Source organism: Pelophylax lessonae (assembly GCF_965119305.1).
Source record: "Pelophylax lessonae genome assembly, chromosome: 6".
NCBI classification, from domain to species: Eukaryota; Metazoa; Chordata; class Amphibia; order Anura; family Ranidae; genus Pelophylax; species Pelophylax lessonae.
Window position 1 is genome coordinate 226,927,611 of NC_138773.1, and position 72,089 is coordinate 226,999,699.

The window sequence follows — 72,089 nt, forward strand, 5'->3', positions numbered from 1 at the left end:
ACAGATAGTATAAAAAAGCTACAAGGTTGTGATCAGGGGAATGCTGGGCCAGGGGGCAGGGGGGCAATTGCCTCCTGGGCCGCTCTAATGTCCTGTAAAAAGGCTGCACCGCTTCTGCCACAGACATACCTAAAGGATCCCTGGTGAAGAGAAGTAAAAAGTCCCCGCCGCTGACCTACTGAGTGCGGGATGAAGACAAGGACAGAACGCAGGCCTCCCTCCCCAGCATGGATAGTATAAACTGTGTCTGAGCAGAGGCCAATTCCAATTGCCAATTCCAACGAATCTCAGGCGGTTCAGCAGGAACCAGCCAAATTTCAAACCATGTATGGGCAAGTGAAATGTACCTAAGTTGGGTATGACCAGCCTGTTAGACTTTATATGCAATTATTGCTAGCGGCTGTTATAACCACTAGCAATAATCACTGTGTTCTTTAGGCAGGGACCGCTTCCCCCACCCCCTCTCTGCCGGGGGAGAATATGATGGCTGCGCCGGAGAGATTCCCCCATCAACACTGATTGCAACCCGTTGTGGCAGGAGAGAAAATCGATCCTTCTATGCACGGCCTTAGACAGCAACACAAAACTGAAAAGTGCAAAATCATGTGCAGCTGTACATGGTAGCCAATCAGCTTCTTACTTCAGCATGTACAATTAGGCTTTGACGAAAAAAACGAAACTGGAAGCTGATGGGTACCATGCAAAGCTTTTGCACTCTTCAGTTTTAGTAAATCAACCCCAATATGCCAAAAGTTTTAAAAGTTGGCCACACACTAGTAGATTTGTTTTCTTTCATTTTCATTTTTTGAAAAGTTTGTTTGATTTTCCAATTGTTAATGGGGTCAAACCAGTGATCGTTTTCAAAATTGAAAGGAGCAGGGTAGAAATTTTTTCTTGTGCAGTGTATGTGGTTTTTGTTTGGAAAATTCCATACATGCCAAAATTGATTGTTAAAAGCAAATGACCAGAGATACACTTTGGGGCTGATTTACTAAAGGCAAATAGACTGTTGACATTGCAAGAGAAGGTGCATTTTACAAGGGAATTTTCCCTAGAACTTAGTGAATAAGGTGAAGCTCTCCATTATCTTCATTATCATTATCATCTGCAAGCAAAATGCCCTTTTTTTCCCTCAGGCTGGGTTCACACTTATGCGAATTGAATGCGGGTTTCCCCGGGGCAGCCATGGTCCGCATTGGAAAAGGTTCCTGCGCGTCTTCTGGTCCATTTCAGGTCCAACTTCAGGCAAAAATTTGGACTTGATTCTCACCTGTAACGGAGAACAGGGACGCACCCTGCTGTGAGCCCCGGCTTCAGCCAGTTTGAACCCAGCCTTACACAAAATTGGGTATTCTTTGCAAAGTTAATTTCCCCACAATCACTAGGCTCTATGGAAATTTACCATGCAAAATGCAACTTCCCTTGGCAATTTGCCTTTAGTAAATTGACCTCTTTAGACATTCTACAATCATATAGTATATGTCCCCATTGGCTAAATGTGCATGCTTGTGTCTATGATTGGGGAGGGGAGTGCTTTAGATGCCAACTGTCTTATTAGAAAACAACAGCAAGTGTGATATTCTACCCTATTAGTCCATGTAGGTGGATGTTACGTCATGTTACCTGAATGGATCTTTTAGGTACGCAACTTTGTTAATGACATGGGAAATTAATACACAGGAGAAAAGAGCAGGAACACCATAATCGTAAAACATCATTAACTGACAATCTCTCTTTCAGTTGCTCAAGATTTATAAGAATAAGATTTGTAAAAAATCCAGCCAAAAGGAACACTACTTAAAGCAGTTGCTTGCATTTCATAGGCAAACATAAAATGAAAATAATTATTTCAAGGTTAGTAGTCTTTTGGGCAAACAGCACACCTGCATGTACTTCTTCCAAGCACTTTATACTCACTCATTTCCCCTTAGCTTTAAAATGTAAATGTAAAATCTCTGTTTACATTTCTTAAAATACAGATGTTGGCCTTACTTTTTACTATGTAGACTTGGGCTAATAAGCCGGTGTGATGTGATGCCATTGAGTAATGATTTCTGAGAGCAGCACACTACACCCCTCTGCATCCATGTACAACTTGTCACGGAGGCTGGTCAAATAACTCTTTAACTAGGTGACATTTTTTTCCATTCACAATTGGCAATGCCACTCTGAAATGACATTAAGCAGACATGTCTGCATGAGCTTTATTGAAGGAAATATTTCCTTACTTTACAGAAATGCAACACAAGTCAATTAATGTCTGTTCTTATTACAGCATGCTTCGCTTTTAGGAAAATAGGTCCAGTTTTTTATAGAATTTGGCACCGTATTGCATTACATGTTGACTAAAATGCCTTTGGAGAAGATGTATCTTGAGTACCATGTTTCCCTTTTCACATTAACATGAATTAAATGGAGGAATACCAGCACTGACACAAACAAATCTGAGTACATTATGGCGGAGCAGCAGAACACTGCCACACTAGAGGGACTCTGCAGCACACCTTAGCAGCGTTAATTTATTCTGACACTGCTGGCTTGTTTTAATTGTCTGCAATCCTTACAAAGATCCCTTATGTTCTGATCCTTTTTGTATAAAATGCTGGAACAGCACTAATCCCCCTGGGTAACACACCAGTTTGCCAGAGAATATGATCTGTAACTGGGCTTTAACAAGTTGTTGAAAAGTCACAAATGATGATAATTCAATAAGGCAGGTCAGGGATTGGGTTACCATCTGATAAGGTGACTCCTGGGATTGTAATGGTAAGGGGTTTTTAGCATTATCTTTTTTAGCTTCACAGAAGGTATTTTTGTGGAGGATTTGTGGTTGATTTGGGAATGATTATGTCATTTAAACTGTAATCAGGAGCAGAGCCCAATGAACATAAAGGTACCAATACAGTTTTAAACATTTGTATAAATACAGATAATTCTACCGTGACTATGGCACAGTGTGAGCGGGTATGGAGCGAAAGCAGATGTCTGTCATACCTGAGTATGTTGAAAGATTTAAAATGTTTCTTGTTCTTCTCTGATGATTTAGGAATGGCACTCAAATAAAAATAGAGCAACCCTCATGGATGGAATTATTTACAATATATCCAGTGCTATGTTTCTAATTTAGAATATAGTTCCCTATGTGGTTTTTGTATACCCCTGAAGAAGAATAAGGAAAACCACCCTCGAAACGTGTTGGGTGTCCACCATTTTGACAGTACCCAACTGGTGATCCATAATTTGTAGGAACACTTTGTATATATGAATAGCCTCTACACATTTTCTTGTACAATGCTTTTACGTCATCTTTTCTTGTTATAAAAAAAGTTTTGTATTTTTTACTATACTGTTTGGTATAAAAAAGAGTGATTTACTGCATCGGCATGTGTTGTCGTTAAAGTCCCATCCATGAGGGTTGCTCTTTTTTTATATGTATTGAAGGAATGTTGAAAACCATAAGATACTGCTAAAAACATTTTTTATGAATGACACTCTAAACCTCAAATAATAACCATTCAGTAAAGCAGTCATCCTTCTAATGTTTTAGCTTAAAAAGTCCATCCCTACCACCCCAGCTACACACACACATGACCATGGACTCTTCACCTTGGTTGTAGAACAACTGAATCAGTGCTTGCAAAACCGCAGCAATTTAGTCAATATGTTTGGGAGCTCATACTCCTATCTGTGGAGTTAATAGGACCGGAGACAGAACATGAATATTAAAACACAAATGTGTCTTCTTAACTATTACCACCACCCTAACAACTAACATCTTGTTTTTCTCCTTTATATAGTCTCTCTCCAGATCACCTGACCAACGGATAAATGTTCCAGATGGGTAAAACATGTGACAGGTAAGTAACCAATCAAATTAAAGTACTGTTAAATGGTCACTTAAAGTCTGTCCCAGTCCCACAAGTAGGGGTCAGTATTGTGTTCCCCCTTCTTTCATTCTAGTAAGGACAGGAAAGCTTCCATTGTCCACTGACTCATAATGGTTGAATTACTAAAACTGGAGAGTGCAAAATCGGGGGCAGCTGTGCATGGTAGCCAATCAGATTCTAACTTCAGCTTGTTCAACTAAGCTTTTAACCCCATGATGGCGAACCTTGGCACCCCAGATATTTTGGAACTAGATTTCCCATGATGCTCAGCTACACTGCAGAGTCCATGATCATCATGGGAAAAGTAGTTCCAAAACATCTGGGGTGCCAAGGTTTGCCATCACTGCCATAGAGTCTGTGCTGTTCATCAGTCCCTATGGAAAGTCCATTAGCTTAGTGAATGTGGGGAAAATTCACTTTGCAAATATTACTTACATGTAGGCATGGACTGGGACAAAAAATAGGCCTGGGTATTTTAGACTGAGCAGCCCATGACATATTTACTGGGAGGCAAGGAGAGCATAGGGGGGGCTGAAGAACATAGGGGGCGGAGAGCACTTGGTGGATAGAGAGAACTGGGGGGTGGAGAGCACTGGGGGGGCCGGAAAGTATAAGGGGGGCCAGGAGAGCATGGGGGCATGAGTACAGCAGCACACAGCCATTTATGCCAATGGCAGGCTGTACGCTGCACCTGGGTTGCCTCGGCAAAGGAAACATGCCAGCAATTCTGCTAAATGTGCTCAGCTGCCTATGTGCAAGAGGCCTAAAGATCTTTATGATTTAAAAAGAAAAAAACAAAAAAAATAACAAAAGGAGAAGTACAGCCAACGCTGTGGATCACAGGAGTGTGGTTCGTTCTGTACTCCTGTGACTCATTTGAAGCCCGCTGTCTGCTGACATCACAGAGCCAATGTCAAGATCGTGACAATGAAGTCAGGATCCACCCACATGCCAGGACCGGACCCAGCTCAGCCTCTCAGCAAGCCGCTGAGAACCTAAGCTGGCCACTCCCTCCCCCTCAACAGCCCAGTGCCCCAGTGGGCGCAGGCAGGAGGTTGGGAGCAAGGCAGAGAGCAGTGACTGACAGCAGATCTCTGCTCACGGAGCTGCGAAAACCGAGCGTTCGGCAGTGTTTGAACGTTCAGTTCTCGGTGTTAGAGCCGGCGGGGTAAAGATGCAGCATTGGACTGATGCTGCATCCACCTAGGTAAGTATGACTCCTAAAAAACGAAACCCCATACTTCTTTTTTAATAATGTGGGGCAAGGTCTATCCACTGTGTGGCTCAGGTGGCCACGTTCAAGAGCCCTAAAGAAAAAAAAATTAAAAAGAAAAAAACAAGATAAAGATGAATCAATTAATAACGTGGGGAAAAGTCTATCCAGTGTATGGCCTGAGCAAATATTAATTACTATACAATAACTAGTTCTTGACATTCGCGCTTCAAATAGATTGTGAGAGATCGCTGATACATAAAAGTCAGTGCTGTTTTTTTCAAGTACTTGAAATGTACCTGAAGCTTGCATTCATGGGGGTTGATTTACTAAATGAGTTGAGACTGTTGATTTAACAAACTGTATATTTCCTTAGCTTGGCAAATATGGTGAAAACTGTGTTTGGTTTGAACACCCAGTCATGTGCAAGGAAAACTAACAAATGGGATTTTTGCTGCACATGACTGGATGATTAAAATAAACACAGCATCACTTTTTTCATGTAGATAACTAGCCATTCACATTTCATAATGTGCAGTCTCTGTTCCTTTAGTAAATCAACCCCATGCTGTCAGTAGACAGTTTTTCATGGAGTGCTTGGTTATGTGGTCAGCTTGACAAATCTTGTTCCTTCCCCTAGTGCCACTCATTCCTGTCAAATCTCTTTTGTCTGTGGATCAATTGGACGGTCAGACAACTAACATTTTCAGAGAGAGGTCAGCCCTGACAGTCCCCATATTTCTCTCCGTACGTGTTTAATTAAAAGCGACTCTGTCACTACGAGGTCAAAACAGCAAAAAACAATATTTGCAAAGAGAAAAGGGTAGATATCCACCTTTCTAGCATTTCTAAAAGCCGCCATGATGCTGCTCCCAAGCCGATGCAAGTATTCAACACTTCTTTGTGGGTGAGTATTTGCTACCCTCACCACACACCGTGGTCCTCCTGCCAACATATATGTTACTTTAGGATGCACAAGCCAAAGGAGAGCAACCACTGAGTGCAAGAGAGAAAACAGGTATTCAAAGCACTATGCCGGTTGATTAGTTGCCATGGCCAGGTAGCAACACTGTGGTGCTTTCAGACATAGGCTGCTGTAAAAGTATGTATATTCCCTCTTCTTTCTAAAGGTGTAACTGTTTGCTGGTTTGACCCTGAGCTGACAAGGCCACATTGACCACTTGACCACATTTACCCTTCTTCGTGACCAGGCCATTTTTCGTGATATTACTGTGCGTTAGTTAAACGGACAATGATGCGTTCCAGTAACACTGTACCCAAATAAAATGTATGTTCTTTTTTCCCACAAATAGAGCTTTCTTTTGGTGGTATTTGATCACCTCTGCGTTTTTTATTTTTTGCACTCTAAACAAAAAAGACAGACAATTTTGGAAAAGAAATAAATACATTTTTTTCTTTCTGCTATAAAACATGCAATAAAAATATTGAAATAAACAAATTTCTTCATAAATTTAGGCCAATATGTATTCTGCTACATATTTTTGGTAAGAAAAATCACAATAAGCGTATATTTATTGGTTTACACAAAAGTTATAGCTCCTATAAACTATGGGATAGTTTTATTTATTTTTTATTTTATTTTTTACTAGTAATGGCGGCGATCAGCAACTTTTAGAGGGGCTGCGATATTGTGGCAGATATTCAGGTACCAACTGACACTTTTGACACTTTTTGCGGACCAGTGACAGTAATACAGTGATCAGTGCTAAAAATATGCACTGTCACTGTACTGATGACACTGGCTTGGAAAGGGTTAACATCAGGTCCAATCAAAGGGCTAACTGTGTGCCTATCCAGTGTTTTACTATACTGTGTGCTGCTTTCACTAGGGGAAGAGATGGAATTTATTCCACAAATTCCATCCCTTCCCTCCTGTCAGAATGGAAATCTGCCTTGTTTACAAAAGCAGATCACCGCTCTGCCTGTCTGCCTAACGATCGGTAGGTGCCGGAGGACATCAGGTACTGTGCACCCAATGATCGGCTTCGGTTGTGTGTATTCACAGCAGAAGTAAGCCGCCAGCATGTCCCCTACCCGGAAGTGTCAGATCATGTGTTTATACATGATCTGGCACACAGGTGCCACCCTGTAGCAGTAAAACTGCTATAGGGAAGACCTGAACTGGTTAAATAAAAAAAAAGTTCAACATGTCACCAACTGATATAACCAGCTGTCAGCCATGAAGTAGTAATAAAATCGGTGATTTGTATATATGGCTTATTTTGCAAAACATTTCTTGATACAATTTATGTAAATCTAGGAGCTTATGAACTCTGTGTATAAAAGTACTTTTTTTAAGGTGTACAATTTAAAATCTACATTGTTCAGTTTCCGCAGGCAAACATATAAAATACTACTAGCAAAATGAAAATTAAAGGTTATGGTTTTTGGTTACTTGGTCCAGAATTATTATAAAGAGAGAAGGAGTAATTTAGCCATTGGCTACAGGCACAAAGTTCTATGGACCCCTATGCCTTTTATCTAGTCATGTTGCCGTACACTAGAAATTGATAGGGGGCATATAGAGTGTTACCCTTTCAGCGCAGTGACACTGGGGAAGGAGAGTTCTTGACCTCTGTTCACCAGGATGACACGGTGACATAGCCTCATGGAATTCTCCCACTGCAGGACATGGAGACTAAGCTTATCTAGTGAAAAATACAGACAGAAGCAAGGAAACTATATTCCACCTGGAAGATCTGGTTTATGTTTCAGATGTAAAAAATAGACACAGCTGTTATTTGATGTGTACATTTTGACATGTAATCTGATGTTTCCTTGGGTGGAAAGCTTATAGACACCAGTTGTAAAATAAAATTTAATAAAGTTTCTGTAAATATGTTTTCTAGCCCATATAAAAAGCCATGTGTACCAACACCTACACTACAGATGCTCTAATCCATCTTCAAGGAATCCCTGATAACAATGTTATTATTATTAAACAGGATTTATATAGTATGCGTACAACTTTACAATATAAAGGGAGACAGTACAGTTACAATACAATTCAAGACAAGAGGTTTAGGAGGGCCCGGCTCACGAGAGCTTACAATCTAATAGGGAGGGGCAAGTGGTCATAACTGTGGGGATGAGTTGTTGAAGAAAGAAACGTTTAGTTGTTAAGCTGGACATAGATGGATTTCTGCCGGTTCACCAAGGACCGGCCAAATTTCTATCTGTGTGTGTGGCCATCCCTGTTCACCAGAAACCAATTGTTAGATTAATTTGTGTCAAACAGGAATGTTGGAAAACGTTTGTCGGTCAGCAGCTGCAACCAATGATCAGTGTGTTCTGACAATGGAAAATCCCGAGATTCCTGTTGCCAAAATACAATATCTCAGCAGGGGGATTCCCTCATTCAAATCTGTTTTGTTTTTTCGTTCAGCCCACTTTGACCAGCTTTAGGGAGAGGCGCGATAGGCTTCCCGGAAGAGATGAGTTTTTAGGGACCACATAAAGGTGGACATAGTAGGCAATAGCTGGACACATTGGGTAGAGAGTCCTGAAGGATGGGGGAGGTTCAAGAGAAGTCCCGAATACAGGCATGAGGGAAGGGAGCTAGAGAGCAGGAGGTCTTGGGAGAAGCAGAGGGGATGGTTTGGTCACATTTTGAGACAAAAATGGTGATGTAGCTTGGGGCAGAGTTGTCATTGTCTTTGTATGTTGTTTTTATTAATTTGAATGTTATTTTTTAGGCAATTGGAAGTCAGTGCAGGGATAGGCAGAGTTTGCAGGCAGACACTGAGCGGTTATTAAGATAGATAAGCCTTACAGTAGCATTAATAATATACTGAAGGCAGGATAGCCTGTGTAGAGGTAGACCAATGAGGAGACAGTTGCAATAGTTGAGGTGAGGGATAACAAGGGAGTGAATGAGTAGCATGGTGGTGTCATTGGTTAAGAAGAGGTTCAATTTGAAAATGTTACAGAGGTGAAGTCTGCAATATTTGGTCAGTGACTGGATATGTAGTTAAAAGGACAGGTCAGATTCCAAAATTACACCTAGCACCATGACAGGAGGGGAGGGACTGATATTTGTATTAAAATTCTTGATAAAAAAGTGAGGGATGAGGGCATTAGGAGGAGTTTTGTGGTGTGACATTTATCTGTCCATATGTCAGTTAGTAATTTAATAACGCAAGAGGAGATTAAAGGAGTGAAGTGAGGAGTAGAGAGATAAATTTGTGTATCATCAGCACAGAGGTGGTAATGAAAGCTATGGGAGGCTATCAAGTGACCAAGAGAGGAGACATAGATTGGGAGAAGAAGGTGTCCAAGGATAGAGCCTTGGTAAATGCCTATTGAAACAATAAGAGAGTGGAGATTCATAGATAGAGTTGTAGGTGATACTGAAGGAATACTTCAATAGGTAGGAGGAGAACGAGGGAAGACCAGAGTCTTGGAGGCAAAGGAGTTGTGTTTTAGAGGAGGAGTGGGTGGTAAACTGTATCACAGGCAGCAAAAAAGGTCCAAGGTGGCCATACATTGTACATTTTTCTTATTCTTTAGATATACCTCCAACAATGTAGTGCAAGGGACTGCCCGATTGCATACAAATTTAAAGTGTTTAGGTTTGACCTCATATTAAATAGTTTTAGAAAATCTAAAGGAAAAATTTATAAGAAAATTGTAGAATGTATGGCCAGCCTAATAGTATGAGTAGGGAGTATTAGACATTGGTTTTAGCAGTTAGTAAGTTGTTGTCTTGGTAAATTGGTGTTAAAAATTACTTTGATATTATTCTATTCCTACCCCAGTCCCTTATGGTCATTTCACTCCCATAAAACAACCAGTTGCTGAAATGGCTAACCATGTTTATCACCAGTGGGGACGGGAAACCCATTCCAAGGCACATCTCCAGTGTGTCAGATCTTCAACAGAGCCACAGATGTTTTTCTGCTAACATACTGAAGGGTAATACATTGGAAAATGTGGGCAGTCAAACTAGTTATGGTACAAAATTGTAAAGCAAAGTTCAAACAGGTGGGTTTATGAAGAGTCTCTAATCTTGGGGATGTGGAAGAGATTAGTTAATACTGATCTTCCACTTTATAGGATAATGTATAAAGCTTGTGGTTGCCCAAAACGTTTTATGAAGGTTGGTTCCATTGGGAAGATCCTACTGCAACTCTGGAGGGTGAATCAGTCATCTGCGGAATCCCTGGTAAGGGTGTTAGAGAATTGAAAAGGACCCCTTGTGGGGGTGCAGTAAGATGGTCTCACACACTCTAGTTGATTTAGTATTACTTACACCTGTTTGTTTTTTCTTTTTGTTGGTTTATCTTTTTTTTTTTTTTGTTTCTTTTATTTTTTTAAAGAGGTTTTCTGTTTCCTATGGGTTAAAACCTTAAAAATGTTTGCTAAACTGGCAGGTACTGTATATACCTGTAATAGACTCATTTTATTGATTTTGCTGATGTCTGCTAATTGTATATTTTGTATTTTGTACCATCCTGATGTCTAGTAATACAACAGGCAAAAGGTTAACAGAGGTGTCAAAAAGATTCATGACAATCAGAGTCTGAAGACAGTACAAGTAAAGCAGCCCCAAAATGCAGGATAGCGAGATAGATTTTAGGCTCCAAGGCACATGTGTCAAACATGGGGCCCGTTGGCCAAATCCGGTCCTCCCAGCAATTTAATGTGGACCTTGCACCTCTCCAGCTGCTGCTCCTCCTTAATCTCTGCCCCAACCTTTTCTCAGCAGACGGCAGCAGAGAGGAAAGAGCTCCTCTGCCAGATCCCTTGCAGCCAGAGAGAGGCCCGTCTCTGCCACCCCCCCCCCCCATCTCAGCAGTCGGAAGCAGAGAAGAGGACAGAACTCCTACTGATTGTGCACTTCTCTGTTCAGCCGTAGCACACCCTCGTCTCCGCCTCCCCTGGTCTCATCATTCAGCAGACTCCAGCCCTATTCTGGTCCAGCTCCACCCCAGCTTCTTTCCAGCAGCAGCACATGGTAAAGGGATGCATTGTAATATAAGGGAGGGTGGGGGACTCTTGATTTTTGAGGGTGATGAGGGCAACCATAATGCTGATTCGGCTCGCAATGAAATTTAGTTTTACACCCCTGTTCTAAGGGATTCATCCACGAGGTGCTGGAATTTCAATGCAGTAGCAAAGCAAAAAAGACTCCCTGGGTCTGGTTAGGCGGCTCACATGCAACCAGGGCTAGCTGCTAATGGCTTCCCAGGAACGCCACTCAGTGCTTAAACCAACAGAAGGAGAACCAGACTAAATTTCTAAAGCATTTAATGATTCACAATACAGCCAACATATTTTGTGGTCAAAGGCCCTTTCCCTTCATCATAGCTACAAGACAAATACAAGGACATTTAATTAGATTTTTGTATATGTCTATTTTTCCCCTGAAATGCATTGGCTGGTTTGTAAATGTTTAAAGTTGCTTTGATTTCCTTTAAATATTTGGTCTGCAACTCCTGTTGCTGTAAGACCTTCATTTAAACACTGCCAATAAAACCAGGTGTGGAACTGCAATGTGAGCATACCACATGAGGAGCATCCAGCAGATGGCAGAGTAGAGCTCATTGGTTTAGAGGTCTATCTCTGCGTTCCAGGAAAGGAGAGTACATTTATTGCCCATGATCTGCAAATACAGTGCACCTGTAGGCAGATTGTTATAGCTTCAGGTTTTCTTCACTCTGTATCACATCATTATTTATAAACAAATGGAATCGTTAATTGTTTCTGTCATTAGTTAACAATATAGACTTGTGTATGTTCATGGATAATGTAGCACACTATAAAGCTTGAGCATTTGTCTTGAGAAGCCACATAAAAAGTCAAATTCTATATCCTTTAATGTGTGTGCAAGAACCATATAAATGTAATATGGTGCTGTAGCCTGTCTGTCTGAAACGATACATACACATTAGCTGACCGTCTGCTGGCTCTTGAGTTACTGGAAAGGTATTGTGTAATGCCAGTAGACGCCATCCCATGAAATCAAAGGTTTTTTATTGGCAGGACCTCAGTGGGAGATGGCAGTGAATGCTCAATATTCATTACAAGTAAAGATCCCCTATAGATCTCAATGGTAACAAGTTACTTTATATGTTACACAAGCTGTCTGTCTTCACTCACATCTAAAGTTTATGGATTGTGCATAAATGATATAAGTACTACCCTTTCCAATAATAGATGACTAAAAGAATGGCTTATTTGAAGGTAGTAGTTAATTAGCAACAAAGCAAACCTTTATCTAGGCAAGTAAGCTGTAAAATAAAGGGGCAGGGAGATGTCATGCATCAAAAATAAATCATAGACATAAGATGATGGCCAAAAGCAAAAGAGAAGGCATCAAAACCCCAACTGCTCCAAAAACCCTCTGTCAGGGGCAACAGTCAATGGGGCAAGTTACAAAGCCCATCCAGATTTCTATTGTTCGTTTGATAATCCCAAGGTGGGTCATGATCATGACACCCTACCCCTCTTTACTGTTTATGTAAATGTTTAAGGTCAGCAAAGATGAAGTTTGTGACACACACTATAAATAGCTTGCACCAAGGACGGTCAGATGACATGCGTATTTGAGTTACCTCCCTTCAAAGTCTCTATAAAGCTAAATGCTATAGGGCAGTGATGGCGAACCTTGGCACCCCAGATGTTTTAGAACTACATTTCCCATGATGCTCATGCACTCTGCAGTGTAGTTGAGCTTCTGGAAAATGTAGTTCCAAAACATCTGGGGTGCCAAGGTTCGCCATCACTGCTATAGGGAGTCCATACATGGGATGCTAAGTATTTCAAAACACACTGGCAAACAATTAGCCAGTGTTCGGTGGAGGAGAGAATGACCCTGGTCTCATTAATTATCTGCTTAAAATTAATTTTTGTAATTTGAGCACCATGCCTTGTTCTGCTCATATATGCAGTCAATATGCAACTTCTCCTTTGTTCCATGCCTTACCCAAATTTTTGACAGAGATCATCCATCAACTGTACAGATTTAGCTATATTTGCATTGCCAAATTTGTTAATGATTTGTCCACGTGAACTCTCATTCACATTTGTTCAGCCACCACAATCTTACAAATCGACTTCAGTTGGCTCTATTAGGGGGAGGTAGACCCATTAGGGTCCCTTTTTTGTTTCACAGGTACAGTGCCTTGCGAAAGTATTCGGCCCCCTTGAACTTTTCGACCTTTTGCCACATTTCAGGCTTCAAACATAAAAATATAAAACTGTAATTTTTTGTGAAGAATCAACAACAAGTGGGACACAATCATGAAGTGGAACGAAATTTATTGGATATTTCAAACTTTTTTAACAAATAAAAAACTGAAAAACTGGGCGTGCAAAATTATTCAGCCCCTTTACTTTCAGTGCAGCAAACTCTCTCCAGAAGTTCAGTGAGGATCTCTGAATGATCCAATGTTGACCTAAATGACTAATGATGATAAATAGAATCCACCTGTGTGTAATCAAGTCTCCGTATAAATGCACCTGCACTGTGATAGTCTCAGAGGTCCGTTTAAAGCGCAGAGAGCATCATGAAGAACAAGGAGCACACCAGGCAGGTCCGAGATACTGTTGTGGAGAGGTTTAAAGCGGGATTTGGATACAAAAAGATTTTTAAACATCCCAAGGAGCACTGTGCTAGCGATAATATTGAAATGGAAGGAGTATCAGACCACTTCATGATTGTGTCCCACTTGTTGTTAATTCTTCAAAAAAAATTACAGTTTTATATCTTTATGTTTGAAGCCTGAAATGTGGCAAAAGGTCGAAAAGTTCAAGGGGGGCGAATACTTTCGCAAGGCACTGTATATCCATTTGATTATGAATATTTCACTGTCTCCAGACAAAAATAAAAGGTGTGACACACCTTGAGAATTTCATAAGTTCATAAGTACATTGCCACAATAAATGTATTGTGTTTTTTTTTTATTTTTTTTTACACAACATTAAATGAACAATTTTGACATTAGAGTAAATGATCCTAATACGCTTAACTGCTGTTGTTTATGTAAGAAGTTTATTTCCATTAAAATAATTTACCATGTTTTTTATGTGGCATTCCCTCTCATAGGACATAACTACTTTTCTCAGTTCAGAAGTATAAAGGACATGCAATTATAGTATGGACAACCCCTGCAAGTTATTCTTACTAACTATCTTTAAAGCACTTGAGGAGCTACCCTGGTCACAGGTAACTTTAAGCACAGGAACTCCATTAAAATAAACAAACAATATTATTGTGGAGGCATACAGTACACAAGAAGGTAGGAATTTTAAATTGTCATCTGAGGTTAACAATTATTCATAAAAAATAGCAAAGCAGCAATAAAGGACATAAAAGTTCATTTCTACATATTGTGTTTATTTATTATGGGCAAGACCAAAATATAAAATAGTAATTTTAAAAAAAAATATTTTTAGTCAGGTAAATATACTATTTTCCATATTAATATTTTATTTATCTTTATCCATCCAGTGGTGGATCTTACGCTTCTTTTTCTGAGTTCATATGTTTTCTAGTTTCTTATCAACCATTCCCCTAGAGTTAACAGAGCTCAACAGCTCAAGATGGAGCAAAACAGATGTGTGGGATCATTCATTAGTTTTTATGAGTTTGTATAATTTTAATTTCCTTATCAACCATTTGCCAGAGTTTACAGAGCACAATAGTTCAAGATGGAGCAACGCAGATGTGTGGGATCACTCAGTAGAATTTAGGACATGTATTTATCAATCATTTCTCAGTCAGTAAAATCTTATCCACTTTTCCCCAAAATTTGAATTCACTTTATGCAATTTATAAAGGTGTGAAAATAGTAATTGCCATATCCCTGATACAAAATTTGCCCAACATTGATTACAGATATATTTTTTTTTTTTTACTGATTATAGAAAATTTTCTTTGCTCAAGATAAGGATCATTTGGATCTTTGGACCTCTTTATCGGTGTCCTGGGAATGATTTATACAGTAGCACAGGCAGCCTTGGGAGGATTTCAGTTACTAATAAATAGGGTTTGACTTATTAAAGGCAAATAGACTGCGCACTTTGCAGAGTGCAGTTCAAGTGCAGTTGCTCCAGAGCTTATTAAATGAGGTATAGCTTCACTTTGCAAATAATAACCAATCACATGCAAGGAAAATGAAAAACAGCATTTTTCCTTGTCCATGATTGGATGATGGAAGTCAGCAGAGCTTGTTATTTACTAAGCTCTAGAGCACTGCCATCTTAAGAGCATTATAGGCCCCCAGGCATTGCAGTGCACTGGGGCCCCGCCTACACAATCACCCACGAGAATAAAAATGCAAATTATCGCTAAGGCTATATTTATATTTATTTATTGGTACCTCCAACTAAATCAGTGTTTAAACATTAAATGAATAAATAATAAATCATTTAAAAAAAAGGCCATAAAAAATTTAATAAATGAATAAATAATAAATAATAAAAAAAGGCTAAAAATAAATGTATAAATAATAAAAAAAAACGAAAAAAATAAAATGCACTGATATCCTTATTAATTTGGGCATCAATTGTATACAAAATGAAAGTGACATGCAGATCTTTTGGTTTTCTGAACATGCAAAGACAATATAAATTTCTGCGCATAAAATAAACTTAGTACTTACTCTTTCTGTCTTTCTAAAGCGGTGGGCAGAGGAACAAACCGGTCTGGGCGCCCGGCCACCAGGTAAATTAAACTGGGGGGGATCAGATTGGGGGAAATTGCCACCCTACGTGGGAGCCCTCGGGCAAGTGGGGCCCCCGGGCAACTGCCCAGTGTGCCAATTCGGAAAGATGGCCCTGCTCTAGAGCAGGGATCCTCAAACTATGGCCCTCCAGCTGTTGCGGAACTACACATCCCATGAGGCATTGTAAAACTATTACATTCACAGACATGGCTAGGCATGATGGGAATTGTAGTTCCTGAACAACTGGAGGGCCATAGTTTGAAGACCCCTGCTCTAGAGCAACTGCACTTGTAGAGTGCAACTGCACTTTGGAAAGTGCACAGTCTATTCAAATCAACCCATAGTATTACAAGAAGGAAGACTCGGGCACTGAGCTTTACTGCTTATTTAGTAATTAACATTTTTTTTTATTGTATGGTGAGCCAGTAGGGGGATATATATAACACATTCAACATTAAATGCTGGCCATCTGATTTGACTGCTATATTCAGTTTCTGAAAGGGCTTTATCAGTTTTTTGGGGGGCAATTGCACATTTCTTTTATTACTGTACAACACACATCTGTTGAATAAAATTGGTGTATAGAAAAAGTAACTTATTTTGGTACAATTATCCTAAAAATGTTCCCCCTCTTCTTCTCATAGAAACTGCCCCTTCAAGTTATATGCTTACCCATCCCCGCTCCACCAACATTTTTGCTAGGTGACCCGCAGCCTCTTGACTAAAGGTCTCCTTGTCTGGTTTGCTTCTTTTACTTATGTCGGGAATAATCTCTATTCGTTCCTAGGAAAAAGCCTTTTACTAGGATCAGACTGTCTTTGCTTCTCCAACTGCCTCTAAAGTTTTGGCACTTTACTGGCTTACATTTATTTATTTTTTTTAAAAAACATGATCAAGCACTAATAAAATGTTGTAAAAACAACTGACATGTCAAACAAACTGACAATTTCCATTCTCCAAAATTAAAAAGATGCCTCTCAGCTAGACAGATACTTATATTACAAGATATTTTACCAACATTTTTGGCTTGTGTAATATAAATCAGCTATTAAACATGACACTACAAATAGTCCTTTCTACAGAGTTCTCTCTTTTCATGTGAATGAGTCTTCTAGTGACAGCTGTGGTCCTAGGCCAATGTCGATTGTCGGTATAATGCACTACAGTCTGGCGGTTTTGTGGGAAGGTTTACATGTCCCATTTTTCGAGGACAGGCTGTTTGTAAATATTGGCGACAGGAATCTTAGGAAAACAAAACAGTGAAAATCCTGAGCTCTGTCTCATCCTAGTGTCCTGTGGCTAAGGGCTGTAACTCATTCTGTACCATGACCAAGCTGTCTACCACTCCCTCTGGCAGTATCCAGTGTTCAGTGGGAATAAGATGTCTACAGGGTTAAGACTGAGAAGGTGACGGAAGATGATACCAGTGGAAAAAATGTTAGAAAACCTACAATTATCTCAATGTCCTCCTGCTGTGTTCCATGCTAATTAAGGATACACACAAGCTGATTGTACGGTGCATTTGGCTTTAATGGGACAACAGAAGCACGCTATCCTCAAATACCTTCTTTGGTTCATATTTTGGGCAGTGAATAAAATGCACAGAGTTTATCCCGCGGTGACGTTTTTTTTTTTATATAAGATCAAGCTTGTTACTATTTCTTCTTGCATTATTCTTTTTCATATTTACCATACCAGACCTCAACTGTTTAGGCCATGGGCACAGTGACTTCATGCTCCACCCCTGTGTCATGTATATAAGTTGCTATGATGACATGCCCCCAAGTTTTATATTGTGAGAATGATTGGCCTTAGGAAGATTGATATAGCAGTGAGTTGAGCAATGTGAGTTTCTTAATCACCCCTCTACCCCCCCCCCCCCCCCGAAAAAAAATGAAACAAAATAGGAGTTTCACAGTATGGTGAAAACTGACAAATGTATTATCATCTTTTTTTTAACTACAAAGTTGAAAAATAAAATATATATGAATATTTCTATTGTTATTTTTTATTCCAAGCCTGTAAAGTATAATATCAATCTTCAACCAGCCAAAACCAACCTGGCTTCCTCTAAGGCTGGGCTTTCACTAGTGCGACTTCAAAGTCGCGCGTCTTCAATAGCGACTTTGTACTTTGATAAACGCGCGACTTGTGTACGAATTTACAACGACTTGTTGCGGCTACGACTTGTTGCGACTTTGATGTATGCGACTTGCACATAAAAGATTCCTTTTCCTGCTAGTGATGTAATTCCTTTTCCTGCAAGTGATGTAATTTCCTGTTTTGGAATAGTAGTGTATGTTGCAGGAAACATGTTGGCTATGCAGTATGTTGGAGCAGCAGTAATTATGGCTGCTGTAGCAGCTGTTATTGATGAGGAAGAAGAGGACCGGAGAAGGAGAAGGCATCGCTTCTGGATCCATCCTGTCATCTCCCAAAGGGAAGAGAGAGGCCAGTTCAGGATCCTTTATCATGACCTCCGTGCTCATGAAGACAAATTCTTTAATTACACACGGATGTCAATTAAAAGGTCAGAACATATGTTCATGTCAACTCTTTAACAAATATGTCTCTATGTATGTTATTTTTTACATGGATAATGTTGATAAATGCCATATATGTTTTTTTTTTACAGTTTTGATGAATTGTTGGCTCTGCTCTCCACACATCTAGAGAGACAAAACACTAGATTCAGAAGGAGTATTCCGCCCATAGAAAGACTGATTATCACATTGAGGTAAATTTTCCAACCTACTTACCTCCTGAGGCATTTGGAGAGACACATTATCATGTAATTATCATGTAACATATATGTAGTAGTGGTTGTGATTATGTTTGCCATGTTTTTTTCAACAGTGTCTTTCTCCTGCCTATCTTCTTCCTTCATTTCCTCAGGTACCTTCGTCCAAGCCAGTTTATGCATCATTCTAACATTATTTTTTTATTTTTAGGTACCTGGCAACTGGACATACCTTTACAAGTTTACATTATGAGTTCTTGGTTGGCAAAACTACTGCCAGCTATATTATCCATGATACCTGCAGAGCCATCTGGAATGTTCTTAAGGATTTGGTCCTGAAGAAACCCACTACAGAAGACTGGTGCAAGATAGCAGAATATTTCTGGGACCACTGCAATTTTCCAAATTGTGTTGGTGCAATTGACGGAAAACACATTAGAATATTGAAGCCCATTGGCAGTGGAAGTAAATTCTTCAACTACAAAAAATACTTTTCTTTTGTCTTACTAGCAGTGGCTGATGCCAAATACTGTTTTAGCTATGTAGACATAGGTTCGTATGGAAGCAGCTCAGACTCGAGCATATTTGCGAGATCCACATTCGGAAGAATGTTGAGGGAAGATGGACTTTAGCTGCCACCGGACTGTCCACTACCAGGGACAAACGGACCACCACAGCCATTTGTTTTTGTTGGAGATGAGGCTTTCGCTCTCAGTCATCATCTCTTAAGGCCCTATTCAAATCGGTCTCTGACTGTGGAAAAAAGAGTTTTCAACTACCGCTTAACCAGGGCAAGACGAGTTGTTGAATGCGCCTTTGGAATTTTAGCTAACAAGTGGAGGTTCCTGCACACATCTATCAATTTAAAAATGGATAATGCAATATGTGCAGTCAAAGCAGCATGTGTTCTTCACAACTATGTTGCACTTCGTGATGGGTACAATCATGAAGATTGTGGCATGAATGACATGGAGGGTGCAAGTTTGAGTGCCAGTAGGGGCACAAGCAATGGTGCTACTGTGCGTGAGGGATTCACATCCTTTTTCATGTCTGCTGCTGGTTCTGTCCCCTGGCAGCTGGACGCTATTTCATAATGTATCACACGTTCCAACACAGTCCAATTTTGAATAAAATTCTGTTATGTTTTCCTTATATTTCTGTGCAATTATAACCAAAGTCTGCATATTGTTCCAGTTCTAGCTATAATAAAAATACATTGCTTAACCTTCTGTTTTGCTGTTTTCTACTGTAGATATAATTATATAGCATACACACATTATTGACAGTACTATAGAAGCAAAAATAATCCAAACAAAAACCACAGAGTAGAGTAACAAGGTAATTTTTTTATTTTTTTATTTTTTTCAAAATTTAGAAAAAAATAAACTTTTTATAACAACATCACCAATGTTTTGGAGATACCAGCACCAAAACAATGAAAAAATAAATTAACAGGTAAAATGTTAACAACACCAAAAACAAAAAAAATTACAAATCCTGGTATATAATTGGAGATTCAGTGGACCCAGAATGAGAAATATTTGATGGGCCAGATGGGCTTGGGTAATCACTTGCAGATCCCTGACGGTATTGCCTTTCCGGGAAAGGCGTAACCTGCATGGGAGCAGGTTGGTAAGGTCTTGGTGTGCCAAGGGTGGAGGCAATAGGGGGCGGTATTGGGTGCAACATGCGGGGCCTGGAGATATTCGGCATGTTGCCATACTCATCGTAGTATGGGCGATTAACTTGGTGCCCATACTGTGAACTTGGTGGTGGTGGTGGTGGTGGGTACTGGTAATTGGGGGGATATGTGTGGTGGGGGGGGGGGGGTTTCCATACATGCTGTAGAGCTTGCCTCCCCAACCACAAAAGATTGGGCGGTTGACATGAGAGCCATCCTTAGTGCATACTTTTTCTCAGGGGGGACCTGCTTGCACATACCCAACAGCACGGTCATGAAAGCAGTGTCATCACACATGCTTTCCTTCATGTGTGCGTTCATTTCCTTCACCACCTTCAGAACCTCCTCCATGGGTTTACCACCCCTAGGATTCGCCCTTGATGAAGACCTTGAGGAAGATCTTCGTGAAGGCCTTTGTTCTGTACTAGGCCCTGGTTCAGCCTCCACCGCAGCAGGAGAATCAATAATGGACAATGGTCTTGATATTACTCCCTCTGATTCCTCACCATCAGGGTCAGGGTCACCAGGGTCTTGGCATCCCTCCTCCTCCTCCTCCTCCTCCGCTGCCGCCTCCTGTGACCCCTCCTGCTGTTCAGAACCAAGTGAGGAGTCTTGCCAGCTTGCTTGGGTTCTGAAATATAATGAATACATTTCAAATTTTAGGAATATTAATATATTTTATATGTCAACTACAGTATCTAAAAAAATGCTGACAACTTACTCTCGCATCTCCAACACCGGCCTTAAAAATTCCAGCTCCTGGGCATGCGCATAAGGGACAATTCTGGAGGACCCAGAACCACTCCTTGCTTCTCGTAATTTTCTGAGATAGCGGTTATAGCAGTCCTTTATGCTTCTCCATCTGGTTTGTAAGGAGTGCACTGAAAAAAAGAAAATAACGGTACTGTACTGTACATATGGGGGCAAGCAGCAATGTGATAAATTGCATATATGAAACACTTACATTTTTCAGTCCGTTCTGTACTTGTAAGACAGTCCCAATTTTCAAAATAGATCCTTGCAATCTCCAGCCATGCTCTCTCCTTCCTCACATGGTCCTTATATAAGGGGTCTCGGGTGTCGTATATTGAGGGGCGAGCTCTGACCAGACGAATGATCTCCTCATTATCATGAGAAGTTCTTTTATTCTTCCTGGATCTTGGCATGCTTGCTGTATATAACACTCTCCTCTCCTCTGCTAACTATGGGAAGTGATGTTCTTGGGAGGTGCAGAGATCATGTGATTTGGGGCGGAACATAACAATAAAAAAAATTTACTGTAAACTTCCGTGCAAATCGCAACGAAGTCGAGACGAAGTCGCGTTCAAAACCGTGTACTGCGACTTCGTTGCGACTTACATTACCTTCTATGAGGGACATATCGCACTAAAGTCGGCCCAAAGTAGTGCAAGAAGCAATTTTGAAGACGCTGCGTCTTGAGTCGCAGCAGTGGAAACGGTCCATATTGAAAACAATGGGTTTTGACTTGTCATGCGACTTGACATGTGTCAAGTCGCACCGCAAGTCGCACTAGTGGAAACCGAGCCTTAGTTCCTGGCATTGGGCCCCACAAAGCTATCTAGAGCTTGTAATGTATCCCTAAATATTTGTCAATGCTTGTGCCACATTTTTATATGCACAGTTAGTGTAATATGTGCCAGTAAAAGAGCTTTTTACACATCATTATTATATCTACTTGATCGCATTTTCATGCATGTTTATGTGGCCTTGTAAAAAATGATGAGTTATGGAACTGTATGCTACCAGTGTGCCTCAATCCTATGAGACTAATAGGCTGTTAGCTGAATTTTTTGGGGATAAACACAGTTATTGCTTATAGATTAACCATTGTAAAGTTAATGTCATTGGCTTTCATTTTCCTTCTCTCTAAATAGGCAACGCTTACAGTGATAGCTCTTTTACTCTTGGTTATTGGTTTATTTGCAATTTCTTTTTTAGCAAAATAGTTCTATTTAATCCAGTTAAAACACATTTTTCTGGCAAAAGTAGTGGTTTGTTTTCTACTATAAATGAAAGAAGATGTCCACCCAGCAAGATGAGTAAAATGATGCATGCTTTCATCTGGAGTATTTATGGATGTAAAGTTCCTTTTATAGATTATCAGAATACAGTGATGGCTCTGTGTCAGAACATGGGCATGACCCAATGCCAGAAAACTATATGGGGCCAAGGTCAGAATATGGTGATAACCACATTTTAGAATACAATGATGGGCTTATATCAGAATTTAGTGATAACCTCATGTCAGAATCCAGTGATGGATCGATATCAGAATATGGTGATGACTCCGTGTAAGAATAGAGTGCAGGCCCTATATCACAGCATAATGGTCTCATATCAGAATAGGGTGAGGACTGAATGGTGAACCTGATATCAGAATAGTCTCATGTGATATGGTGATATGGTCCATGTCGGAATAAGGTGATGGCCCCATGTTAGAATACACTGAAAGCTCTGATATCAGAATAGTCTCATGTCATATGGTATTATGGTTCATGTCTGAATCAGGTGATGGTCCAATGTTAGAATGCACCGAAGGCTTTGATATTAGAATAGTCTCATGTCATATGGTAATATGGTTCATGTCAGAATTAGGTGATGGCCCCATGTTAGAATGCACTAAAGGCTCTGATATTAGAATAGTCTCATGTCATATGATATTATGGTTCATATCAGAAATAGGTGATGGTCCCATGTTAGAATGCACCTGAAGGCTCTGATATTAGAATAGTCTCATGTCATATGGTAATATGGTTCATGTCTGTATTAGGTGATGGCCCCATGTTAGAATGCACCAAAGGCTCTGATATTAGAATAGTCTCATGTCATATGGTATTATGGTTCATGTCAGAATTAGGTGATGGCCCCATGTTAGAATGAACCTGAAAGCTCTGATATTAGAATAGTCTCATGTCATATGGTATTATGGTTCATGTCTGTATTAGGTGATGGCCCCATGTTAGAATGAACCTGAAAGCTCTGATATTAGAATAGTCTCATGTCATATGGTATTATGGTTCATGTCTGTATTAGGTGATGGCCCCATGTTAGAATGCACCGAAGGCTCTGATATTAGAATAGTCTCATGTCATATGGTAATATGGTTCATGTCAGAAATAGGTGATGGTCCAATGTTAGAATGCACCTGAAGGCTCTGATATTAGAATAGTCTCATGTCATATGGTATTATGGTTCATGTCTGAATAAATTGATGACCCTATCTTAGAATACAGTGATGGCCCGGATATCAGAATAGTCTAATATCATATGATGATATGGTATGCTTGAAGCTGATTTTTCTCGGTTGGAATACAATGATATCCCTGATATCCAAATAGACTTATGTGATGATGATATGGTTCATATCTAAATGGGCAGCACTTGTTAACACTTCTGCCTGGTAGCACTAGAATATGGCTAGAATCCCAACCATGTCACTAGCTGCCTGGAGTTGTATTTTCTCCTTGTACCTGTGTGGGTTTCAGCCCACACTCCCAAAACATGCTGGTCGGTAAGAAAGTGTATGTATAAATGTGAGGGGCCGTAGTGTGTAATCTCCTTGAGGGCAGGGACTGATGTAAATGTACAATATATATATGTTGTACATATATGTACAATATAAATATGTAAAGTGCTGTGTAAATTGGCAGTGCTATATAAGGACCTATAATAAATAATATGGTACTGACTTTATGTCAAAATACGAGATATGAGTCCATTGCAGAATGTAGAAATGGTCTTATGTCAGACTATAGTTGAGACATTCAGAGTAAAGTGATGACCCCCATATCAGAATGCAGTGATGGCATTATGTCAGATTATGATAGCGAATCCATGTGAGAATACAGTGATGGTCCCATGTCAGAACATAGTGAAAACTTAAATCAGAATACAAAATAAAAATTGGGCAGGAGCGGATCCGATATACATTCAAGCCAAAAGGCTGGGAGGGTACATGGACCGCAACCTGCCAAGAGCATGGGACTTTGGAGGCATAGATAAGGTGGTAAGAACAATTTATTCAACAAGGACCATAATGTAATATAAAAAACATTTTATTCCAAGTATAATTTGCATTGAGACCATAGAAAAACAGACATGTACATTGCATTTCAAAATAAGATAAGTAAATCGCAAATAGTAGTAGTATGGATCACATATGGATCCCACATGGTTCCCCGGGGGGTAAAGACTTCTTTGCACTTAACTCATCCTAAACTTTGGTCACGTCTTTATTTTATATATCGATCCTCACTCTTTGCACTGAGGTGCCCATGACTAATATATCCCCTACACTTTATTAGCAACACTGTACTGCTTTCGTACTCAATGAATTCCCAGCCCATTGTCCTATTCAAAAAAAAAGGTACTTTATGATCACGCACTGATTGTGTTCCCTACTTTTTTGTTTCTCCCTCTTTTGGTCTCTTGCATACTTACTTCTATAGAAAATTTGATTTATTTCTCTTTCTTTTCCCAGTCCTTGCATCTCTGTCCTGGCTATTGGTCCGGTTCAGTACTCACCTCCTTGGGAAGGTCCCGGCTTTGGATCAGTCTTTGACCATTGCCGTGTCATTACTGTGCTATTCTTGGCACCATGGATGGTTGTCATTTCCAACAGATGTCATCTTTTGTTAAAAACGAAATGGTAAGCTTTTTTGCTCTTTGATAGGAGGTCATCTTTACTATGCTAGACATATTTGCTAGCATTTATGTACATATGATTCATATCCATTTAACTAATATATGTTATGTTTTATCGTTTAGAACCAGTAGAAGGATTACATGTTTTGGGTCCCTGAGGAAGCCAATTTTAGAGGGTCTTTACCCCCCGGCGAAACATGTAGGACCTATGTGATCCATACTACTACTATTTGCGATTTACTTATCTTATTTTGAAATGTAATGTACATGTCTGTTTTTCTATGGTCTTAAAGCTAGTTATATTTGGAATAAAATCTTTTTTATATTACATTATGGTCCTTGTTGAATAAATTGTTCTTACCACCTTATCTATGCCTCCAAAGTCCCATGCTCTTGGCAGGTTGCGGTCCGAGTACCCTTCCAGCCTTTTGGCTTGACTGTATATCGGATCCGCTCCTGCCCAATTTTTATTTTCTAATTATGTTTTAAGGGATGTGGCAATGATTAGTGGTTCTATGTGACCCGGTATTCCTTCATTCCTCTTTCCTTAAATCAGAATACAGTGATGGCACCATATGAGAATATGGTAATGGTTTTGTGTGGAAATAGAGTGATAGCCTCACTGATTTTACTGAGACCAAAACTGGGTTGGGGGTGGGTTGAGGAGATGCAGCAAGCATAGGCACTATACAGTACCTTCATATCAGAACAGCAAGGGCAGTAGATATATGTATAATCTTACACACAGGTAGCCCAAATAATCTTCTCTCTCAAAAAAAAAAAAAAAAAAAGGAAAACACTTTGGAGAAGATCAGTCAGCTGCATTAAAGGACCCCAAAAGTGTCCATTTTGTTAAAAAGATCCTGTTGCCCAACATTCAGTTCTACAACAATTTCCCCCTGTAAGATTATATGTGCATATAACATATTTAAGGCATGTTTTTACCTGTAAAAGCCTCCTTTATGTAGATATCAAAAGTCCTGTACTGCTCCCCAATGCTGCTAACTTCTATGTGATGTCAGCAGTCCCAGCAGACTCAGTGCCGGGACACTTTATAGTATTCTTTTTTGCCCCCCCTTGTTGCATAAAAAGTTATGTGGGGAGGTGAGGGGCGCAGGAGCTGGGCCAGCACAGACAGTAATTAGACACTCCTAGAAAAGTGGAGGGCTATGATGTGCAAGGATGTAAGAGTTGGTGCTAGGTAACTAACTCCTGCTGGAGTATTTAAATGTTCTACCAAGTAAAAAAGCATAATGCAAGTGAATAAAAAAATATGCTTCAAGTAAGCATTTTAAATACTTGACTGTTCTGTGCTTTTACCTGCAATTTTATTTAAGTTAATGACGTATTTTTTTTTTTTTTCGTTTTTGATTGCTTAATTTGTAATCCTAAAGTCTTGTCTTCCAGAGAGGTTTTCCTGTAATTTTCTGTCCTCATTATAGCTTGTCATTAACACACAGCACACAGCATCTGATTATTGGAAGGGTCACTTGTGTCTGTCACATTGGGTTGATTTGGAATTTTTAAAAGCAAATAGTTTTCCACTTTTGTATGCAACAATACTGCTCCAATCATCATGATCACCTCTTAAACATGCCTTTTACTGTGATTATGCAACACTTTGTTCCTTTATTTGAGTAAAGTTTTTATTCAAATATTAAAAATAGGTTAAGTGAAGGGTAGACATACAAGAAAGCATAGTACAGCAACAAATGCATATACACTCACCGGACACTTTATTAGGTACACCTGTTCAATTGCTTGGTAACACAAATTGCAAATCAGCCAGTCACATGGCAGCAACTCAATGCATTGAGGCATTTAGACGTGGTAAAGACGACTTGCTAAAGTTCAATCCGAACATCACAATGGGGAAGAAAGGGGATTTAGGTGACTTTGAACATGGCATGGTTGTTCGTACCATGGTTGTTGGTGAGTATTTCAAAAACTGATGATTGTCACGCACAACTATCTCCAGGATTTACAGAGAATGGTGGGAAAAAGAGAAAATATGCAGTGAGCGGCAGTTGTGTGGATGAAAATGCCTTGTTGGTGTCAGAGGAGAATCGGCTGAATGGTTTGAGATGATAGAAAGGCAACAGTAATTCAAATAACCACTCATTATAACCAAAGTATGCAGAATACCATCTCTGAAGGCACAACACATCAAACCTTGAAGCAGCAGAAGACGCACCAGGTGCCACTCCTGTAAACTAAGAACAGGAAAATCAGGCTACAGTTCATACAGACTCACCATATTTGGACAATAGAAGATTGGAAAAACGTTGCCTGGTCTGATGAGTGTTGATTTCAGCTGCATCATTCAGATGGTAGGGTCAGAATTTGGTGTAAATAACATGAAAGCATGGATCCATTCTGCCTTATATCAACAGTCCAGGCTGGTGGTGGTGTAATGCTGTGGGGGATATTTTCTTGGCACACTTTGGGTCCCTTAGTACCAACTGAGCATGGTTTACCTCCTTGGCGGTATTCCCGAGTGTGGCTCGGGGTGGAATTTCAGTGCCATTAGCAGTAACCCCGAGCCACACTCGGGGTACCGCCAGGGAGCATCGCTGGATCCTGGTAGAGGTTAGGTTACTTACCTTGTCCCCGGGATCCCGCGATGTGTCCCTGCTGCATATGGCGGCCGGATCTTCCGCCCGATGCTGTGAGCCCCCGATTCTGTCTCCTGCGAGCGTCACGTTGCAGGGGGGTGGAACCGACGGCAAATTCAAATAGTAAAACACACTGATATATTGTAATCCTATTGGATTACATTACTAAATAAAATAAATTGACATTAGTTTGCCCCCCAGTGCCCTTTCCTGCAGTTTTACTGTACTTTATCTATCTATCTATCTATCTATCTATCTATCTATCTATCTATCTATCTATCTATCTATCTATATATATATATATATATATATATATATACAGTACATATACATATATATATATATCTATATATACACACACATATATATATATATATATATATATATATATATATATATATATATATACTTTAACTTATATAGTTATTTATTACATTATAATTTATGATTTTGTGTTTCAAACTTTATCATACCCGAGATGTTATAAAGAAGAGTAAAAAAAAAATCATATGTAAATAGTTGGTTTTCGGCTGCTCGTCCTTAAGAATTTTATGCAAAATAATGGTACCGCTTTCAGCACCTAAAATCGGAAACAATCATACCGCCAGGGAGGTTAAACACCACAGCCTACCTAAATATTGCTACTGACCATGTCCATCCCTTTATGACTACAGTGTACCCATCTTCTGATGGCTACTTCCAGCAGGATAATGTACCATGTCACAAAACTCAAATCATCTCAAACTGGTTTCTAGAACATGACAATGAGTTCACTGTACTCCATTGACCCCTCACAGTCACCAGATCTCAATCCAAAAAAGCACCTTTGGGATGTGGTTTAATGGGAAATTTGTAAATCTGCAGCAAATGCATGATGCTATCATGTCAATATGGACAAAAATCTCTGAGGAATGTTTCCAACACCTTGTTCAAAAGGCAAAAGGGGGTCAAACCCGATACTAGCAAGGTGTACCTAATAAATTGGCCGGTGGGTGTAGATCATAATACAACATAAATCCTTAATTAATAGAACCATCTCAAAAACACAAACAAGAAATAGTAAGCAAATCAATGATTTTTTATAAATGAAAATGTACATACATTACATAAACTGAATTTACTCTACATTTTTGCATTATTCTTAACTGACAAACTAAGAGTCTATTTATCAGTGTTTTCTCCCACCATTCACACATTTTCAACCAGCATTCAATGAGAAAAAAAATGTAACTCTTAGATGAAAACAATACGTTTTTTAAAGAAAAAAATACATACAAATTTGTATTCTCAAACTTAGATTTAGCTGGTCAATTGTAGGACTTAAAATAACTTTATCTACTTACGATCATTTGTTGACATTTTAGCTTTTTATGCTGCATGGTTGTCTCAATGTTCTGTTTTATTTATACACGGTTATATATTAAAAATCTGTAGAAGAAAAATAAAACGCTGATACGTGGTTAAGAAACTACCTCTGTTTTATGTGGTTGTTTTGAATAGGCTAACATGTATTATATTTATTTTTCTTTTCACTAATTAAGTGGAAGTACCACCACAAATGTTGATGAATGGGTCAATTCTCTATTTTACCTCACAGGCTAATTGCTCAGACAAACACTGAAAAGTTCAAAATCACAACGCACAGCAAAATAACAACACCATTTTCACAGGAATTTCAGACTTGTGGGAAATTAAATTGACTTTGGGGATATAAAAAGTGCAAAGATACCACAAAATTCTAGTAAAGAAAAATAAAGAAAGAAAAAGAAAAACCTAAGTGACCCAAACGAAACAAGGGATCAATGGGAATAATTAGTCTACAAGTTTTCAAGTCATTTCTGAAAAATTCAGCATGGGGTTTGTTTATATGATGTCACAAAGCATTATTTGTCTCCCCAAAACATACTTAACGAACACAAAATTAAAACCAAGCCTTGGGGGCAGACGCTGCCTACAAATACAGTATATGGAATTTGCGTGAGGACGTTTCCTCAGAAAGCTGCTGCTATCGTGAAAGATTCTATAAAATCTTTCTCATGGTTGTTTTATTGTTTATATGGGAAAAAACAGCTTTTTAAAAAGTAACCCTTGAAAGCCAAATGGCGTTGAGCCCATCTAGCATTATATTTGGTACAGCAGTACTTTCTAGATCCTAAATAGTTAAACTCTTATTCTCCCCAGCATGAGGTCAGAGGGTTAAATCCATAGCTCAAGGCTGATGTGTTGCCCCTTAGGATTTAAAACGCCTCATAAAAGGCCATTGTATGGTTTTGCAGCTTGTAGTTGGGCCATCAGCTCATCCCACAGATATTGCGGCCCCATGCCGGGCTTGGGTTTAAGGTCTAAACATAAATAGTGCGTGCGTGATTTTATAGGGGTTCTACATCCTAACTTAATTTTTTTATATAGCTTCTGCTTGATCTTCAGTTGCCCATTATCATTATCAGGGATATAAGCTGTCATAAGCATTTCACTTCCAAGAGTTTAAAGCTTCAAAGTTCACAGAGCCTGTAGGCATGTGGCCTTTGACATTCTACGTCAAATATATCTGCTCCTAACATAATTTGCCTATGGCAGACATGTAATTTTGGCACCTATGGCAATACAGGCAAAATGGATTACTTAAAAGCCTATGTTGAGGCAAAATAGGATACATGCTCAACTCCCCACATTTTATCCCTTTAAACACACTGCAAGTACAGAAAAAAAACAGGTGATGTGCCCGAAATATAGTATGTTCCTACCTTCTTCTTTGACATGACAAGGCAGTTGGCTCTGAATTTCAAAGCATGTGGTGCCAGCCCTACCTTCTTCATATTTGGTGCATTACAAAGAACATTAAAAAGAGGGATGAGGAGATGTTTCCTCACCCCCCCCCCCCCTTCCCCCCTTATCTCCATAACACCTCCTTGTGTAGAGGCAGAGATAGCAGGAAATTATTAGCTCACAAGATTTCTGGTATTTAACGCACTTATGTAGTGCTACTCCTGTAAGGGCCGCTAGTTTGTGACCCCAGGTCTTTTCTCTCTGTATAGCAGCAGCCAGGCACACAGCAACTTCCAATCCTCTGGGAGTTGCCTTTTTAACAGTTTTTTGCAGATCAACTTGGATTGGGATTACGGAGCTGTGGTGCACTCCAGAACAAGGATGTGAGGATATTATACCCTTAGCTAAGTTAACTTAAAGATCTTGTAGACCCATTTAAAAAAAAAATCTTGTAAGACCTAGGCATAATTAGCTAGTATGCATTGCAAATTAGCTTATTATGAAATACTTACCTTGGAACGAAGCCCCCGCAGCGGCGCCCGCACACCGCTGACACGACCGACATCTTCCCTGGCAATTCTTTCGGGTTTGCGGGCTCCGAGGCTGTGATTGGCCGGAGCCGCAATGATGTCAATCCGCGCATGCGCGCGGGAGCCGCCGTTCATGGCATAGGGCTCTGAAGGAAGTTTCTTCAGAGCACATGTGCCAGTGATGTCACTTGCTGCATGCAATGTAAATATCTCCTAAATGGTGCACATGTAGGAGAAGTTTACAATACCTATAGGTGAGCCTTATCATAGCCTTATCTATAGGTACAAGTTACAGAGGGAGCTTTACTTCCTCTTTAAAGTGGTTGTAAAGGTTTTTTTTTTTTTTAAATAACAAACATCTCTATACTTACCTGCTCTAAACTCCACTTCTTGGGTCCTCCACCAACGCTCCTGGCTCCTCCTCTATGTTCAGTGCGGCTTCCTATCGGGGCACTTGTGCATGCTCACTCCCAAGCCCCACTGCTGCACCCATTGACACAGACAGTGGGACTAAGGTCTCACAGCACAGTCACCGAGATCCTTTTTCTCTTAGGAATGTACAGTGTCTCCAGGACTTGGATGTCTCCCTCAGGCTCAAGCAGGCAGGCTTCTCTCTAGAGCTCCCAGGTAAAATTCTCAGTGGCACCCCTTTATTATTGGCTTCCAATGAACTTGTAGAAAGATAAGACCCCCCAGCTAATTACAGCTGAGACTTCAATGAGCTAGGCAGGATCTTGAGCAGAACGATCGGGGGGGGGAGCTAACAGCCCTCCTGGCTGAGAACTTCTCCTCCTGGAAAAGAACCCTGCTTTCTGGGGCTTCAAACTATTTATATTCTCCCTAACCATCATCTGGGCACACCTCCCCAGGGACTGGTCAGAGCTGCATAGGTATTTAGGCCATAGGTGTGCGCAGCTTATTGCATTAGGGTGTGCACCCCAAAGCTCAACACACATGCTTTTCTCTGCAGCCTTGGCTGCACTGGACAGTGAATGAATGGGAAGTGCTCTATGCTGAGCGGCTTCCTGTTCATTCACAATCATAAGCACAGCAAACACGGTTTACTATGCTTAAATTGTGAATGAACACAATTAGTGAGTGTGTTCACTGTGTTTATTTAGAAAAGAAAAGGGCTAGTAAATGATATATTTACTAGCTCCTTACCGCGCACTCCATCCTTGGGGGAAGCCCAGGCAGTAGGGAAATCTGCCTTTTGTACATTTAATTCCTGTGACCATTATCCAAAACATGGCGGTTAGTGTTAATGCAGAATCTAGTCCCTGCTGGACAATAGTCAGCACCATATACAGAGGGTAGACTAGCAAGCCATAAATAACCCCAGCATTTGTAGGTCAGTGATAGATACTATCCATGGCTGGCTATGGTCTTATGTTATGCCGAGGTTCTGGTAATCTATGTAGTTTTATTCATTCTATATTCATTATTAGAGCTACACTAAAGCGAGACTACATTTGTCAATTATCAGTCATATTTAAAACCTACTTTGTAGTGGACAGTGAATAATAAATATATTGTCTACCATTTTTTGGCCGTGTAAAGTTCATGGAGATTTTACCGAGGCCAACCTATAGAGACAAATTAATACATTTTTCCTAATTCTTGTGGATAAAGTTTTAAAATATCACTGCTGTATTGGTTAAGTATTGCAACCAGTTTTGATTTGATATAGTATTTGTGCCATTTGACTGTATAGACTATAATTGCATTAAATATAACACGTTCTGGGATTCTGAGGGTTTAGGAGGCTGCTCCAAGTATGTCCAGACATCACTCAAGAATTTTTTAAAAGCAGACCTAAAGTCATAAACTTTAGCATGCCATGTTCAACCCCCATGCAGCTCCCCGACAAACATAAAGGGTTTGTAACCCTAAACTATGCTTTGTGGCCAGCCCCCCTATTTTAAGCACCCATCCTGCACTTTATAAGTGTTAGTTAGAATGGATGCCTCTAAATACCTTTTTGTGAATTATCTTTAGGCCGGTCACTTGACTCCCGGCTGCTCTTATACTCTGATCCAAGGCTACAACAGAGCTCTCCCTCTGAGGTCAGCCAGGATTCACGCGACCACCAAGCTGGCCACTCGGCCCCTCCCACTGTAGTCCTTGATCGTAATAGCAGAGCAGCCGGGAGTCACTTGACCTGCCTGAAGATACAGTACAAAAAGGTATTCAGAGGCTTTGTTTCTAACAAACACTTGTACAGTGCAGGATGGGAGCTTAAAAGTGAGGGGCAAGCAGTGACATTTTATTTTTTTACTAACAGCGGCAGGAGAGGGAGCTTAGACAGAGACACAGACTTTTCAGCTGACAGGCAGGGAGGAGAGGGGGGAGAGGATGGGGGAGTTTTTTTACAGTTTCCAGAGGGGCAGGTTAGACAGCACAACCACTGTGCTGTTTAACCTGTGATAAGAAAACAGGATCTCCTTTTTTTTTTCTTTTTTTTAGGGTAACAACCACTTTAAAGTGTATGTACAGCCCAAAATTTTGTTTTTAGGATGGCTTAGAGCCATTGTCAGTTAAGTTTTAAGGTTCTAAATCCTTACATATATCCAGTGAAGTGATTAACCTCAGATGATACACAGGGATTAAACAAATCCTCCTACATGAGTTTTATTTGTATATCTGCTGTCTTCCCCTTTCTACACCCTTTAAAATGTGCAGTTTGTGTTAAAAATCTTTCTTTATCTTTCAACAATACATAGGGGTGGGTGGGGAGTCTGCACTTACACTGTGTAAGAGCTGGTTGGAGGAAAGGGACCCCCTCCACATAGGCAGGGGATTAAAACAACATGCAGAGCTGTATTCTGAATAGACAAGCTCCCTGCTAATCTACCTCTAAGCTCCCTCCCTGACACAAATTTTCAACTCATGTTATCTCATGTGTCAGAGAACTTGTCAGAAGTGACTCATGCTGATAACAGAGGAATGAAGCACTAGAGAGAAACGACACTTAGAGCTTTGGAGAAAGATAAGTGAACACTACAGATATTTGTGCTTAGTTTAAATTTCATGAATGTGGTTAACAACCAATTTACTTTTCTATCCCAAAGTTAGAACAGGAAGTATGAGAAAATCTTTACAAATAGTTTACTTCCTAAACCTAGTACACACATGTACCGAATGTCAATTGAAGCCGGCTGACATTTGGCCCGTGTGTACCGTGGCTGGTCCAACAAAAGCTGGCCATTCAGCCGGCTTCTGTCAATGGGGCATGACTGAAAAAGGTCTGCTGATTGGCTCCTGATTTGCTCCCTGCTGGGTTGAACGAAAAAAACTACTAGCGTGTACTAGGTTTTAGACAGTTGTAACCAGAACATGTGCCCTCATTACCTTTACGTCTTGTTCTGGCAACACCTTTAAAATTGGATTTCCCATCACTTTCTGTCAATGACAATGTTCAGCTGGGAAATAAAGGTTGAACCTACCTAGCCGGGACACTGACAGAGATAAAAACTTGAGTTTATAGTTCTTCTCTGCTCCAAAAACTACAAAAGAAATTTAGACTATGCATGTAATTTATTATAATCCATTATAATTATTCTGAGTATTATAATAATAATCACCATAAATATTATTAAACTTGTCATAATAGAAATATGCCCCAGCCTATCATTGATTATTATACATTTTATTAATATTACAAAACATTATGTATCGTAGAAAAGGAAATATGTTTTCCTATAATACAATTAAAATTATAATAAACCCCCTTTTTAAGCTGGCTGATTTAATCACTTACTGAGTATGCAGCTCTTTATCTTTAACCCCTTAACACTGATGCCTCCCGACCTTGTAAGGGGTTTCTGATGCCAGGAGGCGAGGCGGGTTTCTGCTCATGTGACCAGTGTGATTGACTGTCACAGTGGTCACATATATGTGTACCGCCGGTGCGAAGAGGCTAAAGGATAAATTCACATCTGCCTGCCCTGCTGCGTCATTCATTCATTCACAGTGTTCTGTGGAGGTGAAAACTACAAGTACCAACAGCCTTTGCATTTGTCGGATTGTAGTTCTCAATGGACTACCAGGATGCTGTTGAGCCCTCTAGTAGTCCATTGAGTCTTCCTGTCAAAGTGCAATGCTTTACAGGTTCCTAATGAAAGAATGAATAAATGCATATTTTTTTTCACCTGTGAAAAAATGTGTATTTATTATTTTTTTGTAAAGGTGAACTTATACTTTAAGCGGTAGTAAAAAAAAAAAAAAAATCAGGCCCTGGGCAATTTAAGTCATAATCTGCTAGTATGCATCATATTACCTGAAAACAAAGCCCTCCAGCGGCAAGCGCTGAAGGCGCTTCCATCTTCACCCGGCCTTCTTTCCGGGTTCGCAGGCTTCGGCTATCTGATTGGCCGAGCTGGCCATGACATCACTCCTGTGCGCGGGAGTAGCTGTTTATGACACAGAGTGTCACATGCAGAGTATTAATAGATATTTATTTTTGGGTATTTACTTACTGTTACCTTTACATATCATCAAGCACTTTTTGCTGCATCACTATTTAGTACTTTTGCTGCACTACGGACACCTTCACACCTTCCAAGTTGCGGCCCCTAGTACATGTATGCTCGTTTACCCGATTTTATGATGTGAGTACCTTTCTTTATTTAAATAAAGTGAAAATATTTTTACAATACTTCACTATATGAGGCTCTCTTCCTATATATGGTCTGGATTTACCCTCAAACATTTGTTTGGATGATGATGCTACACCAATCCCATTGAGAATATTATTTACCCTTGAGAGATGATCTGATTGGAAGATTGCAGTTATTGACACCAGGGTCCAGGATCCCCACACTATAGGACTGAACCCCTGTATTACAGCACGCTGGTCACCCCTTTAGGGGTACATAGCTCTGGTGAGTGCGGGCATAATTGAAAGGGGAGCACCAGATCCCTCACCTGCACATCTAGATCGGATCACCTCAAGAATCACACCAATCAATTTTTGGACTTTTACACCAATAATCACTATATGGACTTTTATTTACTTATTAATATCCTAATCACCTATTAATTTAAGAATCTCAATCGGACGGCTGGCCAAGGAAGGTAGAATTGCACCAACTCACTTTAGCATTTAATTCCGTTATCTATTGCACATTTATTCACTTGTCGGATATCTTATGTGAGATACTTATTAACTGTCTACCACTTCTTGTCACGTGCAGAGTATTTATAGATATTTACTTTTGGGTATTTACTTACTGTTACCTTTACATATCAGCAAGCACTTTTTGCTGCATCACTATTTAGCACTTTTGCTTCACTACGGACCTCTTTATATATATTAATTTATTGGTAATCTCTGCAATACCAGAAAGCACTTTATTGTATTGTCACCTGACACTTTGTGGCACTATTGGCCCCTTTTATATTTATTAACTTTTATGTGTATACATTTTATGCTATATGATATGATGTTCTTATGAGTCAACAACACCATATGTAAGTTTACACATTTAAACACCTTGTTGTAAGACCCAGAGAGGATACACCAATATAGGCAGTGCCATTTACCTCACCCCCCCCCATTTTCTTATATACTATATACCCCTTCTTAGGGCCAGGGCTGTCTTGAACGCAGGGCAAAAGGGGGTGTTGCCCCGGGGCCCAGTCATTGTTGGCCCAAAGCAGCTGCCGCTTGAGCCCGCACTGCCCAAAAATAGTTGACTCAATAGGGCCCAAGAAAATGTTTGCCCCGGGTCAAATCAATATTATAGACGGCCCTGCTTAGGGCTATATCTGAGGTGGGTTGCAGCCTGCCCTTTTTTCCGTAGCGCGGATCTTTTTACTTTATATGTTTATGACACAGCTCTGAAAGACTGGCACGGGTATGCCGTTCTCTCAGAGCACATGTGGCGATGACATCATCGGCTGCATCTAAAGTAAATATCTCCTAAAGTTTGCATGCTTATGAGATATTTACAGTACAGTACCTATAGGTTAATTATTATAGTCTTATCTATAGATGAAAATCATGCAAGGGAGATTACTCCCACTTTTAAGGTTGACAAGCATTATAGGAATATAGGTTGTGTCATGGTTTTACTCCCTGACCTTTACTGCTGTTTTTTGACACATCCAAGTGACAGCCGGTGGAGGCAAGTAAACCCGAAGGAATGAGTGACATCAAATGCAGACTAACCTCATTCACATTTGAATGTGTTTCAACATCTCAAAGGCCAAGTGGTGCAGAAGAAAGGTTATCAGAAAGGTCACAAAGTGCACACGTCTGGCATTCACTACTGCAGACACAACTCCAGCATTCTACTCTGTGGCCTAAAACCATGCATTTACGTACTTTTCAGAAATTATAGCGCAAGTATTAAAACTGCTTGTGAACAAATTATGGATTTTTTTATGAACAATGTGTATAAAGCAAGAAATTTCTTGCAACATTTCTTTGCAGATGGGAAAGGTCATGGTGGACGGGAGGGGGCTGGACTATTCTAATGTCAAGCTTTACATCTCAATACATCACAGTAATTCAAAGTAAAACAAGGGTGAAGAAATAAATTATGTCTTTATGCATCGAAAATAAGATGAGAGCCCTTTGGCGTGCATTCTCCAGCATATGTGTTGGAATGTTAAACAGAATTCCAGAAAGTGCCTGTGTGATAGGGAGCTGTGAGGTGCAGGCTGTGTTTGTGCAGAGTTGCTATTGTGTTTGCACGTTGTTTCTTTGTACTCTTGTCACTGGGAGTTTGCATAATGCCAGGGGAGCTATGAAAGAATGTGAACATTTCATCCCACGCTGTCTGCCCCCAGCATCACCTTGTGGCAGTGCAGGATCAGGGAAGGGGTACATGGAATCCAAAATAATCCTACTATATAGTAGTTCCAGAAGGGATTCTTTGGAGGGTTTGTGGGTAAAGCCTCTAATTTGAAAATCAAACACCAGTTTACCAAATGAGTTGAATTAGGATACTGGGATAAAATTTACTCTTGTTCCAAATGTCTATAAAATATTCATTATACTTAGAGCTGTTCAAATACCATATGTACACTGTAGATCCATAAGGCCAAGTGGGGAGTCTCCCATCAATGCTTTTGGCAAAGGAAATAGCGTGGGTAAGGGCATTGCTCTGCTTAAAAAGTATGTGGGCTTTCTTACTAGACAGCACCTTTCACTCTCCACGTCTTCTTTAAGACATATTGGGGTTGATTTACTAAAACTAGAGAGTGCAAAATCTGGTGCAGCTCTGCATAGAAAGCAATCAGATTACAGGTTTTATTTGCAAACAACAAGCTGAAGTTCAAGGCTGATTGGCTACCATGCAAAGCTGCACCAGAGTTTGCATTCTCCAGTTTTGGTAAATCAACCCCTTGACTGTAAAAAAAACATACCTGTGCTATTGGCACACTGGTTGGACTACCTAAATAACAAGCAATTTTACAGGTCCCAGCTTGGGCATACTCTATAGCTAGTACTTTGAAGTCTGTACAGTGAATCCCGGGAATATACTGACAGCTACCATAATGGATACTACCAGTCCACCATAATAAATACTAGTGGTCTCACAAGCATGCACTTAGTATGGCCATTAATATTAGGGCAGCTACTGGGCAAAGAAGAGAGCAGAGTATAAGTGGAAACACTTGGGGACTATATATTCTGCCCTCAAGTGGACAGGTAAGGCAGTGTGCTCACAGCGAAGGTACTTTTTGAAAGAGAATAACATAGGAGCTCCTGAGTGGTGCCAAGTGTATATAACATATTTTTTTTTTAGGATTGGTAGAGTTGTAATTGTTAAGATTTTGTTGTCTTAAAGTGATACTAAAGTCTGTTTTTTTCCATTTTAAAATAACAAACATGTGTAGCACCCTACAGGTAGGTGCTAGGTAAATGTATAGTGGGCCTTGTCTGCCTAACAGCATGGCCATGATTTCTTTGGTTAGGGTGTCATGGTTTCCAGGTGTGGCTGCTGAAGGGGAAGTCTCTCCACTGGCTCCTGTGAGAGGCTTCTCATAGGGTAGTGGAGGAAGCCCAATCAGGGGACACATCCCAGCTTGTAACTACCCCAGAAGCCAGATTATGCTGCAAAGGATTCTGGGAGTGGGTATAAGTTTTGGGGGAAGCGAATGACCCGGTATCTTTGGCGGGAGCAGAGTCCCAGGAGAGAGAGAATGGCTGTCTCTTCTCCTGTCTGAGGAAGAGGATGTCTCGGGGTGTCGCTCGAGATGCCAGAGAGTGCTGAGTTGAGCTAAGGGGATCCGGTGTGCCAAGAACCAGCGGAGAGCGGGAGGGGTTCAGTACCAGGAAAGCCTACACAGGTCGTGAGTACTGAAGATTGCCCCTGGGGGTCTGCCTGGAGAGTTAGAGGAGACCCCTCTGGAGGAGGTTCTGGGATCCAGTGTCAGCTAGCTGTAAAGGGGGTACCTAGGTTGAAGTCCCTGAAGTAGCAAAGGGGGTACATAGTCAGTGGACCCTGAAGAGCTAAAAGTGTAAAGGGGGCGCCTGCGGTTTGGGCCCTGATTTGTGCAGAGTGCCATTTAAGAGTTGCAGCTATACAGTAATTCACAGTGAGCTACCTCAAGCCAGTGCCAGGCTGGAGAGGGTGGTCAGTGACGTTGCAGTGCAGCAGTGTCAGTAGTTCTATGCTTCACAGTCCTGAGTCTTCTGGGCCTAGAGTTGAGGATTTAGCACTTCAGTCAAGATACAATGTGTTCTAAGCGTCAGTAAGCGCTGGCTAGCGTCGACTGGCGTCAAGGCAGCGTTAACAGACATTTTCTGGAAAAAGTCCCGAATTGTATTTAGTGAAGCCTAAAGGAGTATCCCAATCATTCCCTTCTCCCATCCCCTTTATCTACAATAAAACCACAAACCAAGATGCCGGAGTTGTCAATGTCTCAGTTCTCACACCCAGGGTCGCAGCTCACGTGGGCTGGAGAGGTAACTGGTAACAATGGCAGACCCACATCAGGCCCAATGCCTGGAAAACCTGCTACACATGTTCTATGTTATACTTGCCTGCTCTGTGCAGTTGGTTTTGCACAGGGCAGCCCTGATCCTCCTCTTCTTGGGTTCCTCTTCAGTGCTTCTGGCCCTTCCCCCCTGCCAAGTGCGCCCACAGCAAGCAGCTTGCTCTGTGGGCACCCAAGCCAAGCTGCTGCTCTGTGTGTCCATTCAGAGACAGAGCCGCGGCACGGCCCAGCCCCCTCTCTCTCCTCATTGGTTTGCGGACTTTGATTGACAGCAACGGGAGCCAATGCCTCTCCACTGCTGTCTCGGCCAATCAGGAGGGAAAGTCCCGACCAGCCGAGTCTCTCATGCAACATCACTTTATCGAGATGGGCTCAGGTAAGTATTAGGGGGGAAAAGGGGGTTGTGCACACAGAAAGATTTTTATCCTGATGTATAGAATGCATTAAAAAAATCTGCCTTTAAAACCATTTTAATGACCATTATCAAAAAAAACTATTGGAAACCTAAAATTTTCACCAGAATAGAAACATAAGGCAAATAAGCCAACAGTGATACCTGCTAGGCAGTGACAACTAAGAAGGGAATTCCCCCCACTTTGGAGAGATTACTTCTCATTTCCTCTTGGATCTCTGGGATCTTGACATGCTTTGACAACTGATTGATTTTTTTTCTGATCAATGTCTTCTGATATTAATATTCACTGTAGTTGACCACCAATTTGATCGATATGCCAAGCATGGGAAAATGGAATTGGATTGATAGTTAAGATATGATTGTAACTCTGATCTAAATTGAGTCTAAATGGAAAAGAAGGGAAGGTATGAATGTCCCATTGTTTGGTGATTTGATTATTCAGATAAAAAATTGTTCAGATTCAGATAAAAAACATCCAAATGTATGTGACCACCATAACAATAAAATAAAGGTTTTGCTTAGAAATACCTTAGTGCCCCTTTCACACATACGGACTGTTCGTCCACTTTTCATCCATCCATTGACTGATGAAAAATGGACATCAATGCATTCCTATGGGAAAATGGATGTAAATGGATTATTATTATACAGGATTTATATAGCGCCAACAGTTTGCGCAGCGCTTTACAATATGAGGGAAGACAATACAGTTGCAATACAATTCAATACAGGAGGAATTCGAGGGCCCTGCTCGTTAGAGCTTACAATCTAGAAGGGAGGGTCAAGTGAAACAAAAGGCAATAACTGTGGGGGATGAGCTGATGGAGAAAATGGAAGTATGGTTGTTAGGTGTGGGTAGGATAGGCTTCTCTGAAGAGGAGGGTTTTCAGCGATCATCTAAAAGCTAATAGAGAAGGAGATAATCGGACAGATTGGGGTAAGGAGTTCCATAGGATAGGAGAGGCTCTGGAAAAGTCCTCGAGGCGAACATGAGTCCTCCCATGATCATCCATTTACATCCGCTTCCGTCAACATCCGTTTTTTTTTTGAACGAATGAAAGCCTAATTTTTCATCCGTTAAAAAAAATGGATCAGACGAAAAATGGATGACAATGGATTAAAAATGGATGACAGCGAATAAAAAACGGATGACAATGGATGAAAAACGGATGTTGACTGAAAAAAACTGATGACAAAAAAAAGTGACTGAACTGTGAAGAGCAAGAGTGCCTATACATATACATATAGTATGGTTAGTACATACTGTATACATACCTTTCACCTCTGCTAGGGTCTTTACTGTGCAGTCTGCCTGGCGCCTCACAGCTTTTTATTGCAGAATAGCCATTGGAATGAATGGAGCCTGCTGTGCAGAAGTGCGGCACCTGTTTGGGATCATCCTGAAGAAGAGACTGTGCAGGGCTTGGCAGGCCACATGGCTTAGCAGTGACAGGTTAATATATTTGCTGGCAGAACTGTTTAGGGAGGACACTAGGGCTACATATTTAGTAGTCAAAAGCTGGCCATACACTGCTAAAATTTTGGTTGACACCTGGCCACCTACCTCAAAAAACTTAGACTAAAAAATCCAAGGATTCAGTGAAAATGTGTCCAATTTATGGTATTCAGATAGCTGGAATGGCAGATTCCTCCATCCTCACTGTTTAGCATGGATGTACAGTAGGTAACCAGTAGAGTCTTGTTCAGCCTGTGGGCTGAATAAGAGGAATCTACGCGTGTACGGCTAGCATTACTTTTTAGGGTTATATTGCAGTTGGTTTACTAAAGCCACAGACTGTTTATTTTGCAAGTGATCTTACAGTCTGCAGGGGAATTTTTCCCTAGAGCTTATTGAATGCAGTGAAATTTTACTTTGCAAAGAATACCCAATAACACGCAAGGAAAATAAAAAAAACAAAATTTTTGCTTGCACTTGATTGGATCTAGATACGATTTTTTAAAAATAAAAATTTAAGGAGTCAATCCAAAAAGTACCCAATGCATTTTAAGGTCCAAGAGCCCCACCCCTGATCAGGGCTTGATTGACAATGTGAATAAGCTAAACCTGAGCTGGACATTTACTCTTTTATGTAAGCACAGGCCTTGTCAGCAGCTGGTTTGGCTGCCAGAAACTGCCATGGCTACTTTTTGGGATTGTTCCCTTGACTTTTATTGGGATAAAGTTGTATCTGGATCTCTTAGCTGTGGTTTGGCACTTCAGTTTACATTTTGGTTACATTCCAGATCTTTTAGGGCTCAGATAATGGATGAGTCTGATAGGCAAAGTAATTGCCAATACTGCTCCAGTTTATGGGACATCACAAAATGGGGTTTCCTAAATGAAGTTCCTAGAAGTATAAGTAGGTAAAACTTGCAATGGATTCCCCTCCCCACCCTCTCTGTTTCTTAAATGAGAAGTATGGGCAAAGCTTTTTTTGGCCATGCTTCTTCTATGGGTTCATTTTGTACTCCTGTAAGCCATTTTTAGCTGACAGCGGGCTGACGTCACTCAGCCAGCCCAGGTTCAGGAAAGATCCTGGCCATATGGTTGGGATTCGCCTAGAAGCCTGAACCGGCACCTGGCTCAGCCTCTTAATAATCTGCTGAGAGCCTGGGCCAGCTCCTGATGCCCCCTGCACAGTCCAGTGCTCCAGTGAGCGCTGGAGGAGAGAGCAGATAGCTGCTGACTGACAGTGTGGAGGGGGAGAACTGAGTGATCAGTGGTGCTTGATCGGTCAGTTCTCACTGCAGAGAGGGCGAGGGACAAATGCAGCATCAGATTAATGATGTATCCACCTAAGTGAGTACAGGTCCCTCTAAAAAAAATTAGCATATTGTGATAAAGTTCATTATTTTCTGTAATGTACTGATAAACATTAGACTTTCATATATTTTAGATTCATTACACACAACTGAAGTAGTGCAAGCCTTTTATTGTTTTAATATTGATGATTTTGGCATACAGCTCATGCAAAAACAAAATTCCTCTCTCAAAAAATTAGCATATCATGAAAAGGTTCTCTAAACGAGCTATTAACCTAATCATCTGAATCAACTAATTTACTCTAAACACCTGCAAAAGATTCCTGAGCCTGGTTCATTACTCAAAACTGCAATCATGGGTAAGACTGCCGACCTGACTGCTGTTCAGAAGGCCATCATTGACACCCTCAAGCAAGAGGGTAAAACACAGAAAGAAATTTCTGAACGAATAGGCTGTTCCCAGAGTGCTGTATCAAGGCACCTCAGTGGGAAGTCTGTGGGAAGGAAAAAGTGTGGCAGAAAACGCTGCACAACGAGAAGAGGTGACCGGATCCTGAGGAAGATTGTGGAGAAGGACCGATTCCAGACCTTAGGGGACCTGCGGAAGCAGTGGACTGAGTCTGGAGTAGAAACATCTAGAGCCACCGTGTACAGGCGTGTGCAGGAAATGGGCTACAGGTGCCGCATTCCCCAGGTCAAGCAACTTTTGAACCAGAAACAGCGGCAGAAGCACCTGACCTGGGCTACAGAGAAGCAGCACTGGACTGTTGCTCAGTGGTCCAAAGTACTTTTTTCGGATGAAAGCTAATTTTGCATGTCATTCGGAAATCAAGGTGCCAGAGTCTGGAGGAAGACTGGGGAGAGGGAAATGCCAAAATGCCTGAAGTCCAGTGTCAAGTACCCACAGTCAGTGATGGTCTGGGGTGCCATGTCAGCTGCTGGTATTGATCCACTGTGTTTTTTCAAGGGCAGGTCAATGCAGCTAGCTATCAGGAGATTTTGGAGCACTTCATGCTTCCATCTGCTGAAAAGCTTTATGGAGATGAAGATTTCATTTTTCAGCACGACCTGGCACCTGCTCACAGTGCCAAAACCACTGGTAAATGGTTTACTGACCATGGTATTACTGTGCTCAATTGGCCTGCCAACTCTCCTGACCTGAACCCCATAGAGAATCTGTGGGATGTTGTGAAGAGAAAGTTGAGAGACACAAGACCCAACACTCTGGATGAGCTCAAGGCCACTATTGAAGTATCCTGGGCCTCCATAACACCTCAGCAGTGCCACAGGCTGATTGCCTCCATGCCACGCCGCATTGAAGCAGTCATTTCTGCAAAAGGATTCCCGACCAAGTATTGAGTGCATAACTGAACATAATTATTTGAAGGTTGACTTTTTTTGTATTAAAAATCCTTTTTTTTCATTGGTCGGATGAAGTATGCTAATTTTTTGAGATAGGAATTTTGGTTTTTCATGAGCTGTATGCCAAAATCATCAATATTAAAACAATAAAAGGCTTGCACTACTTCAGTTGTGTGTAATAAATCTAAAATATATGAAAGTCTAATGTTTATCAGTACATTACAGAAAATAATGAACTTTATCACAATATGCTAATTTTTTTAGAGGGACCTGTATAATTGTTTGTTTTTTACAATCCAAAACTTCCCTTTTAACCCTTTCAGCTCAGACAAGCTATTTAAAGAGGGTTCCACATGGTGCTCCACTTTCTTATGCAACATTTAACCACTTAAGCCCCGGAGGATTTGGCTGCTAAACGACCAGGAGGTATTTTGCGATTCGGCACTGCGTGACTTTAACGGACAACTGCGTGGTCGTGCGATGCTGTACCTAAACGAATTTGACGTCCTTTTTTTCCCACAAACAGAGCTTTCTTTTTTGATCACGCGCTATAAACAAAAAAAGAGCGTAAATTTTGCAAAAATAACAATATTTTTCACATTTTTTTATATGAAATTCCCCCCAAAAAAATGTAAAAATCAAAATTTTTTAACATTTTCGGCCAATTTGATTTATGCTACCTATGTTTGGTAAAAAAAATCGCAAAATGCGTATTTTTATTGGTTTGCGCAAAAGTTATCGCGTTTACTAACAAAGGGAAAGATTTTTGTAATTTTTGTTGTTTTTTTTTTTAACGCGTAATGGCGGTGATCTGCGATTTTTTTGCGGTACTGCGACATAGCAGAGGACAGATCGGACCCTTGACTGACATTTTTGACACTTTTGGGGTTACCAGTGACATTACTGCAGTAATCAGTGCTATACATATGCACTGTTACTGTAAAAATACACTGGTAGTGAAGGGGTTAACTTTATTTGAGAGGGAGGGGCTGTGTGTGTCCCTAGGGGCGTGATTCTTACTGTGATTGGCTGTCTGTTGAGCTGTAGGGACACTGATCAACGGTTCTACATTGTAGAACCGTGTGATCAGTGTTTTTACACCGAGGAGAATGACAGGCGGCTTGTTTACACAAGCCGCCTGACTTTCTCCCTCTCCCCCGACGATCGCCGAGTGACCGCCGGTCACACGCGTGGGGGGGTCCGTGACCACGTGGGAGCGGGAGCGCGCCTCCGCGGGCGCGCGCTCGCTCCCCAGAGCCTCACAGGCTAGCGACGTAGACCTACGTCGCTCTGCCTGTGAGGGGCTGACTGCCGCAGTAAATATACTGTGAGCAGTCGGCAAGCGGTTAAAGAGGTTAACATCTTTGTGCTAGGCTATCAACAACTTTAATCCTCAGCTATTGATTTTCCAGATGCCTTGACTTAGGCTTGCTTTATTGAGAGAGCGCTAGCGATGGTTTCAGTCTCTTTTTAGACCCTTTTTGAAAATTATACATGTTCTGTAAGTGTCTATAATCTGAAGATTCTCACTGAGTCTTTTCTTCTTAGCCCTGGTTCACACAAGTGCGGCTTTAAAATCGATCTACTTCAGCACAATTGCAAAGCCGCACATCAGTGCGATTTGTACTGCCGATTTTATTGCAAATAAATATATAATGAAATAGGTAAAAAGTAGTGCAGGAAATTTTTCATAATCGCCGTGACATGAGTCGCGGCAATATGAACGGTTCAGTTTCCTGCATTTCTTGTCATGAAATTTGGAACTGTAAAATCGCATGACAAGTCGCACCAGTGTGAACGGGGGGCTCAAAATTAATTCTCAGGGATGTTAGTGAGCAAACTGTGAATATATGACTATTGGCTGGTTATCAATTTTATGTCACCCATTTGTTCTCTACTCTCTTTGTAAGTTAAATACCTACTGTTCTGTACTACTTGGTACTTGGAGATGGAAATGTCACCATCATCTTTTCCTTTATTGTTTTCATGTTCATTGTCATTGTTCAGTCCTTTAGTCATGTCCAACTCTCCGTGACCTCATGGACCATAGCGCACCAGGCTTTTCTGACCTCCAGTGCCTGCTGGAGCTTGCTTAAATTAATGTTCATTGTTTCGATGATGCTATCTATCCATCTTGTTTTCTGTCATCCTCTTCTCCTTTTTCCTTCCATGTTTCCCAGCATCAAGGTCTTTCCTATGAGTCCTCTCTTCGTATAATGTGGCCAACCTATTCGAGTTTCAGCTTCAGGATCTGTCCGTCCAATGAATATTCAGGGTTGATTTCCTTCAAGTTTGACTGATTTGATCTTCTTGCAATCCAAGGGACTTTCCAGAGTCTTCTCCAAAACCATCGTTTAAAAGCATCAATTCTTCGGTGTTCTGCCTTCCTTATGGTCCAATTTTTACAGCCATAGGTTACTACTGGGAATACCATAGCTTTGACTTTATGGCAATTTGTCGGTAGGGTGATGTCTCTGCTTTTTATAAGGTTGTCCAGGTTTGCCATTGCTTTCCTCCCAAGAAGCAAGCATCTCTTAATTGCATGGCTAGAGTCACCATCTGCCATAATTTTGGAGCCCAGGAAGATAAAATCTGTCACTGTTTCCATTTCTTGGAATGGTACCAGTTGCCATGATCTTAGTTTACTTAATTATTTCTTCTTCACTTGTCTATATTTGAAAAAAGGTGAATAAAAAGATTATGGAACAAAAACTTGGTTTAGAAACCAAAAGCTGGGTATACACATACCCAAATTTGGCTGGTTCAGCAGGAAATAGGGTGAATTTTGGTACATATGTATGGCTGTCTGTTCAACAGTAGCCGGTCTAAGAATCAGCTTCTGTCGAATGGTCATGCTGAAAAAAACAGCATTCAATCAGCGCTTGTAGCCAATGGCTGCAGCGCTGATCTGTGTATTCTAATGGGGAAATCCCTGCTGTCAGAAACACAATAGAACAGCTGGGGAGATTCCTACATCCACATCGCTTGAGTGAATGCAGAGATCTGTACGCGTGTACACCCTGCTGTACAACTACACATAAAACTCAACCAGTGATAAAATGTATTATTTGTGGGATTAGTGCAGCACAACAAACAATAGTTTTCAATTGGTTATCTCTCTGTCACCTACATTGCATATAATACTAGAGTACCGGCAGCATAATAATCATCCACAATGTGCTGTAAATGCTAAAGGCAGAGATAAGTAAGTTTATCTGGGGGAGTTCAACCATACCTTGCTTGTCAGTAGACAAGGAGAAACACAAAGTTAGATATATAATTACAGTCACTTGACCAGCAGCCGCGTGCTTAATCACCTCAGTTCAAGGTCAGGGGGAGATTTGGGGGAGACATGCTGAAGAATGCCAGATACAGGAAGCTCAGATCTTATCTCTGGACTATGTTTATACAGGTTGGATAGCAGTCATCCCTCTTCTTTTCTTTGACTTTCATAGGCCTGAGGGGAATCTTGGGTGTTCCCCATAACTATTATCCAGCCCGCAGAAGTTGCTTTAGCTTCTCCTTATCACCCTCTGTGACCTAGATAGGTGTAAATGATCTGACCCACCGCTGACACCATCTAATTTACAATAGCAGGCATTCCCTCTCTTTGGACTTGAAGGAGAATTGAACTTTTCAGAGTAATGAAATAGCTTTACAATCTTGGAAATAGATTTGGTTCCAACATTCCTCTGTCATATCTCAAGATATTATCAAAAAAGGAAATTACACAAGATAATTTGCTCAAATAAATCATGTGGAAAGATATAATTATTGTATAGAGGCTGAGCTCATGTTGCACTATTATTGCAGGCTAGATGCAGAGGCCTGTCTTGCCCCAGGTTATAAAGCTACCAAGAGGGCTGTGATTGGCTTTTGGCACTCACAATCAGCCCCTGGTAGTTTCCTGGTAAAAACTAGTTTTAAAAATAAGGTCCCTCTACACCCCCTGAACCCTTAACCTGCACATGATCCTTAGAATGCTTCACATACTTAACCTTCACCTGTAAACCCTAACACTTATGCTGGCCATACACTATACGAAAAATCAGACGAAATTATATTGTTTCGAACACGGGGCCAGTTCTGATAGTAGATGATGAACGATAGTTGGTTTCAAATTTTTAGCCCCAAAAATTTGATTAACAATGTTGAAATATTTGTATTAAATGAACGAAATTTGTAAGGTTAGTGGCTTTCTCTTAAGGGCATCGTTTCGTTTTTCGTGCGCAGGTGCAAGAAAACTAACCTGGAAGTAAACTAATTTGTGATAACGTAACATACAGATGCAACAATCTTTCGTCTACACAAGCTCAAATACACATTCAGCTGATATTTTTCACGTTTTCTCAGCCATTGCTTGGTCAATTGTCTTCTAGTTTTCTACTCCTGTGCCTGTTGTATTGCCATGATACCAAGCATTGCTATGGCAATGGTGCTAAGATAACGATAATGAAGAGGAACAGAAAGATCTGTCCACAACAAACATATGGTACACCAAGAGGGCATACACGGAAGGGACATCGAGAGGTGAATTTTATTTAGTCATTTCCCTTCTAATGTTACCATATCGAACGGTATTTATGGTAGTATCTTCAGCCCTTCCGAAAATTATTTCATTTTTTTTGAAATTGCTATTGTCTGATTTTTTATATAGTGTATGGTCAGCTTTGCCCTAACTGCTCTATTAGTTATAAAGTATATTGAAACCCCAAAACAAAAATGTTTTTAATTACAGCTTACCAGTCTTTAGAGGAGGTATCTGCATTAGATTTTTTAATTTTCACATAGTAACCTTGTGAATAACACACTGTTCCTAGGTAACTACACTTCACTCTATCAATTGAGGGAGCCATGGTTGCCACCCAAGCTTGAATATAAACATGTCTGCCTTTGTTAATTTCCATTACTTTACAGGGGGTGTAGCTGACCAGTTCACATCTGTTAGATTACAAAGTGTATTGGGTAAAGAAGCAAATGTCTGGTGCCTATTGGAATGTGCAATCATATTTATACACAATATACTACTACTTGAAATATACAATACAATATACACAACTATTTGAAATATACAATACAAAATACACAATACACAACTACTACAAATTAATTAAGCCTATCTGAGGGTATATCTATTTCTGCGATTTACTGTATATGGGGAGTTACCTTAACCCCTTTATGCCAGCGGTACGCATATATGTGGCCTTTCGGCGGGTAAGCCTTAACGGCGAGAGGTCCAGGATGGAAACAGAGCTGTGCCGAGAACAGTTACCAGTATCTAATGGAAAGCTTATGATTTCTAGTTGTGTTCAGGAGCTTTCTGATCATGTGACTGTGGTGACAGCCAATCACAGTGGTCACATAATCAGAAACTCTGCAAAGCGCTGGCATTAAGGAGTTACAGTAATACACAGGACTTGCCGCTATGGCTAACAGAGGGTGAAATCAGGGAAAGGCTGGATAAACTTAACACAAACAAATCACCAGGCCCGAATGGCATGCATCCGAGAGTACTCAAGGAACTCAGTAAGTTTATATCCAGACCACTGTTCCTGATCTTTGCGGACAGTATTAGGTCAGGAGAAGTACCAGGAGATTGGAGGAAAAATAACGTGATTCCGATATTCAAAAAGGGTCAGAGGCATGTCCCGGGAAATTATAGGCCTGTCAGTTTGACATCAATAGTATGTAAACTTCTGGAGGGGATGATAAGGGACTATATCGTAGAGTTTGCTAAAGACAACAACATCATCAGCAGTAACCAGCACAGGTTTACAAATGGGCGTTCTTGTCAAACCAATCTATTGGCATTCTACGAGGAGGTGAGCTGTGAGCTAGATAGGGGCAGACCAGTGGATGTGGTGTACCTAGATTTCGCTAAGGCGTTTGATACAGTTCCCCACAAGCGCTTAATTTATAAAATAAGGTCTGCAGGTATCGACAGAAGGGTGTGCTTTTGGATACGGAACTGGCTAAAAGGGCGTGTCCAAAGGGTGGTAAAAAACAGCGCATACTCAGACTGGTCTGAGGTAGTAAGCGGGGTGCCCCAGGGCTCAGTCCTGGGACCAACCTTGTTCAATTTATTCATAAACAGCATTGAGGTCGGGGTCAGTAGTACAATAGCAGTTTTTGCAGATGACACAAAATTGGGCAGGGCAATAACCACACAGCATGAAGCAGATATCCTACAGAATGACCTGGACAAAATAACGGAGTGGGCAACGACTTGGCAAATGAGGTTTAACGTAGAGAAGTGTAAGGTTTTGCACTTGGGGACTAGAAACATAAAAGCACAATACACGTTAGGAGGGGAACCCTTGGGGGAATCAAAAATGGAGAAAGATCTGGGAGTGTTGGTTGATGATAGACTAGGCAACAGCATGCAATGTCAGGCGGCAGCTGCCAAAGCTAGCAGAATATTAGCATGCATAAAGAAAGGGATGTATTCCAGAGATAAGACTATAATCCTTCCACTTTATAAAACTCTGGTCCGACCGCATCTGGAGTATTCTGTCCAGTTCTGGTCGCCAGTCCTCAGGAGGGATGTGTTGGAGCTGGAGAGAGTCCAGAGAAGGGCAACTAAACTAATTAGGGGATTGGAGGACCTTGATTATGAAGAGTGTCTGCAATCACTTGATTTATACTCCCTGGAGAAGAGACGCCTGAGGGGGGACATGATAGCAATTTTTAAATATCTCAATGGGGATCTCAGCTTAGAAAAAAAGCTGTTTAGTCGAAGGGATTGTATGAGGACTCGAGGGCATACAATGCGATTAGAGGAGAAGCGTTTTAACCTCAGGCAACGTGGGGGGTTCTTTACTGTTAGGGCTACAAGATTGTGGAATTCTCTACCACAAGAGGTGGTTTCTGCGGGTAGTATGGTGGCTTTCAAAAGACTATTGGACGTGCATCTCAAGGATCAGAACATTCAGGGGTATGAGAGATGATTACAGCCACACATACCTACACAGGTTGAACTGGATGGACTATTGTCTTTATTCAACCTCACCTACTATGTAACTATGTAACTATGTAACAGTGTATGTAAAGCCAAAATCTTTTTGTTTGCTGTTTAGTATAAAGTAGGGGAGGGTTAAAACTCCTGACACCAGCTCCTTTCTGTCCTAGAGATTCAACAGGATGTTCGAGGAAATTTCTCCAAAGTGAAAGGAATTCCCTTCTTAGACAGTTGTCACCATAATAATTACTGTCATTGGAAGATTTACTCTCATCTCTTGTTTGGGTGAGAACTCAAAAATGTTGAATTTTTCATCACTGCCTATGGTCACACATTAACCCCTTCCCTCTGGCCGCCACCCGGCCCTTTGAGAGTTCTAAACCCCAGGAGGCGGAGGTGGGCATTCTGGTCTTGTGACCACTGTATTGGCCGTCACAGCAGTCACACGATTCGAAAGCTCCCAATCCTAGCTCCCGAATGTTAGTATGCATTGGGAGCTTTCCGGTGACCGCAGGCTACAGTGCTGGGAGCATTCATGGAGTGCGCTCTCAGCACAGTAGGTGGTTTGCACAGGGCCGCATACTTGCAGCTGCTTGGCGTTAAGGCCCACATGCCATGAGGACACATATGCATATTCGGCCACAGTGAAGATGTTAAATTGGCAAATCAACAAGTTCACTTTAATGCCAGTCCCCACACCTACTTATAATTCCTTTGTTATACTCCCCTGCTGCTTTTTTTTCCTGTGGGAGCATACTTGAGAAAGCTCATGAGAATGGAACGCCGTGAGTAACGGCTAAGCAAGCGTGATGTCTTCAGTAACAGCCGATACTGATGCGTTTTGTCGTCAGTGACGTCTTTTCAGAGACAGGCTGAATTTCAGATACGTTTAGGTATCTGACGTTCGGCCTGCCCCTAGGAAGATGTCACCAATGACAAAACACGTCTAGATTGGCTGTTACTGAAGACATCACGCTTGCTTAGCTGTTACTCACTTTTTACTCACCTGATCTCACAGGGATAGGACGCAGGGTATTGCCCATGTCCTGAAGTTGCTACTCTTACATACTCCACTTACCTCTAGCCACGAGCAACATTTATTTATAAGAGAGACTACCAAGACACCATACTGACCCATTCATTCATGGGGAATGTCTAGGACTGACAATGGATCATTGTGGCGCCCATGTTTCTTTCTAACGGCCAGCCATCTCTATAATACTCTTCTTCCCATTTGAACCGTGTCTTCTATGAGATCAGACACCTCCCATTCGGTTTGATACCGATTTTAATTGACAGCCCAGTTACCCCTACAAAGAGGACTTCCTTGGGTAAACATTGTGCATTGAACTCTGGTTGACCCCTGAGGAAGGGTTTTCACAACCCGAAACGCGTAGGGTCCTGTCCGGTTCATTCTATCAATGACACCCAAGAGTCTTCTGTATGGAAACTGGTCTGTCTTCACTTGCAGGTTTTTAAAGTTTTCCTATGTCTAGACTTTTGCTGGTCATATTGTTGTTTGTATATTTATTATTTGTTGTTTATATAATAAAATTTTGATTTTATATACACATTTTTGCACCTTGTTTCAGTGTTCTAGTGGCATATAAAGTCCCATAATCCTTGGGGGTATTTCCTTTGTTCATTTTTTCTATTCCCAATCAATTTGGAGCTGCTGCTGAGCAGCCACCGCCTATCTCCGATGCTGGGTAATTTTGTGCTTTTATGACTATTATAATTTATGGTCCATGCTATTAGGTAAGAAGCGTATGCTAAGTGTTGGTGCTTGGTGATGGATTTCATCAAACAACGTTACTTACACACTTTTTTGCACTTTATGGACACTCTTGTTTAGTATTGAAAAGGACTTTTTCATTGAAAGGACTTTTTTATGTTCACAGCAGCACATGTGAGGCTGGAGTGCATGAAAGCAGAGATGGAACGCACTCAGATCTAGTTCCTGCTTCCTGTATTGTTGATCGCTCCGCCTATTCTCTTGTGTATATATTAAGCTGTTAACGGAGCTTGGCCACACCCCCTGATTACCTCAGCTGATGAGAAAATGCGCAGGGAGGAACCGACAACGCATGATGTGTACACGACGGCCATCTTGTTGGTTATCTAACCAGCGGCAATGGTTTTGAACCGCCTGCTGCTTATTTTACACATGTAAGTTGCCTACTATTTTTTTAATAAATATTTGCTGAACATACTGCACTATGAGGAGTGTCTATCTCTGCATGGCCTGAGGATATCATCATCTGGCACCTAGAGAGTGACTGCAGGGTGACTGTGGAGGATTTTACGTCCATACTGTTTGCCTATGGGATTTCCTGCCCTATATTGATCCTTGTGATGGGGGTCAATTTGGTCTGGTAAGAGGCTTCACTATTCAGTATGCCTGGACACTCTCTCTTTGAATTTATCTTTCCTTGTGGATATGGACATTGGTTGTTTTTTACGTATCTAGCGCTACACCTATTTTCCATTGTTCTACTGATCTGTTATTCAAGATCTTGTGTTGGCTGCTTGTTTGTGTATTTGTATGATTATTTTGAGGTTGGCGTAGTATATTACCGCATCCATTATAATTTATGGTCCATGCTATCTGGTAAGAAGCGTATGCTGTGTTGGTGTTTGGTGGTGGATTTCATCAATCAACATTACTTATACACTTTTTTGCTAATTATGGACACTTGTTTAACCTCCCTGGTGGTATGATTATGTCTGGAATGTTATACCAAAAGCGGTACAATTTTTTGCATGGAAATTTGGTGTTATGTATTATAGGCCTACAATTCTTGGTAATTACTGACTTAAACCTGACCAAACAAGACTCTAGTAAGACATCCCAGATGTGATAAACTTTGAAACACAAAATCATGAATTATAATCTGATAAATTATGTAATTTTATTCAATAATGTAGTAAATAAGGAAATTTGTCAAACAAAGAAAATTCAATAAACATCCTGCGTGTGATAAATTTTGAAACAAGGAACTACACAAAGTCCGACGTCACAATCAGGACAATGGAACCTGGTTTCCTTTCGGACTTTCTTTCCATTGCTATCACGTTTTGAGCAGCAAACTACGCACATCCTGGTCAGTGCTGCCTTTTTTGCGGTTGGAGGGATATAGTCTGCAAATTGACGGCCGGTCAGACGTTCTGGGTTGACAACGTCAACAGCGCGACGTCCAGGTCTATTTACAACTCCTGATGGTGTCTGGTGCTTTACAAAAATCTGCTCAGCCACCTTCCAGACAAACTCGGAATGAGCAAGAGGCTTGTAACTGTTTGCTCTGTGCAGGATGTAAGCGTTCCAAAGACATTGTTCCAGAAGATGTCTGAATATTTTTTTATAATATTTTTTTTGCTGTTTTCGCACAGCCGGATAGAAGGTCATGGCCTGATCGGCTCTGTCGACACCTCCCATTGTTTTGTTATAGTCTATCACGACCTGCGGCTTCAGCACATCTGCCCCACATTTTGTGTGGACCATGGCAGTGGAGGTATTGTGCACAGTGCTCATGAGACACACATCCTTCTTGTCTCGCCATCTCATTGCCATCATCTTACCCTTCTGCCAGGCAACCATTTCTCCGGTTTTTAGTTTTTTTTTGGCAAACAAAGATGGCATGTCTCGTCGGTTAGGCCTAACGGTACCATATGCGTCGGTTCTATTTTTTAGCAAAACATCATATAGTTCCGGGGAGGTATAGAAGTTGTCCGTGGTTACACAATATCCCTGGTTCAGCAATGGCTCCAAAAGTGTAAGGACGGATGATGTGGCCATCCCATAGCCGCTGTACCTGGGGTTGAATTTAGTGCCTTTACCGGTTTAAATTACCGAATTCCAGATATACCCCGTGGATGACTCATAGAGCATATATGATTTGATGCCAAACCACGCTCTTTTGGATGCAATGTACTGAATCCAGCTTAGGCGTCCCTTGTAGGCCATCAAACTCTCATCCACGCTGACGTCCCTTTCTGGCACGTAGGTCCGCTGGAAATTGGCCACAATAATTTGCTATACCCCCCAGATTTTTTTCAGTTTGGGCGCAGGATGCGTGGCCTCATCAAACTCCTCATTGTTTGTGAAGTGGAAATACTTCATAATCAGGGAGAAGCGATACTCAGACATCACGGTGCCAAAAAAAGGAGTGGCCAGTAACCTGTTGGTGGTCCAGTACCATTTCTGGAACGGTTTCCCCACCAACCCCTGAAGAAAGAGGAGTCCCAGAAACTGCCACATGTCCTCTTTCGTCACCGGTTCCCACTTTCTGCTTCTGGAAAGCCTGGCATGCAGCGTAGCGGATTGCTGCTCTTGGTAGCGATTCGTCTCCGTGACAATTTTTTCAATTACCTCCTCAGTGAGGAATAATTGCAGGTATGCCAGAGGGTTGTCACGCTCGACATCTACCTTCATCCCAGGTGATCCAGTGAACGGGAATCTTGGGGGCGATACCTGGTCCGCATCGCAATCAATAGCGCACCAAGTGCGCACATCACTCAGGTCAGGTGCAGGGTCTTCGCCGTTGTCACTTGCCAGATTCGTATCAGTGTCAGATGACAAATCACCCCACGACTCGCTGTCGCTGCCACTGTCACTCCGCTGGTCCAAAAGCGCTTTAGTAAACTGGCGCTTTTTTGATGCCATAATATATATTTTTTTTGGGCAAAAATCACAAGTATAATATCAGAAGGGGCTTGGGAATGTCAGATCTGAGGTAATCTGTGGTGATACAGTGTAATCCTCTCAGATTACATTGTATCACCTCTTTTATGTATTATTAAAATGTTTGAAATTCCCGCCCAGTTCCGCTCCCGTGCGCCACCTCTGCTCGCAGGGAACGGAACCAGGAAGTCAGACGCCGGTCACCCGGCGATCGGAGCGAAGGACATCGCTGGATCGCCGGGACAAGGTAAGTGCATTACCCGGGGAGCTAAGGGGGCTCCGCTGGCACTCTGCAATACTACCCCGAGCGTGACTCGTGGTTACCGCTCCTGATAGAAAAAATTAACCCCGAGTCACGCTCGGGATCACCGCCAGGGAGGTTAATATTGAAAAGGACTTTTTCATTGAAAGGACTTGTTCACCTAACACTGGATTTTGCACCTATTCCATTATATTACTTTCATAAGATTGATTTTTTTCAATGATATATTTTGCTCATAAATTATTCACTGCATGTTTAGTTGTTTTAATGCCACATTATTTACCATATGATTATTCATATTTGCATTATTAGGATTTAGCACTGCTTCTTATTTATATTAAGCACAGGGCTTTGTTTAATACGGGTGTTTGAGATACCCCTTTTTAACCAGGTAAACTGTTTTCAGAATGTCAGTTTCTAGCAAAGAAAAGCAAGTGTTTACTTGTAGATTTTCAAGATATACTCTATATGGAATATTTACTCTGTATACGAGAACTAGAATTAGAAGAACACGCATTCAGTTAGGAATGTTTTTATGAAAAATATTTTTGAAATCATATGCTTGTCTCTGATGCCTGTGGCATATATTTATATTATTCATTTATGCGTACTGTATGTGGGTGGGAAAAGTTATTTTGCTGATCCAATTATTTTCCAGTTTGCTATCACACAAAAATGTCTATAGGCAACCTCATAAAAATCATGCTTGCCAAATAAACTAAAACATACTTATCCACTCAACTCTAAGTAATAAAGAGGTCATACCTAGAAGTTTTTCCCCACTTACTGTAGATCACGCCATGCAGCAATCCTTTTATATATCACCTTAAAGAGGAAATAAAGTCTGCTTTATTTTTATTTTTTATTAACTGCAAAGTAAAGGCATAATGTGCTAGTATGTGCATCGCATAATAGCACATTATGTGACACTTACCTGCAAATAAAGCCTTCATCGTCCCCACTGGAGGCCGCATCCATCTTCGCCCGTCTTCCTTTCGGGTCTGTGGACTCTGGCTGTGCTACTTGCAGGAGCCGCGTGATGTCACTGTCGCGCAGGCGCGTGGGAGTTGCTGGTTACAGCACAGGGCTCTGAAGAAACGGCACGGGCACCGTTCCTTCAGAGCGCATGCGCCGATGACGCCATCGGTGCAGGATATGGTAAATATCTCTTAAACTGTGCAAGTTTAGGAGATATTCACAGTACCTACAGGTAAGCCTTATTACCTATAGGTACAAACATTATGGGGAAGTTTACAAACACTTTAACTTGTTCCTAAATCTTCTTTCATGTGTAATGGAGGATACCCCTCAACATTATTCTAAATTTAGAGTTTAGGCATGCCACCCACCATCCCACCATTCAACATTTTTGACACTTCTCTGTCTGTCAAACATGTGATCCTTTACATAGTTGGATGGATGAGGTGCCCCCAGAGATCCTGGGACACTTAGATGAAGATATAGGGAAAAAATAAAGAAAAATATAGCCTGGGCACCTTGGTTTTCCTGCTACTATATGCAGCTATAAGAGAATCTTATTTTATGTTTATGACATACAGTATATACCATATACATTCTTACAGGAGTCTTTTCACCAAGTGAAATCTGACCGTATCCACATTTCCCCCACCAGATATGTTTTCAGTTGATATAAGGTTACATAAAACATTTGGTGGTTGATTTGAGCCTATATCATATTTTTATTAGACACTGTTCCCATGAGATGGCTTTTTATTGCATTTTTCTAAAGCTCCTAAGGCATCAAATGGGGATGATATTAACTCATAACTGATAGGATTGCTACTAGCAAAAAAGTAGTTATGTTCGACAGTACGCCATTATCTGGGTATAGCTAACCTTAAATAGACCTGGATATGATACATTTTTTTGGAATTAAAGAGGAGCTCCAGGCTTCCCCCCCAAAAATTTAAAGTCAGCAGTTACAAATACTTTAGCTTCTGACTTTTAATATAAGGACACTTACCTGTCCAGAGATCTAGCGATGTCCTGTCTTCAATTGGTATTGGGTGCAGGTGCGGGCATAGCAAGTAAGGGAAACACAAGGTACTCACTCCCCCCCCAAAAAAGTGCCAAATGTGGCAGGGGTGGGGGAGGGGGGAGGATGCAAACAAGCAGGGCTTCTCCTTTACGGTGGAGCTCTGCTTTAAGTGCAAGCATGCGACCCAAAAGACACAATGTGTGAGCCGTTCAGGCTCTCAGAAGGGGTGTAAGTCTTCAATGTTCATCGCTATGAGTGCTGGTTTGGGAAGGAGCTTGTCCTGGCTCCTGTAATCACTGGGTATGAGAAAGGTCTTTATTTAGCCACACATCTAAACAATCCCTCTGATCAATGTTTTAGTGGCAACCTCGGCCTGGACTCCAACCAGGCCACGCCCCAACACGTTTCGCTCAACCCCTCTGAGCTTAATCATGAAGTGCAAGCATACTACATAATGTACAGTATTAGTACAACAATCACAGGTATTTATTACCTCTTATTACAGTTATCAAACTACTCCTCTGACATTAGATTTTGTTAGGGCATCATCCAGGTTCAGTTTCTACATCTTGGACTGAGATGCTGACTGCAAATCCTGGTAACGCCAAACCAAATGATAAAAGAAAATGACAGGTGCCTCTCAAGGATCCACCAGGTCCTTTTGCATGACAAACCACTAGGAGTGCCAACAAGGACAGAGCTTGTCCCAGCTCAAAACATCCAGTAGGGAAAGGAAGTCCTAAATGTTGCACATCACAGCAAAACCCTGTGAGGAGGTGTATGACAGCCTAAGCCCAGGCTCCAACCAGGCCACGCCCCCATATTTTTTACTCCAGCCCTGGAGCTTAATTATGGGCTGTAGGTGGAGGGAAAATGCATTGGGTGGAGTAGCCAGGTTGGAGCTCGGGTTGAGGCTGTCATACACCTTCTCACAGGGTTTTGCTGTGCTGTGTGACTTTAAGGACTTCATTTCCCTACCAAATGATAAAAAATCCAAATGTATTTATTGCTTTACACTAAAAAAATAGTCAATGAGTTTTGTGGGCTTGAAAAAACTCCCCCTTTATCAGGGCTTCAGTTAAAATAAGAACCTTGAATGAACTAAAAACAGGGCTTTCCTAAGGCATTTGGTTTAGGTTTCATGGGCTCAATTAACACCCAAGGACCAATTTTTCTGCACCTGTTTGACAGGTGCATCCAATTCAGAGTTTTTACAGCAAGACCAATTCTTGCTTTCATCAAGACTACATCTAGAAGGTTACGGGGTGAAGGCACCAATAACACCTAAAGACCAATTTTTCCACAACTATTTGACAGGGGCTTAAAATTCAAATTCTTTACAGCAAGGCCACTTCTTGCTTTCATCAAGACTACCTCGAATAGGTTACCAGTTTAAGGCACCAACAACACCCAAAAACCAAGTTTTTCACAACTGTTTGACAGGGGCATCCAGTTTACTTTTTTTACAGCAAGGCCAATTCTTGCTTTCATTAACCGGTTGCCGACTGCGCACAGTATATTTACTGCGGCAGTCAGCCCGGCCAGGCAGAGTGACGTAGATCTACGTCACTCGCCTGTCACTGCTATTAGAGCCAATAGTGGGCGAGCGCGCGCCCGCTGAGGCGCGCGCCAGCCTCGGCTCGTTTAGGGAGGAGTGCGGGCGTGTGACCAGCGGACCCGATGTCCGCCGGTCACTCGCCGATCGTCAGTACAGCGGGAGAAAGGCAGAGCGGCTTGTGTAAACAAGCCGCCTGTCATTCTCCCCTGTGTAAAAATGAAGATCAGACGGTTCTGCTATGTAGAACCGTTGATCTTTGTTTTTACACCAATAGCATTGTCCCACTAGAGTTAGAATCACGCCCCTATGACACACTTAACCCCTCCCTGTCCAATACAGTTAACCCCTTCCCTGCCAGTGTCATTTTCGCAGTAACAGTGCATATATATAGCACTGATTACTGCAGTAATGTCACTGGTACCCCCAAAAGTGTCAAAAATGTCAGTCAAGGGTCCGATCTGTCTGCCGCAATGTCGCAGTACCGCAAAAAAAAATCGCAGATCGCCGCCATTACTCGTTAAAAAAAAACACCAAAAATGACAAAAATCTTTCCCTTTGTTAGTGAACGAGATAACTTTTGCGCAAACCAATCAAAATACGCTTTTTGCGATTTTTTTTACCAAACATATGTAGCATAAAACAATTTGGCTGAAAATGTTAAAAAATTTTGATTTTTACATTTTTTTGGGGGGGAATTTCATATAAAAAAAAGTGAAAAATATTGTTATTTTTGCAAAAATGACGCTCTTTTTTTGTTTCTAGCGCATGATCAAAAAATCGCACAGGTGATCAAATACCACCAAAAGAAAGCTCTGTTTGTGGGGAAAAAAGGACAATTTTCCGTTAAAGGCAATTGTCCGTTAAAGTCATGCAGTAAAAAATCGCAAAAAACCCCCTGGTCAGGAAGGGGGTAAAATCTTCCGGGGCTTAAGTGGTTAAGACTACCTCTAGAAGGTTACAGTGTGAAGGCACCAATAACACCCAAAGACCAATTATTCCACAAATGTGTGAGAAGGGAGTCAAATTTAAATTTTTTAGAGCAAGGTCAATTCTTGCTTTCATCAAGAGCACTTCTATAGGGTAATGGGGTGAAGGCATCATCAACACCCAAAGACCAATTTTTCCACACCTGTTACTTCTATCCAAAGTCTGCGAAGGAGACACCAGACTTTATCTAAAAAAAAAATGTTAATCTTGGTCTGAGTGTACTATAATTTGGCGTCTTCACATAAGGCTTGCTCAACAGTGCAAAACTTTGCCAGACTCCAAAATCTATCCAAAAATCTCTAATCTTGTTCCAAGTGCACTAAATGATGTGGTCTCATTATACAGACTGCCTCCTCAACCCATTATTTACTAAATAAAGAAAGCTTGCAGGGAAAATCAATTTAAATGTAATTTTTTTTCTTTATAAATGTCAGTTTTTCTGCTGCAGGTTCTATACATGGTACAGATGGGCCACTTCACAGGCAGACTAGGGGGACCCCCCAGGCACTATATTTAAAGGAATTTTTCATTTTTATTGTTTCAATTTAAGCATCAATAAAATCACTGCTCCTTTAAAAATTATCTTTTTTAAAAGTTCTTTTTGCATTGGTACATGTCCCCCAGGGCAGTACCTGGGCCCCCATACTCTTCAAAATGGGGACTTTTTCCTGTTTGGGTGCCAAAGACTTCAATGGGGTTCGTTGTTCATGCCCGAACTTTTGTGATGTCCGAGAGTTCTGGCACAAGCCGAACAGGGGGTCGTTCAGCCTTTCTCTAGTGGTACATGTCCCCCAAGGCAGTATCTAGGCCCCCATACTCTTTTTTTTTTTTTACCAATGACTTGCATATAAACCATTAAAATGGGGACTTTTGATTTTTCCTGTTTGGGTCCTATAGACTTCTATGGGGTTCGTCGTTTGTGCCCCAAATTTTGAGATGTTCGAGAGTTCTGGCCCAAGCCGAACAGGGGGTCGTTCAGCCTTTCACTAATGTGTACATGTAAGCAGGGGTTAGGATCCCATTTAGGGTGACCCCACCCTCTTCCCTATTTAGTGTGGGCTAGGTTCCTTTCTCTAAAAAGAATATCAAAAGGTAAGGAGGGGTTTTAGAAGGGGGCTGATGGGAATGAGAAGCCTTGGCATTCTTTAACATGAGGTGAGAAATGTGTCACGAGAGTTGTCCCCTTGGCAGGCCATATCTGGCTCTCAAGTACATTCAGGATGTGGAGGTAGAGAGATATAGCCTTAGAATGTTGAGAGCTGGCTGGCAATCCATCTGTGCAAGATATTTCTAACCATTATATGACATGTGTTCCCCATTATGATGTTTACAATGCAGTAAATTTTTGAAAAAGCAAACTCTGACTGGAGATTCATTATTGGGAAGACAAATCTGGAAACTGTGAGTGAAAACCAGTATGAAACCTATTGTAAGACCTTGGGCCCGCTGTGCATGTTTAAAGACAAGATGGTGGAGCATTCCCTGCATTTAGTAGAACCCCTATCCCCTTGTGATCAACAAGGTTATGGTCAAATAGCTTTTTATTGAAATGTTTTAAACAATTTAAACTATTTCAAGAGATAAGCTTCTTGATTGTAAGCTATAATGAGCAGGGCCCTCCTATTCCTCCTGTATTGAATTGTATTATACCTGTACTGCATGCCCTCATGTTGTAAAATGCTGCGCAAACTGTTGGCGCTATATAAATCCTTTATAGTAGTAATACTAATAATATATTACAGATGCACAGATCATATTGCAAAAAAAAGGAGGGTAATAATACAGATAACTGTACCGATATTCTGTCCATCAGAAATTGAGGATCCGATGTCGATACAATCTGTTTATCTGAGCACTCTAGTTTCAGGGTCCATAAACCCTAGAGAGGGATTAAATATAAGTATGAATAATAAACAAAAGATTCCATAGAATACCATACCATAGAATCCAAAGAATCCACAATAATGATAATGTAATAGGAAAAGGTAACTGAAGTAATAAAACAGATCTCACCAAAGTGGTTCAAACATGTTCCAGTAACGGTAAAAAGGAATCTAACAAGCATACAGATCAAGAGAAAAAAAATATGTATATATATATATATATATATATATATATATATACAGTGCCTTGCGAAAGTATTCGGCCCCCTTGAACTTTTCGACCTTTTGCCACTTTTCAGGCTTCAAACATAAGATATAAAACTGTAATTTTTTGTGAAGAATTAACAACAAGTGGGACATAATCATGAAGTGGAACGAAATTTATTGGATATTTCAAACTTTTTTAACAAATAAAAAACTGAAAAATTGGGCGTGCAAAATTATTCAGCCCCCTTAAGTTAATACTTTGTAGCGCCACCCATTACAGCTGTAAGTCGCTTGGGGTATGTCTCTATCAGTTTTGCACATGGAGAGACTGAAATTTTTGCCCATTCCTCCTTGCAAAACAGCTCGAGCTCAGTGAGGTTCGATAGAGAGCACTTGTGAACAGCAGTTTTCAGTTCTTTCCACAGATTCTCGATTCGATTCAGGTCTGGACTTTGACTTGGCCATTCTAACACCTGGATATGTTTATTTGTGAACCATTCCATTGTAGATTTTGCTTTATGTTTTGGATCATTGTCTTGTTGGAAGACAAATCTCCATCCCAGTCTCAGGTCTTTTGCAGACTCCATCAGGTTTTCTTCCAGAACGATCCTGTATTTGGCTCCATCCATCTTCCCATCAATTTTAACCATCTTCCCTGTCCCTGCTGAAGAAAAGCAGGCCCAAACCATGATGCTGCCACCACCATGTTTGACAGTGGGGATGGTGTGTTCAGGGTGATGAGCTGTGTTGCTTTTACGCCAAACATAACGTTTTGCATTGTTGCCAAAAAGTTCAATTTTGGTTTCATCTGACCAGAGCACCTTCTTCCACATGTTTGGTGTGTCTCCCAGGTGAATTGTGGCAAACTTTAAACGACACTTTTTATGGATATCTTTAAGAAATGGCTTTCTTCTTGCCACTCTTCCATAAAGGCCAGATTTGTGCAGTATACGACTGATTGTTGTCCTATGGACAGAGTCTCCCACCTCAGCTGTAGATCTCTGCAGTTCATCCAGAGTGATCATGGGCCTCTTGGTTGCATCTCTGATCAGTCTTCTCTTTGTATGAGCTGAAAGCTTAGAGGGACAGCCAGGTCTTCGTAGATTTGCAGTGGTCTGATACTCCTTCCATTTCAATATTATCGCTTGCACAGTGCTCCTTGGGATGTTTAAAGCTTGGGAAATATTTTTGTATCCAAATCCGGCTTTAAACTTCTCCACAGTATCTCGGACCTGCCTTGTGTGTTCCTTGTTCTTCATGATGCTCTCTGCGCTTTAAACGGACCTCTGAGACTATCACAGTGCAGGGGCATTTATACGGAGACTAGATTACACACAGGTGGATTCTTTTTATCATCATTAGTCATTTAGGTCAACATTGGATCATTCAGAGATCCTCACTGAACCTCTGGAGAGAGTTTGCTGCACTGAAAGTAAAGGGGCTGAATAATTTTGCACGCCCAATTTTTCAGTTTTTTATTTGTTAACAAAGTTTGAAATATCCAATACATTTTGTTCCACTTCATGATTGTGTCCCACTTGTTGTTGATTCTTCACAAAAAATTACAGTTTTATATCTTTATGTTTGAAGCCTGAAATGTGGCAAAAGGTCGAAAAGTTCAAGGGAGCCGAATACTTTCGCAAGGCACTGTATATATATATATATATATATATATATATATATATATATACAGTATCTCACAAAAGTATTTACAACCTTCACATTTTTGTAAATATTTTATTTTATCTTTTCATGTGACAACACTGAAGAAATGACATTTTGCTACAATGTAAAGTAGTGAGTGTACAGCTTGTATAACAGTGTAAATTTGCTGTCCCCTCAAAATAACTCAACACTCTAAACTGCTGGCAACAAAAGTGAGTACACCCCTAAGTGAACATGTCCAAATTGGGCCCTAAGTGTCAATATTTTGTGTGGCCACCATTATTTTCCAGCACTGTCTTAACCCCTTTTGGGCAAGGAGTTCACCAGAGCTTCACAAGTTGCCACCGAAGTCCTCTTCCACTCCTCCATAATGACATCACGGAGCTGGTGGATGTTAGAGACTTAGCGCTCCTCCACCTTCTGTTTGATGATGACCCACAGATGCTCAACAGGGTTTAGCTCTGGAGACATGCTTGGCTAGTCCATTACCTTTGCCCTCAGCTTCTTTAGCAAGGCATTGGTCGTCTTGGAGGTGTGTTTGGGGTCATTACCATGTTGCAATACTGCCATGCGGCCCAGTCTCCGAAGGAAGGGGATCATGCTCTGCTTCAGTTTGTCACAGTACATGTTGGCATTTATGGTTTCCTCAATAAATTGTAGCTCCCCAGTGCCTGCAGCACTAATGCAGCCATGAAACTCCCACAACCATGGTTGACTGTAGGAAAGATACACTTGTCTTTGTAATCCTCACCTGGTTGCTGCCACACACGCTTGACACCATCTGAACCAAATAAATATTTATCTTGGTCTCATCAGACCCCAGGACATGGTTCAAGTAATCCATGTCCTTAGTCTGCTTGTCTTCAGCAAACTGTTAGTGGGCTTTTTTGTGCATCATCTTTAGAAGAGGCTTCCTTCTGGGATGACAGCCATGTAGACCAATTTTATTCAGTGTGCGGCGTATGGTCTGAGCACTGACAGGCTGACCCCCCACCCCTTCAACCTCTGCAGCATTGCTGGCAGCACTTATACCTCTATTTTCCAAAGACAACCCTTGGATATGATGCTGAGCACATGCACTCAACTTCTTTGGTCCACCATTGAGAGGCCTGTTCTGATTGGAACCTGTCCTCTTAAAGTGCTGTATGGTCTTGGCCACTGTGCTGCAGCTCCGTTTCAGGGTCTTGACAATCTTCTTATAGCCTAGGCCATCTTTATGTAGAGCAACAATTCTTTTTTTCAGATCCTCAGAAAGTTCTTTGCCATGAGGTGCCATGTTGAACTTCCAGTGATCAGTATGAGAGAGTGAGAGCGATAACACCAAATTTAACACACTTGCTCCCCATTCACATGTCGGACCTTGTACCACTAATGAGTCACATGACCCGGGGGGGGGGGGGGGAGAAAATGGCTGATTGGGCCCAATTTGCACATGTTCACTTAGGGGTGTACTCAGCTTTGTTGCCAGCAGTTTAGCTATTAATGGCTGTGTGGTGAGTTATTTTGTGGGGACAGCAAATTTACACTGTTATACAAGCTATACACTAACTACTTTACATTGTAGCAAAGTGTCATTTCTTCAGTGTTGTCACATGAATAGATATAATAAAATATTTACAAAAATGTGAGGGGTGTACTCACTTTTATATATATATATATCAAAAATGTATCAAAAATAGATGAACATTTTGTATTATCACTATATGCCCTCCAGCCAGTCCGAGTGGTATGAACTTTTTCTGGGTCTATTCTGTCCTCTGCCTCCAGAGTGTCTATCACCATTATGTCATTAGGAATCTGGACCTACTGTTTTGAGTGCAAATCTGGTGCAACCGTTGCATGGTAGCCAATCAGCTTCTAACTTTAGCTTGTTTAATCAAGCTTTGACAAAAAAAAAAAAAACCTGGAAGTTTCTTTGCAGAGCTGCACCAGATTGTGCACTCTCCAATTTTAGTAAATCAGCCTAATGTGTTCCACAAAGTTACAAAAGGATGTCCCTGGTGTAGCATCTGGTGTTGCTAATGACCATTAGTGGACCTGCTTACATACACATATCTAGTCCTAAACACCAGATCTGAAGACCTCCCATGCGGATTCTAATAGTGTTAGCAAACATGCTACATTAGGTGGATTCTGCCCACAGTACTGTTCAGATGAAACCTTAATGTGTTTTTTTCTTTGTTGATAAAATCAATCAGAATGCTGACAATTTACTATTTATTCTTTATTCACCCTCTAATTATTATAAACCGTGTACTGTTTCATGGACTGCACATTAAAATTGTTCAATGGATTGCATGTTCTTGTGTCTTACACACTGCCTCTATGAAATAGTTCTAATTGACCGCCAAGACCATTGTGGCTACACTTCAAAAACTCACTTGCTAAAGTTGGCCATATACGGGCTGATCAAAAAAAAATGAATGGATTCCCCTATCCACACAAGTAAAGTGTATGGAGGAAACCTCCCCACAATCAGAATACACTGATCAGTGCTGCAGCCGATTGGCTGCAGGTGCTGATCAAATGAAAGTTTTCCACCAGTCCTGTTCTAGAGATGTTGATAAATCTCACACCACTTCCTAAATAAGTTGTGCTCCCAGATTAAACAGCTAAGCTGGCCGTATACCCGTAGAATTTCATTTAAATGCTTGCATCAAAGTTCTAGTAGTTTGTCAGAGCATTTGGTCTTGCCATTGTTGTGACAACCCATTTAGTTCAAATGCTTAGAAAATTTCATCCAGACCTGAGTTTGAATGGAATCCCTGTGTCTAGCCTGAACAAAATGCACATCCACAGTTAGAATTTTTATCCATCAGTTTTCCTCATCATTATGATCATAATCAAGAAAATAAAACCTTTTTAAATTAAATTCTACTGTTATATCACTAGCTTAAAAGTGGCATTCAACCCAAAAGCAAACATGTATTATATTGCAGCTTACCAATTCCTAGATGTAGTGGCTGCAATTGTTTTCTTTTTAGGCTTTATTTCTTTTATTTTCACCTGGTGATTTGGCCAGTTTTTCAACAGAACAAGCTGTCCTGCAAACCTAGCAGTGTTGAGACAAACCATTTACCACTGCCAGAAATGCTTACAATGATCACCTTTTATTTGTTCATGTAAACCATTTATCCCAAAAGAATAAAAAAAAAAAAAAAAAAAGAAAAAAAAAAAAGAAACTGTTGATTTAGCTTCAATTTAGTGTATTTAAATCTGTTAGTACATCTATCACTCCCCTCTCCCTCAAATTAACAATGCTGCTGTCCAAAGCTGCCCCTGTGCTCCTTCATCCAGAGTGAGGGCACTCTAATACAAGAGGTGTGCTGCTAGCTAGATCACCAGGTGAAAACAGAGAAAAAAAAAAAAAAAAAACCTAAAAAGGGGAAAACAAACGCAGTCACCAATCTAACTGTATTTAGGGGGGGAAGAACCGCGCTTCAAAGGTTATGTGTAGTATGTGTAGTATAAATAAAATTAGTAAATCAATTGATAAATAATTCCACTGATTTCTAATATGTTGATTGTTTGATTATATGAATTATTTTAATATATTTAATCAACATATTAGAAATCAGTGGAATTATTTATCAATTGATTTAATAATTTTATTAATTTTATTTATTATTTTACACATCCACCAATTTATTTATTATTTTTACACATACACCAATATTAGCACTTGATTGTTTGATTATATGAATTATTTTAATATATTTAATCAAGTGCTAATATTGGTGGATGTGTAAAAATCATATAAAATCCTATATCATGAAATTCATATATATTAAAATAATATACAAACATATATCCAAACGACAAAGGTGCTTATGGTGATTCCATATATAAATAAATAATAATGGTGATAATCACGTGCCAAAAAAGTGCTTTGTGCGTAATTGGTGACCTCCGGAGGAGAGCCGCTGTGAGATCCGAGGCACTACCAGAGATCCTATAAGTGGACCCCTACAAGGAGGAATATACCACCATTCCCTGTATCCAATATATATGTTCAGAGGAGTAGAGGAGAAAGGAGTGAACCCCCTGATAGATCTTAAAGGCACATTACCTAAGGCATGGAGGTGAGCATTTAGCACACCTAGAGGTGACGAGTAGGGTTGAGTGAACACGGACTGTATTATTCGTGTTCGTACCGAATAATTGGATTTTTGTTACCCGAACACGGACCCGAAAACTTTACTGTATATTCGGGGAAAAAATCCGTGTTCGGTCGTATTATTTCCGGGTTTTGCATGCTTTGGCGCGCTTTTCATGGCGGGCTTTCAACAGCCAATCAACAAGCGTTTAACTGGTGTGCCTAAGCCATCCCAGCCATGCCTACAAATGTATCAGTAGCTGTGATTGGCCGTCTGAAGCATGTGACCAAGTCTTTATAAGTTCGAGGCAGCGCCACTGCGGCGTCATTCTGCTGTTTAGTTCAGGGAGAGAGCACACATCAACGTGCTGGCTGCTGATTAGGGACAGACAGGAAAAAAAAAAACATTTGTGTCCAGATAGAATTGAGGGACAGGTCGGAGTGTGTTAGGCAGGGCGAGTTGTAGGCATTTTAGGGAGAGAGTCTGCTGATTTTTAGGGTCAGTCTGTTCTACAAACTACAATCGATATTGCTGTGTGGGGTGGGGTTTGCAGTGACCGATCTACGATCTTAGCAATCCTTTTAGGGACAGAGTCTGCTGGTTTCTAGGGTCAGACAGTGCGTTCTACAAACTACAATCGATATTGCTGTGTGGGGTGGGGTTTGCAGTGACCGATCTACGATCTTAGCAATCCTTTTAGGGACAGAGTCTGCTGATTTTTAGGGTCAGACAGTGCGTTCTACAAACTACAATCGATATTGCTGTGTGGGGTGGGGTTTGCAGTGACCGATCTACGATCTTAGCAATCCTTTTAGGGACAGAGTCTGCTGATTTTTAGGGTCAGACGGTGTGTTCTACAAACTACAATCGATATTGCTGTGTGGGGGGGGGTTTGCAGTCACCCGATCAACGATCTTATCAATCCTTTTAGGGACAGAGTCTGCTGATTTTTAGGGTCAGACAGTGTGTTCTACAAACTACAATCGATATTGCTGTGTGGTGTGGGATAGGAGATAGGCAGTTGTCAGTGGTCCACATCCATTTTGCTGTGTGTGGGCTGCAGTGAACACAATCTTTTTGGGGTGCAGTAAACACAATCTTTTTGGGGTACAGTGAACACAATCTTTTTGGGGTACAGTGAACACAATCTTTTTGGGGTGCAGTGAACACAATCTTTTTGGGGTACAGTGAACACAATCTTTTTGGGGTGCTGGCTGCTGATTAGGGACAGACAGGAAAAAAAAAACATTTGTGTCCGGATAGAATTGAGGGACAGGTCGGAGTGTGTTAGGCAGGGCGAGTTGTAGGCATTTTAGGGAGAGAGTCTGCTGATTTTTAGGGTCAGTCTGTTCTACAAACTACAATCGATATTGCTGTGTGGGGTGGGGTTTGCAGTGACCGATCTACGATCTTAGCAATCCTTTTAGGGACAGAGTCTGCTGGTTTCTAGGGTCAGACAATGCGTTCTACAAACTACAATCGATATTGCTGTGTGGGGTGGGGTTTGCAGTGACCGATCTACGATCTTAGCAATACCACCATTCCCTGTATCCAATATATATGTTCAGAGGAGGAGAGGAGAAAGGAGTGAACCCCCTGATAGATCTTAAAGGCACATTACCTAAGGCATGGAGGTGAGCATTTAGCACACCTAGAGGTGACGAGTAGGGTTGAGCGAACACGGACTGTATTATTCGTGTTCGTACCGAATAATTGGATTTTTGTTACCCGAACACGGACCCGAAAACTTTACTGTATATTCGGGGAAAAAATCCGTGTTCGGTCGTATTATTTCCGGGTTTTGCATGTTTTGGCGCGCTTTTCATGGCGGGCTTTCAACAGCCAATCAACAAGCGTTTAACTGGTGTGCCTAAGCCATCCCAGCCATGCCTACAAATGTATCAGTAGCTGTGATTGGCCGTCTGAAGCATGTGACCAAGTCTTTATAAGTTCAAGGCAGCGCCACTGCGGCGTCATTCTGCTGTTTAGTTCAGGGAGAGAGCACACATCAACGTGCTGGCTGCTGATTAGGGACAGACAGGAAAAAAAAAACATTTGTGTCCGGATAGAATTGAGGGACAGGTCGGAGTGTGTTAGGCAGGGCGAGTTGTAGGCATTTTAGGGAGAGAGTCTGCTGATTTTTAGGGTCAGTCTGTTCTACAAACTACAATCGATATTGCTGTGTGGGGTGGGGTTTGCAGTGACCGATCTACGATCTTAGCAATCCTTTTAGGGACAGAGTCTGCTGGTTTCTATGGTCAGACAGTGCGTTCTACAAACTACAATCGATATTGCTGTGTGGGGTGGGGTTTGCAGTGACCGATCTACGATCTTATCAATCCTTTTAGGGACAGAGTCTGCTGATTTTTAGGGTCAGACAGTGTGTTCTACAAACTACAATCGATATTGCTGTGTGGTGTGGGATAGGAGATAGGCAGGTGTCAGTGGTCCACATCCATTTTGCTGTGTGTGGGCTGCAGTGAACACAATCTTTTTGGGGTGCAGTAAACACAATCTTTTTGGGATACAGTGAACACAATCTTTTTGGGGTGCAGTGAACACAATCTTTTTGGGGTACAGTGAACACAATCTTTTTGGGGTGCTGGCTGCTGATTAGGGACAGACAGGAAAAAAAAAACATTTGTGTCCGGATAGAATTGAGGGACAGGTCGGAGTGTGTTAGGCAGGGCGAGTTGTAGGCATTTTAGGGAGAGAGTCTGCTGATTTTTAGGGTCAGTGTGTTCTACAAACTACAATCGATATTGCTGTGTGGGGTGGGGTTTGCAGTGACCGATCTACGATCTTATCAATCCTTTTAGGGACAGAGTCTGCTGATTTTTAGGGTCAGACAGTGTGTTCTACAAACTACAATCGATATTGCTGTGTGGTGTGGGATAGGAGATAGGCAGGTGTCAGTGGTCCACATCCATTTTGCTGTGTGTGGGCTGCAGTGAACACAATATTTTTGGGGTGCAGTGAACACAATCTTTTTGGGGTACAGTGAACACAATCTTTTTGGGGTGCAGTGAACACAATCTTTTTGGGGTGCAGTGAACACAATCTTTTTGGGGTGCAGTGAACACAATCTTTTTTGCCCACTGAGGAGGAGGGAGAAAAGTATTTTTCTATCAGGCACTGTGTGCAGCATTTTTCCTTCAGCTGTGCTGTGCTGAGTGACTGATCATACACTGCTGTGTTCAGTTCACATGTGCTAATATTGAGTGGTTTCAAAAATCATACACTTTTTTTCTATTCCACTATTCAATATACAGCCTTGGGTTAAAAAAAATTAAATTGTGGCCTGCAGCAGAGCTGAATGATATTTGGGGTTTTTGGGGTTCATCTCATACTTCTGAAGATTTGAGGGTGCTGCCTGTTCCATACTCCTCCTACTCCTCCTTCAGCCTTTTAGGGGTACAAACAATAGTAATTGGGGCCTAGTGTGGTTTTGTACGTGTGAGATACATACACTTTTTTTGATCATATTTCCTATTCCGCTATTCAATAAAAAC

General features: G+C 41.0%; 1 pseudogene across 1 annotated transcript; it reads left to right on the top strand.

Moving 5' to 3' along the window:
* Positions 1-12,413: 12,413 nt before the first annotated feature.
* Positions 12,414-29,192, top strand: LOC309558718 (annotated as a pseudogene). Its single transcript has 5 exons — positions 12,414-12,541; positions 18,743-19,468; positions 22,330-22,524; positions 24,714-24,881; positions 29,090-29,192. The product of its transcript is annotated as an uncharacterized misc_RNA (transcript).
* Positions 29,193-72,089: the final 42,897 nt, after the last annotated feature.